This window comes from Meriones unguiculatus (genome assembly GCF_030254825.1).
Source record: "Meriones unguiculatus strain TT.TT164.6M chromosome 13 unlocalized genomic scaffold, Bangor_MerUng_6.1 Chr13_unordered_Scaffold_28, whole genome shotgun sequence".
In the NCBI taxonomy this organism is placed as follows: Eukaryota; Metazoa; Chordata; class Mammalia; order Rodentia; family Muridae; genus Meriones; species Meriones unguiculatus.
Genome location: NW_026843644.1, coordinates 9,775,374 through 9,847,462, shown reverse-complemented (window position 1 = coordinate 9,847,462; position 72,089 = coordinate 9,775,374). Strand labels below are relative to the sequence as shown.

General features: G+C 38.7%; 1 protein-coding gene across 1 annotated transcript; it reads left to right on the top strand.

Annotated features, from left to right (window-relative positions):
* Nucleotides 1-44,999: 44,999 nt before the first annotated feature.
* LOC132650678 (vomeronasal type-2 receptor 116-like) lies at nt 45,000-58,831 on the top strand (the record flags this gene model as incomplete). The annotated part of the gene is made up of 2 exons (XM_060376021.1): nt 45,000-45,114; nt 57,933-58,831. Coding segments are annotated over 2 exons (1,014 nt in total), but the record flags the coding sequence as incomplete, so codon positions are not given.
* Nucleotides 58,832-72,089: the final 13,258 nt, after the last annotated feature.

Here is a 72,089-nt window from a genome sequence, read left to right as displayed (position 1 = left end):
GGGTAAGAATGGACTGAGAGCAGAGGAAGGAGGAATTGGCCTGTGGATGTAAAGTAAAAAACCAAACTAATCTCTTTAAAAATTTTAATACACTAAGAGAGATAGACAGTATGCTTGAGAAGGGATATAGGAGGGGGCTATAGGTGGGATACAAAATAAATGTAATAAGTAAAAGTGAAAAAAAAGATTAATATTAACACATTCTTTGAAATATTCAGAGGGAAAACTGGCAACATCACCTTGACCATCAAATTAGAATGGTCAAAAGAAACCCCCAAAACTGTCATTAATTCTTCATATATCTGTCGTAGCCTAAGAACACAGTCATGTTACACATATAACATGCTTTCTTTGAAACAAATCTCATTGTTGTGGCATTATATAGAACCTCTAGAAAATTCTAGTACAATGCAGAACTTCAGCATAATGTGCCATAGAGTAACTAATGAGAACATAAAGAAGCCTGTAACTTCAAACAATACATATATACATTCTATTAAGCATTTTAGTATAAACATTGGTAAAATATGTTGACAAAACAGAACACATTGGGGGTACAGTACATCTTCCATCCCAGCTGGTGTTCTAGGTTATATCCAGGAATGGTCCTTGGTTGGAGATACAGTCTCATAACAGACCCCTGTTCCCATATATAATTGGTCCTTGTGGCACTCCTGTCCTCTCCATGTGATACTAACTCTCTCTTCTTTCATATGATTCCTTGTGCTCAGAGGACCAGACCCACAGTGCAAGTGATGCTCAGCACAGAACTCACTGCCTGGGGAGATATTTTTTCAAAAAAATAAAATAAAATTTCTTAAACATAAGATTAAAAGCTCTGATATAAAAAAGTTTGTGAGGATGGCAGCAATGTCTGATTTAATGTCTGTGCATGCACACACACACACAGATAATAATAATCAGAGGTCCCCTCATCCACCCTCTCAAAAATCTTATAAAAATTTAATTATATAAGAAACCCTCCCTTAAAAAAAACACCTTAAAGCCTAAGGTCTTGCCAGTCATGCTTGCACAAGGCTTTAATCCAGGCCCATGAAAGGCAGACTCAGGCTGTTCTCTGTGAGTTCAGGCCTACAGACAGGCCTACACAGTGAAACCCGGTCTTAAAAGAACAAAACAGAAAATCTGAAACGGATTTGGTGGCACAGGCTTTAAATCTCAGCCCTCTTGCAGGAAGAAGCAGGCCAGTCTCTTTTAGTTCAAGGTCAGCCTGGTCTACAGATCTAGTCCAAGACAGTGAGGGCTGAAAGGAGAAGCCCTGTCTCAAAATACCAAACCATAATATATATCTCTGTGTGTGTATGTGTGTGTGTATACATATATGTATTAGCTGTATACATACACACAGAAATTTATTCTGTCAGTTCTTTTCATGCATAGAGCCTTCACTAGTACAGCTTTCTGTTTTCTACATCTTCCCATTGAGAAGGAATTTTTACCTGATGATAGTACTCCAATGTGTCAAGTTTTTTTTTTTCCTGGGTTGTCTCTGATCTTCAAGGAGAAAAGTGGCTGCAGTTTACCTGACCCCAGCATGAATTCACAGAACAAAAATATCCTTGCATTTTCCAAAATCTCTCTCTAATTCTTAATACTCTTGGCACCCTTCCACCTGTGCAACAGACTGTTCACTGTGCTACAGTTGTGCAATGTCCACCTTGATTCCAGCAGGAAGAGAGATACTGCATTCTGATTGCTGGAAGACAGAGGGTAGGCTAGGGGAGGACAGGCACAAATGATGATGAAATGCAAATCTCTGCATATCTTAAGAAGATTTGTTACTGAAACCGAAGCCTGAACCATAGATCACTAAGCCTGTCCCTTCATTACAGTCTAAACCTAAGGGAGGTGCTCATGTCACTCAAGACTCACTGGCCAATCAGGATCTTCCATGCCTCCATTTGAGGAAGAGGCTGGTTCTTCTTGGTGCCATGGTGCATGTTCGCTCTATAGCTGAGCTGGATTGAATGGTTGGTGTGCTCTGGTATAAGCGCAGCTGCTGTGTGCCATGAGGGGATTTCAGACAACTTTGGTGAGTTTGTGGTCAATGCCCCCAACCTGGTGGAGCAGGAGGCTGAACGACAGGAGCTGCTATGTAGGGTCTTTCACAGGGCTGTGTGGGAAGCAGCAGCCAGAATCAGCCATGGGAGATGTCCCTTTTCCTAGCAATTAACAGAGCAGAGCATCTTAATATCTTCATTATATTGACTTTTGGTTGGGAGCAGAGAAAACTCATTTCTGGAACAGAAGGTTAAAATGAAAGCTTTATTTTCTGAGCTCAGGGAGGCAGCCAGTTCAGGATTTGAAAGGTGACCCAGAGTAAGCTTTATTGTATATTTACAGAGTTAAATCCACAACGGGAGGGCCCCTTGGTGAGTCCTGGAGTCATCCAATCAAATTTTAACATTGTGGGTTAGGCAAGAGAGTTTCTGTTAGAGGCTCTGTTGATTTCTGGCATAAACTCAATGACTGGCTCTTTGAACTACCACCCCCAAGGGAGGAGCAGCCTTGCTAGGCCACAAAGGTGGAAATTGCAGCCAGTCCTGAAGATACCTGAAAAGCTAAGGTCAAACGGAAGGGGAGGAGGATCTCCCCTATCAGTGGACTTGGAAAGGGGCAGGGAGGAGATGAGGAAGTAAGGGTGGCATTGGGAGAGAATGAGGGAGCGAGCTACAGCTGGGATGCAAACTTAATAGACTATAACTAACATTAAAAATAATAAATAAAATATAAAAGAACAGACCTCAACAGAGAATTCTCAACAGGAGAATCTCAAATGGCTGAGAAACACTCTTCAGCATCCTTTGTCTTTAAGGAAATGCAAATGAAAACTACTTTGAGCTTTAATTTTACACATGTCAGCTGGTGAAGTTTAACAGGACAAGCGACAGCTCACTCATACTGACAAAGGTGTTGGGGAAGGAAAACACTCCTCCATTGCTGGATCGAGGTCAAACAAATACAGCAAACATTGTATTTTCTCAGACAACTGGGTTGTTGTTCCAGGAGGTCATGTGGAAATGTCCCAAAGCCCAGGATAATGTTAGGACAGAGCGTTGCTCTCTGAAAAATTTTCAGCAGGGCCACACTGTGGAGAAAAACTTACACACAGTGCACTGAAGGTGGAGAGGTGGACCAGGTGCAGGCTGAAAGACTTCACCCCTATGTTCTAGTCTCTTTGGGTGAGACAGTACTATACAGGCTACCGAAGAGAAACCTAGACATGAACCCAGAATAAAAACCACTCCACCTAAAATCTGTACTTCTTGCAAGATGTAAAGGGGGCATGATGGCACCAACCTTGCTTGAGTGGTGAGCTAATGTTTGGTTTAACTCCCAGCCCAATTCCATTCATGGCCAGGAATGTCACAGAGACATAAATAGCAAGCATTGCATGTGCATATGTCAGCAGCAGGTCCTCTACTGAGGTGTCATGGCTGTTAGCTCTGTATTTTTGTGGGAATCCTAACATTAGGAACAGGCATAGCTCTGACTCTCTCACCTGCTTTTGAGACTATTTTTTCCCCTGTATGGTTCCTTGCCCATCCTCGATGTGAGATCTCTTTGCCTTGTATTTTTTTTTTATCTTGTTTGGTCTTGTTTGTCAGTCCTATCTTAGAGGCCTGCTCTTTTCTGAAAAGGATACAGAGGGGAGGGAGTGGATCTGGGAAGAAGGGAGGTATGCTCGATGTGGGAGAAGTGGAGGGAGGGAAAACAGTGGTCAGAATGTATTGTATGAGGGAAGAATCTTTTTCAATTAAAAAGCATTAATTCAATTTTCCTACCTAAAAAAATGTAAAGAAGGGAAGCAATCAAAGAGAAGTGAAATAGTGAAGACAAGGAAGACACAATCATGACGTAGAGTTATTGTTCTGTGTGCATAGAGGGAAAGCATTACTCAGGAGTTTAACAAGCTTATTCTTTAGTCTTATCTAGATCTATGAAATCAGATGTTTTGCTCTCACCAATCTGAAATATATATCACGCAGGTAAAATAAGGTAATTTTCTGCTGTTATGTGGAATTTCAGGGGTCCCTGCTCACTGAATTCCAAAAGAGTACTCTTTCTTCTCTACAATAAAAACTAAATTTTGGAGCTAGAGAGGTGGCTCAGCAGATAAGAACACTCTCTGTTCCTTCAGAGGTCCTGAGTTCAATTCCCAGGAACCACATGGTGGCTCACAATCATCTATACTGAGATATGTTGGCCTCTTCTGGCATGCAGGTACAAATGCTGATAGAACATTAATTAAATATATAGTCTTTAAAAAAACAAAAAAGTAAATTTGAATAATATTCACAATAGAAATATTTACGTAATGTTATACACTATTTATACATTAAGTATATACAAACTGATATTTTACAATGCTAAGTGTTTAAACATGTTTTCCCAATACAAATAAAAGTGTCATCATCTAAGGTGGGTTAGCTGATCAAAACAAAACTAAGAAAAGTGTTACTTGTCTAAGACTATTACATTTTTATTCAACTGTAATTTATTGTCATTATTTCAATTCAAACAAAAGTCATTCTGTTTCTTAACTCATTTTCACTTCATGCAGCATGACTCATTGACAGAAAGCTCTTATACCATCAAAATAAACCAACTTTCTGCATTATTATAGCATATTGTAAAAGCACATTTGCTTTTTATTTCTATAACAACTTTTGTTCTAAAAAGCCTGATATTTGATTTTCCTTCTCCACATACCAACTAAAAATATGTTACAAAAATTCTTTGAAAGTGATTGCTTCAGCTAGGTTGTGTTGTTTCTGCCCTTCATTTTCTATTGTGAACTATAAAGTAGAAAAGATCACTGAAGCTCTCCTACCCAATTGAAAAATGGGAAAGCAGCAAGACTGAAATCAGAGAGAGGTTTGTTGATTTGACACTGCTTATGCTGTGTTATATGCTGTTTCATGACCAATACAGCAATGACTGTGAGAGCCTTTTATAAGTGTCTAATCCTTTAACCATTGCTATTGTCTTCATTCATTTACCATACTGTCCTTCTGAGGCACCCTGCGTGACCTCAACAAATGAGAAATTAGGTTATTTTAAAAGTTATGCCACTACGAATATAAATGCACTAAGCATGAGAATTTAGATACTTCTTTAAAACTAACCTAAAGTACATGAAAATTTACTGAGAAGACGGTTGGGATCCATAGCAACTCTGTCATTTTATGAGAGCTCTGTGCAATGTAGGCACACATAAACATGGATACAATGAGAATGTGTGAAAAACATGGTTTATTGGGCTGTTTTTGGTAATGAGGGGGTGTAGGTGTAGGTAATATCTACAAATGTATCAGATTACATACACTAAATACTTGCAGTTTTACATAGACTATAACAACACAACTTGATGTTACCTAATTTTAGTTCATATCCGTGGGAAATCACAAATTCTGCTATCAAGAGTTTATTTTGTATGCTAATACACGATCCCATATCACATTCAAATTTATTGTTCAATTCTGGACCATGTTTTATTTTCACTTTTTGTCTTCTAAAATTATCCTGGGTAAAATAGCTTTTCTGACCATAACAATATATTTTGTGTCAGTAAAATCTATACTGAAGTCTTCTTTCTATGGCTGTGTAAATTATTTCATATCACTTGCAATTTTATATACTAACTGTAGTTTGCTAAACAAATGTATATGTAGGATAATATCATTTACCCTTTTATACTAGAATAAACAACACCAATAAAATGATGTATTTAAAAAACAAAGATGTTGGCTATTTTCTCTTTCAACATGAATTCAACAGAATCCAAAGAAAATTTTTATGAATTTCTAAGAGGAAAGCTGATTCCAAAGCTATGTCCCATGAAAAATTATACAGAATTCTGAATAGGATTATGAAGTAAAAGTAAACACATGGGCAGCTGTGACCTCTGAATGTATCTCAGAGCTACTATTATCAAGAATGTGTACAACAGATGTGACAAAATTAGGAGACGAAAAGAAATGCCAAAATCACAAGTCTAAAAATATATTCAAGTTTGCCTCAAAAGACCTAAGGAAACTCTGCCAGGAAAACTGTGTACTTTATCAAGGTTACCTTTGGTTATATGTGTATAGAAATTAAATAAACACAGACTTCAAAACTCTTACAAAAGCAACACAAACTGACCCCTAAAGTATTATATTTCTGACCCTCCAGTTACTGTAGATCACTCTTCCAAAAGGAGAGATTACATGCTCTATGCACTGGAGCTGTCTGTAGAAAAAGTGATTCTACAGGCCCTCATGCCTTCTTGTGGTTTCAGGCAAACCCAGCCCCACTGAAAGCCACACACAAACCAATGCTGTCAATGTATTCATGTTTGCTTACTCCAACATGGATTGTGCCACAAGATATGGAATCTACATAATCCACCAATCCAAGACCATGCACACCCTAAAAAATTCTGCATCTCAGAAATTCCTTTTGTGTCCTGAAATTAAATTTGCCTGAATCACACCACTGTGATTGAAAGTAGCAAAAAGATGAAAAGATTCTAAACAAAAATTGCTGAAGAATGCACATTGCCTCCTGTCTACCAGCTTCAAAGCTATTTATGAAATTTGCCAAACAAAACTGAATATGGAAGTTTCAGAACTTCTAGAGAGCAGATCATCAGTTTTCCAATCTGTCTTCCCACTACACACCAAAAGCAATGTGTGTGTGTGCACACTGGACAGCGATATTTTAAGCATCACAGCTTTAAACTGCCAGGGCTGCTGACAAATTCTCCTAGCCCACCACCCACCGCCCCCAAGGAATCCACACTCAAGGGAGAGTGAGAGACCAAGGACCACTCCCCAAGTCCCCACATAAATCAACAGAATGACAATTGACCGTCAGTCTCAGCACCACCATATTAGACTCTGAGAGCTTAGGAGACCTGTTCCTCCTAGTTTTGGGACAGTGGTCCACACACTCACCATCGAATGGTTTGTGGTCTCCCTCACAGTTCTCTTCAGCTGCATCAGAAAAGAATCCTGGAAACAATCTACAAGCTACCTCCCACTGGTGCTGCTGAATGATAGGTCTGCCCAGAGTCCCTTGTTTCCTTTGACCACCTGGCTGGGCTTCAGGACAGTAGCAACTCCTCTACTAGGGGATAAGATCAAATGACTCAGATATCTGAGGCCTTCCCATGTGGGCCCTTCCACCTTAGGGGCACACAGAGCCTTACTCTAAGAAATCTATGTTTTAGGACAACTTTCCAGTCTCCAAGGAGACAGTTCCTCTTCCAAGTCACAGGATCCTTTGTGTGCACATTCCAAACACGTAAACAGTGTTCAGTACAGCTATCTCTACCTCATATCTGAGAAATCCCGAAGCCAAACAAATCAAAGTCAAACAGTAACAACAAGTAAAGCAAAGAGTGACCATGAATTTGAAAGAAAGGAGTGGGAAAAGGAACAGAATTAAAAAAAGAAGAAAGGACATGGATGATTCTAGGTATGGTAGAATAGAAAGTTTATTATAGATTAAAGGGACAGCATAGCCAGATGCAGGGACATCTGGGAGAGTCCAGAGGCGACATGACTTATGAGGAATGGGAGGAGGAGAGAGGGGAAAGCCAGACTAAGAGGCCAGTATAGTAAATGATACATGAAAAAGACAAGGTAATCAAAATGGTTGGATTACATAAGGAAAACCATCCAGGGAAAGGGGAGCTCAGCCCTTTGGCTAGGTATGCCAACCATTACCCTATGACGGTAGAAACTGAGGGATGCTGGGAGAACAAGCATCTGGGCCTGCTTTGATTTGTTAAATAGCTACCTCAACTATTTGTCCCAGCATTTGAGAATTAACAGTAGGAAAGAATGAGGAGGTTGAAATGAATAAACTATGATCTCAAAAATTGTTGTAAAAAGTTGAAACAGGCTTCATGCTCCAATAGTTTTCTAGGACTAGACATGCGTAGCAGAGCACACCAAGAATTATGCATTCCTTTTCCCTTGGGGTGCGCCATTGTTAGAAAAATACCATTCCTGTTAGGCTCAGCCACATTAGTTTGTCCAGGACTTCGGTGTGTGCTGAGCCAGTGTAACTACAGTAATTTGGCTTCTAGAAATAAGTTTAGTTCCTCTTCTAGAATCTTTATTGCCTTAGTCTGTGAATTCCAAGTATTGCCAGTTTGGACTTTTCCTAACCATCAAAAATTGAGTAACTAACATTTCTGTCCAAGCAGGAAAGTTCTATCCTTCTTTGGCATCCCTTTCTGTGCTACGATGACACCAGCTTCAAAGTTGGTCAGTGAACTCAATTCATCCACAGGTCCCTCTTTATTTGTAATTGCCCACCCTGTTTGAATAACCTCATTCACTGGTCTCTTTTCCATTTTACTGACCAGGTTAAGGTACAGCCTGAAATGAGTTGCAAGACACTGGGTCACAGAGGCAGGATTAGGTGTTCAAGCAAGTCTTAACCACACAGCATGAAGAATGCTGATTTTGGGGAGACATTGCTCTAAACAGAAACTAATGATAAATCCCTTTTTAAATAGGAATGAAATTCCTTTTTAAAAAAATTACTGTTCAAGGTTCCTGAATAAACTGCATTGAGAAAAAAATAAAATAAATAAATTACTTAATTTTATTTTCTGTGCATTGGTGTGAAGGTGTCAGATCCCTTTGAATTGGCATTACAGACAGTTGTAAAGCTGCCATGTGGGTGCTAGGAATTGAATCCAGGTCCTTTAGAACAGGAGACAGTTCTTAACCCCTGGGCCATCTCTCCATTCCCAGGAATGAAATTCTTAATGACTGGGAAATCATGGAGAAGAGAAACAAATAAGAGATTAGAGCAGTGATGCATCAAGAAAATAAAACTAAGTAAGTAATACCAACAATTGACTTTTTTAGAAAGATAAATATAATTGAAAACATAGTGACTTGGAACGTCCTTTTCTGGTAGAGCTAATGGCATTAATCAGATACTGTTTGACCCTGATTCTATCTGCAGTGTTAGCTGCTGAGATTGGTAACCTGACATACAAAGCTGCCGCCAATAGCTGAGTCTCAAATTTCTGAGCAGATATAGCCCTGTTTAGAAAGATAAATGCATAGGATAAACATTACTTGGAAATTCAATATTCACTGGCTCCATATAACCTACCCAAATTGAAACCCACCAATTTGGTCTGTTTTCACTCACACACAAAAGTTAATAAGTGCTAGAAGTTGAAAAATCACTAACCCTGTGGGGATCACGTCCTTATTCATAGGGTGACCCGTGCAGCTGACTTCCTTAAACTTGAGTTTTGATCTAGCTATTCCCTATCCTGTTTCACCAAACAATTGTACATAATAAATTGTTCTTCCTGTTCTGAACAGATGGCAGAAACCATGCTCCACATGCAAATCCTTTCACTGTAACTACAATGGACAGTTTATTACTAACTCAAATTATAAAGCTCTTTTTTGGTACAGCCCTTTAACTAAAGAATTTAGAAAGTTTAATCAAGAGAAAAGCAAGGTCATTGCCCTAGGGAGAAACAGACTGGAATGAAGGTGACCTCAGTCTGAGTAGCTTGTCTTGGAAACATTTATCTACCAGGCTGAAGATGCAGCTGATCTAGAATTAATATCCCCTCCCAAGGAGATATCACTGAAAACATAATTAAAAAAATTAATTAAGACAGCATACATTTAATAACAGCATATATTCAGCTCTGGCCAATGCTCAAAAGAAGCCAGCTGAGGTCAGAATTTTGCATTACATGTATCTTGTAACCCTTAAGTCACTTTTAAGTTCAGGCCCCAGGTTATGTTTTCAGCAATTTAAATGGAGACTGGAGACTGGTAAGTCTAGCCACTTAGAAAGATTTACATAGCAAAAATATTGCCAGAAGTACACCAGTGCCCTCAAACAGTAGGCCACTCTTCAGTGACAGGGTCCTGAAGTGAGTGTGCCAGAAGAGGAAAAGACAGGAAAGGGCAACATTGGAAAAATGAAAGCTAGGGCAGGAAGGTCTTGTACAAGCTATTTGTTAAGCCAAGTAAGCATTTTTGTTCTTCAGTTCATTTATTTAATTACTTAACAGCCAGATCGAAACCTCCACCTTCCTTTCCTCCCTGTCTCACCCCCACATCCCACTCCTCCCTACCATTATTCTCAGAGAAGCAGAGCCCCTTCCCCACTTAAGTACCAACCTACCCTGATGCATTAAGTCTAATTGGGACCAATTGTACCACTTCCCACTGAAGCTAGGCAAAGCAGCCCAGCTGGAGGAAAGTGATCCAAATGCAGGCACAGAGTCAGCAACAGCCGGGACTCTAATTGTTAGGGGACCTACATGATGACGAAGCTTCACATCTGCTACATATGTGGAGAGGTTCTATGTCCACCCCATGAATACTATTTAGTTGGTGGTTCAGCCTCTGAGAGCTCCATGGCCAAGTTAGCTTCTCAAGAATAGCATCTGGTATACTACTTTCAGGGGAAATAGAAGGAAATGGTTAACTTCTATGATGTCAGCAGAAAATATCATAAGATGGAACAAACTCATGAGGAGTCTAATGAAACAAAGCTTCGTTAAGAGGAATATAGGTTCTCTCTAGAATATTACTAACCAAGCCTCCAGTGTCAAGCCTTGTGATTGACAGCTGCAGAGCCATGTGTTGGGAAGAACTGGGATCTCAAGATCTGAAGCAATGCCTCCCCAAAGGCCTTGGACCCAGACCATTTCAGGCTTCCCAAACATGTTCCTGGCTTTTGAGAAGGAACTCCATTTTATTCTCAAAACATGGAAAAAATGGTGAAAGCTCCCACGTCCTAGGCCCCTGTCTGTTACTGGCTATGCTAAGAATGTTAATGGGTTTGAGAAAGAACTATGCCATTCCCGTTATATGAAGGCCTCATGGAATGCCTACATTTATCAGGTCAGCCATGAACACAAAGGAGTTTTTTGTTTGTTTATTTGGTTGGTTGGTTAGTTTGATTTTTTTTCAAACAGTTGTCAACCAGTATAGACTGGCCCCTGTGGAAAAAATATTCTTTCCTCAAGAAGAAAACTGGACTTTTAGGTAAATGAATTTTAATTCAGGACATGGCTGCTCTGATAAGAGATCACATCCAAAGACTTTTTAGGTCTATATGACTGGTTGGAATACAGACACACCTTTAATCCCAGGAGAAAAAGATAAGCAAATCTTTGTGGTCAAGGACAGCAGGTATAGAGCAAGCTTCAGGTAAAGAAAAGCTTAGGTCTGGGTGTGGTGGTACAAACCTTTAATCCTAGCCCTCAGGAAACAGGGGTATGCAGATGTTTGAGTTCTAGCCATTTCTGCTCAGGCTGTTCAGCTGAGTGAGATGAGAAGCAATGCAGTCAAGTTGAGTTGGCAAAATTCAAAAGTTTTACTGGGAGACTTTTACAGACACAAGTTGAACAGAGAAACTAGGCACAGGTGAACACAGACAGAGCCAGAGAATGAGGACCATCCAGAAGATTATAACATATTGCCAAAGCTAGTATGAGGCCAAGTGGAGCAATTTAGTCATAAACTAGGAAAAGGCAGATTGATTCAGTCACCTTGGAGGGGAGTCTGAGCCAGAACAGCTGAGTTGAACAGGCCACCAAGAGTTCAGAAAGAACTAGAAAGGGTGAGCTTTTTCAGCATTAAGTCTCAGAGGATGAAAACATTCTAGGCCTAGACTGGATTGTATGGAGGCTAGAAGCTTGAAGGACTAAGCCTAGGTTAGCAGATGAAGGCACTAAGCTTCTGGAGGACAATTACATCAGGGGAATAAAATTTACTTTAACACCTTTATGTTATCACAGGCTATAATGTTGGTTGTGACCCTATAAAACCGCCTTGAGCAGCTTGGTAGAGGCCTGTTCTTTGATATGAGGATCGGCCTGGAAGTTGGTTGTAAATCAGAGTTGTCTCTCTCCTTTGCTAGGGTTGGAGCCAAATTTCTGGAGAAGCCCGATGAACACGGGTATGTTAGCATGCTAATCTCTAATAGGCCTGGTTAGCATACTGTTTACCTGTGGGGTGATTTAGAGGCAGTCCTCCCCCTGGCTAAATTCTATTTAGTGTCACCTATTATTTCCCAAGTATTGGCTATCCTTTACATCATCAATTCTTCTCTTCCTCATCACAGCTTAATATTGGAGTGCTACCCAACACACAAGATGCTGTTTACAACCCCCACAAAACTACCTCCGAATGGATCTCACACCTAAAGGTTAAATACTAAGAGCAGAACTTGTACAAGACGCGGGAGAAACTGGAACACAGAAGACAAACTAAAGTACTCCGAGTTTGGCATCCCGCCACATGGATGATTCTGTACACAAACCCCTGCTGCAAACACTCTGCGTGGATGCGGCCCCCGCAGTGAAGTGACTCAGATGCCCCTGCTGGGTCCAGCAAGTGCCCAGGACCACATGGTCCCTCCCCAGTGGCCGCCACTGACCAGCCAGTCCCGGGAGAGACCCTGCACACCAGCTCCCGCCGCACAGCCACCTTCTCCCCGCATGCACCATGTCGCGAATTTGGAGGTTGCCTCAGTTTCCCTCACAACACCGAAGCAGCAGTGGCTGCGCTCAGAGCACTTCACCCTGAACCACGTGAGCCTGCTCAGTAGCGGGAGCTGAACCCGTAAAAAGAAATCCGGAAGGACACGCCCCCTCTCTTGATTGGCAGGTCTGGTCTGAAGCACTGATTGGCCAGAGAGTCTTGAGTGACAGGAGCCCCTCCCTTAGGGTTAGGGTGTCTCCCTTAGGGTTAGAGTGTGCAGAAGTGACACAGTCCTTTAGTCCCTAACCCTGGATTCCAGGCCAGGACCGCGCCTTCTCCAGATCTGCGGAGATTCACATTTCAGCAGCGCTAGTGCCTGTCCTCCGATAGTCTACATGTCTGCCTGCACACCCAGCCTTGGGACCACCCAGCCTTCTCACCCTGGCCACTCAGCCACTTGCTGCTCCTCTCTGTGGGAGGGGACCCTAGGCTCCCTAACTCAAGATCTCAGGGCTTGCCTGAGCTCCCCCATAGCACTCAGTAGGCAGTTCTGCTTCTTCCTCCTGGTGGATCAGGCTTCCATAGCCCAATACTCAACTGCAGTGGAGTTCCCATCTGTCCCACAAATGGAAGTGGTCCTTGAATATTAACAAGTAAAGAGAATTTTTAAATTATTTATACATTTTATAATAAAAGAACAAAATACAAATTAAGGTGACTTCTCTATTAAACTACCTTGGTGCTTAAATGCTTTAGCAGTAATATATATAAAACGTAGAAATCACATACTCCAAGAAGCCCATTCCTGTGAGATGATTAATATGTCTAGAGAACATATTCAGTACAATCAAACAATGCTGACGAAATGATTGCAGGATTCTTAAGTTATGCTAAGTCATATTTATCTTTGGTGGATTGTCAAGTTTATAGTGATTTACAAGTACTACAGAGGAGTTTATTAGATTTTATAAATGACTCTCACATGAGTTATATAGTCTTCTCGGAGAACAATATGCATTGTGCTTTGTAATAAATGCAAAATGCACTCTTGGTAAAAAGTATAAAAGCTGCAAACAGAAATTTTATTGGGACTGTGTGTTCCTTTTACATTTCATTTCTGAATATTGTGAATATTTAAATTTTATTTTTTATTAATTAAAGTTTATTCACTTTGTATCCCAGCTGTAGCCTCCTCCCTCAATCCCTCCCAATCTCACCCTCACTCCCTCATTTCCATCCATGCCCCTCTCTGTCTTTTTTTAGACTGATACTCCAACAAATGACCATGCATGGAGATAACCTAGAACTCCTGCTCCGATGTAGCCCATGGCAGCCCAGTATCCACATGGGAACTCTAGTAAGGGGAACAGGGAATGTCTCTGACATGAATTCAGTGGCTGGGTCTTTGATCACCTCCTCCTGAGCGGGGAGCAGCCTGACCAGGCCACAGAGGAAAACAATGCAGCCAGTCCTGATGAGACCTGATAGGCTAGGGTCAGATGAAAGGGGAGGAGGACCTCCCCTATCAGAGAAATTTCAAGAAACAAGATTTTTGTTTTGTGGCTTCATGCTGGGCTCAGATAACTGCACCTATGTTTCACCTGGTACCTGTGAAAACCCTGGAAGAAAAGCAGTTAATATATGACAAACTTTGTGGAGCAGTGTTTTTAGCAGCAAAATAAAACATCTGTATTAGTAAAGATCCTCTAGATGAACAGAACCAATAGAATGAATGAACATATGTAGAAAGTGGGTTTATTAGAATGGCTCACAGACTGTGTTCCAACTATTCCAACAATGACTGTCTACCAATGGAAAGTCGAAGAATCTGTGTTGCAGGATTATTTGATCATACTGTGAACACTGAGATGGTATCCTTGAAAACTCTGTCTCTAGTTGTGGTATGGCTCAGTACAAACACACACCTTTAATCCATGAGCTATCATCTAACACAGGCTTAAATAAACCCAACCATAGATCAAGAGGCCAAGCAAGCAACCAGTTGACACAAAAAGATCATAGGAAAAAAAACTACAGTGAGAGGAAAGTTGGAGGACAGGTGGAGAGATGCATGTGAGGTAGAATGGAGGGACAATCCATTTGAAAGAATTTTAAGAATGCATGGAAGGAATAGAAGCTTTTTTTGTTTTCTGGGACTTTGGCTGAGTAGGAAGGTCAGCTGGGTGCTTTCTCTACTTCTCTGAGCTAGTAGGTTTTCACCAGGCATCTGACTCCAGCATCTTTATTGGTAACATCAAATGTTTTGGATTTTGCTTAAAAACAAAAAATCCAATAATGGTTCAGCCAATGTGGCTGGATGTCTCAGCTGGTCTTCAGTATATACCAGAATTCTTAAGAAATAGGCTTTAATTCCAGTTTAAAAAAAATGAGCTTGCTAGCCAGAGGTAGAGCCTGCAGACAAAAAAAAGAGCTACCATCTCTAATATAATATGTATGTATTGTGTGTGTGTGTGTATGCACACACAGTGTTTTCTTGGTAAGTGGGTGGTTGCTACCTGTGAATGCCAAGGCTGGATGGGCCAGATGAATCAGTGGAAAGGCACCTGCTGCCAACCCAGGTGACCTGAGTTCAACCCGAACCTGCAGGTGAAATCAACTCCCCCAAGTTGAAGTCCCACCTCCACGAATTCTCAAACACACATACACAAATGAAGAAAAGGTAGTGAAATTAAAAAAAACAAACAAAAAAAAACTAGGCTTGGATACAGAAATAAACGAAACCATATATAAACAGGAATAACAGTTTTGTGACCCCAAGTCACCACTGCTTAGAGAAAAATATGTATGTTTCATGTGATGACTGAAGGATAACTTTAAAAAGGTTGACAGTTCTTTGTTCTGATGGAAACTAGATATTGAGTGGATTTTTATTTCATTTTATTTCATTTTTGGCTTTATAAGACAGGGTTTCGCTGTGTAGCCCTGGCTGTCCCGGACTCACTCTGTATACCAGGCTGGCCTCGAACTCACAGAGATTCCCCTGCCTCCACCTCCCCGAGCACTGGGATCATAGGCGAATACACAATAGCACAGCTCTCTAACCAACCATCACACTGTTTGGGTCAACAGACGCGGTCATACACACACACACACACACACACACACACACACACACAGGGCTTAAACACAGAGCAATGGTGATTTTTTTTTCTTTTCTACCTTCTCCCGCAGAGTCACCCAGGGGCAAGAAGGCATGCCTTTATTGTCACACCTCCTCTGGGGAGCAATAAGTGAAAGGAAATGAAAACAAACAGAACCTCCCCTGAAGAGCACCCAGCGTGCCTCACCACTGGGTCATCCCACCCAGCATCCAGTGAAACAGGTGCCTGTAGGTCGCCAGGTTCCACATCACTGAGTCACCAAAAAGAAGATTGCCCTTCTCAACCCAGAGAGCTTTATTCACTCAGCGCCAGGCTTAAAATTCAAGAGGCCTTCTCTCTGTGTGTTTGTTTTTGATTTTGCTGTTTCCTTATTCTGTTTTGTTGGCATCAAAAACTTTACCTCCAAAGAGGAAAAAAATACAAACAAAAAGGACGAGGAGAAATTCTAATTACTCCCATAGGGTCCCTCGGACATGTTCAAACTTACTGGTAGTTTCTCCCCCAGCTCATCCAGCCAGAAGGCCCACACTGTTTCTGTTGTCTGGTGTGGCAATTTTCATCTTGTTTTTTTTTTTTTAATTTTTATTTGTGATATCACTCTAGGTGTTCGAAATAATCTTGTTCGGATGACATTGTGCTTATCTCTGTCTTTGTTTTGTTTTTGTTTTAAGACAGGGTCTCTCTGTGTGGCCCTGGCTGTCCTGGAATCGCTGTGTACACCAGGCTGGCCTTGAACTCACAGAGATGCCCCTGCCTCTGCCTCCCCAAACCCTGGGATCCCAGGCATGTGCCACAGCATCCTGGGTTGGTGATTCTTGGCTGTGGTGCTGGGTCTTTTCTAAGTCGCCCCATGCAGAGAGTCTCCATGTACATCCGGTGTCAACGGAGGATAAAAAAAATAAAAATAAAGTTTGCTTTCTTCTTCTATTTGATTAACTCCTTCGCGATAAAGGGACCCAGTGACCCTTGGTTTGTTTGTTTGTTTGTTTGTTTGTTTAAGGTTTAAGTTTTATTATTTAACACCAGTAACAAAGTTACCTTTTTTTCTGTTTACAGTTTATTTAACATCAGTAACAAAGTTACCTTTTTTTTTTTTTTTTACAAACCCCAGTGTCCACTGACTCTAAGGAAAGGCAAAACAAAACAAAAAACAAACAAACAAAAAAACTCGCTTCCTCCCAACTTTCCTAACCTGGAAAGGCTCCACTCCATCTCCCCCTTCCCCCTTTCACCCTGTCCTCTCTCGGTCCCAGGAGTGGGGTGCCTCCTCCCAGGCATCCCATCCTCCATTAGCACTTCTGCTAGCCAGGATTCCTTCCCTCCCTCCTGGCACCCCTGGCTCTCCCTGTCCTGGGCCGGCAGGGTCACACCCAGGACACCCCGCCCTCCTCTTCATGAGCTCCGATTGGTTCCCAAGGTGATATGAGGACCCCGGGAGGGTTGGAATTGTGACTTGTGGCTTTTGGCACTCCTTGAAAAAAAAGAAATAAAGAGAAAAATCTGCTGCGTCCTGCTGTGTCCTGGTGCTGAAGCATGTCTGGGGACATCTGCGGGGATCCCCAGGCAGCGTAGGAGTTGGCAGCTCTGGGGACAGGGGTTTCCCCCACCAGGCCATAGGACATGTTACCCCCAGGGGCCCAGCCCCCTGGCCTCGGGCTGCTGCTACCTCTGTGCGATGAGCCCCGAGAGCCAGGATGCGTTCCTGCACCTGGATCAGAGCGCGAGGCACTCTCCCTCCCTATAGGACCAGCTGGATATTTGCTCGCCATGACCTGGTGACCAGAATCCAGCAAGGGGAGTCTTAGTGGAAAGGGGGGAAGGAGGTGCGCACCCTGGATAAAGTCGTGATGTCAGGGTGCTCTGGCACTCCGGCTCCTGACAGCCCAGGGTACTCAGAGTAAACTCAGCAATGCAAAAACATTTCCCAGCAGGACCCCAATCTTGCGTCCCCAGCCCTTCCAATGCGCCCTCAAGAAAGAACCAGAGAGGTTCATGTGTGTGTGAGTCTTGGCGAGGTTTTCCCTGCAGGTTAAAAATTACGCAAGGGAAATAGTTGGACACTTGTTTATATGGCGAGGGTGTTTGATGGGGAGTTGTGAGAACCCAGAGCTTAAGGGCCAAGGACCCTTTAAAAACTCATGGGGGCAGAGCTGGAGAGACGGCTTGGTGGTTAAGAGCGCTGTCTGCCCTTCCAGATGGTCCTGAGTTCAATTTCCAGCACCCACATGGTGGCCCATGACCATCTAGAGTGGGATATGGTGCTCCCTTGTGTCATACCGGGATATAGTCAGACAGGGTGCTCATATGTATAAATAAATAAATATTAGTAAAACAACAACTCATGGGTTTCTCTTTAAGGCTTAAAAAGATTAAAACATATGCTCTGTTTGGAGCTGATCCAAAGAACTTGAATGGAGCCAGTGTGCCTATCCACAGCAAGGCCAGAGTCACCTTGGCTCCCGAACTACAAGCCCTTCCCCGGGGCTGTTCTGAAAAAAAAAAAAAAAAAACAGTCTCCACTTAGACAGAATGAGATTAGATTGTACTTTGGATGGGAAGTCGAGTTGTGTAATCTGAAAAAAAAAAAAAAAAAGATCTCACTGGGATGTCCCCCAAAGGGAACAATGTGTACTCTGGCGGTGGCAGAGACCCTTAATAGAGACCTTTTCCCCTGGAAATGAGCATTTGTTTGGGAAAGGTGCAGGAAATGACTATGTGGGAAGGATATGGGCCTTGCATACCAGTCTGAATTTTGCAGGAAGGATAGTAAATCACTCAGTGAACTCTTGGGTGTGCAAGGACTCGCTTGAATGGAAACAAAAGTTTTTCCCAGTGGCCCGATTTAACAATGCATTCAGCCAGTAAAAGTACCCAAGAGCCAGCTCTGCAGCACATAGACCTAGCTGAGATGTCTCCCCAGTACGTAAAGGACACACTGATTTAAGTTCTTTTGGGATAACGGTGGTTTTGGGTGAGTTGCCACTGGAAATTGTTCCTTCTTCTATATGTGCCCAATGTTTCTGTCTATTTTGGCTATTGCATAACTAGAACCTAGGAGAGGGCCTCCTCCTTTTATTCAAGGTAACAGGACTGATTGGAATCAAATGGGTTCCCAACAGCTGGAGGCCACAGACAGGAGACAGAAGGGAAGTCCTGGAGATGTTGTGTAAATATGTTTCCGTCTTAATCCTGAGTGTGGGATTGCCGTTTGCACATAGTTCGTCCACACCTGTTTATGGTCTTGAGGGGTGTGGCTTCTTGCCTCCTGATAACAGGCCTGCCTTATGCACCAAGAGGGGTGTGTGGCTTAGGCCTCTGAGCGCATCCTAGGATAGAGAATAGGTGGCTACTTCTGCAGTTGATGGGACCCCTCGACCCCCAACAGCCCAGAGAAGTAAAGCAGTCTGCTCCTCCTTTTCCTCCAATTGGGAGTCTAAGGCCTAAACACCCCCAAATAAAGCAGAGTTGGAAAAAAAAAAAAACAAGCGCTACAGGGAAACAGGAAAGAATTGCCAACCTCCAATGATTCAGAAGTCATGATTGGTTAATATCATAAGAGCGTTTGGTGAGCAGAAACAAAATGATTTTTAAAAAATCAGTTTTACTAAATTTATTTTAATATATTTATATAAGCATAATATGTAAATATATATTTTATATATTTATGTCAATATATAATAAATATATAAATATTTAAATTATCTATTTTATGTATTTATGGATTGGTTTGTTCTCACAGTACTCCAGTAATGCAGGACATCAGTTATGTTAATAAAAACTTTAATTGTCTGATGAGAGTGCATATCAAATTAACACAATACTTGTGTAGTAACATCTTGAAAAGGCAGTGAAATCACGGTGCTCTCCTTTATATGTTCCAAAGAAACACTGGATAACATAATTCCCAGCACCGTGGTTATGGTTTCTCATTGCTGGGGGGAAGGATACAGAGAGGAGTAGGTCATTGGCCCATGACCTCATTCTAGTGATCTCATCATAAAAAGGCAGGAACATGATTCAATGGGGAGAGGGAAAAAAATGGAAAGAGAAACAATGGAACCCTTTGATGGCATGTCAGATCAGAATTGAAACCAAAGCCAGGGATGAATCCAAGGATGCTTGTCTCGTGGCTGTATTGTTTCTCCAGTCTCTGACACAACCGTCCTGTAGTGAATCCTATATAAGAAGAGAAAGGTTCAATCCCTGCCCTTTCCAGCCTGTCCTTATGTGAATCAGCTGGGAAATTGTTGTAGGAGAAATAGAAGGGAAATATACTCACTAGGACCTCAGCAGTTATTCCCCTCAGTAGGAGGCACTGGGGAACAGGGAGAAAAGTGGGTATGGGTGTGAAGATTGAGTTAAGGCCACAACAAGATAGAAGCTGAGTTTATTTCCTAAATTTTTATAGTAAAATACATACAATTACAACTTCCCATAGCAGTCATTTCTGTTTGTCTGTTTCGATTTGTTTTGTATGGTTGGATTTTGTTTGTTTGCTTGTTTTTCTTTTTCTAAGCTGTCCTGGACTCTGTAGACCCAGCTGGCCTTGAATTCACAGAGGTCCAGGCTTCAGTCAGATCTTCCTGAAGAAAGGAAAAAGAGGCTCTGTATCAACAGTCTTTCACTGTGGTGGCAGTTTCCCAAACTTGGCTTATGGGAAAGAAATATGATTTCCATTGTCATATTCTAGTGTTCTCTGTGTTCGTTTGTGTCAGTCGTTCTTCAAATACAAGAACTGGAAACCGAGAGACTTAAACACAACTCGAGAAAGACCCATGAAGTAGCATCTTGGCCCATGTGGAGGTCAGGCAGTGGCTTCAAATTTTTCTCAAGCAATTGGCGCAGCAAATTCAGGTGGCACTAACCACTCTGGTGACTGCAGGGAATTTGAAAGTCCTCCAGAACTCCTCTCATCTAGGAAGGGTTTGGATGAATTCCTCTGCAAAGGTCCCTAGATGTGTCTGATCTTGAAAAGCATCCCTGGAGAGAAGGAGGGGTCTTCCTCCCCTCACCTTTAGTGTCTCTCATCATCTACCTGTGCAAGCTTGATCTGGGCGCATTTGCCATTTATAAAATCATGAGGGTGTGCATTTTCTGCCTGTGGTCTCCTCAAATGTCATAATCACTATGACACTATTCTATCCTATTCTATTCTGATTACTATAATTCTAGAGAAACTTCTTTTTCTCAGGGGCTCCCAACCAGAATGTGAAGTTGTTGTCATATGCAGCAGATATGGGGGAGGGCCTGGGGTGAAGTGAGTAGGGTGTGTCTGTGTGTGCTTAGAGCAAGATTTCTTTGCCTGATAAGAAACAGAGAATTCATAAAATCTCATTACTGGCTGGGGAAAGCAGCCAAAGTAGATTGCTTTGTTTTTAATGGCTGAGTATATTCTTTTGTGTAAATGTGCCATGGTTTCTTTATCCATTCTTCAGTTGTGGGACATCTAGGTGGTTTCAAGACTCTGGCTACTACAAATAAAACTGCTATGAATGTAGTTGATTAGGTGTCCTTCTTGTAGAGACTCTTTTGGGTATATATCCAGTAGTGGTATAGCTAGGTCTTCCCAATTTTCTGAAAAAGTGCCAGATTGTTTTCCAAAGTGCTTGTAAAAGTTTACACTCATACCAGTAAGGAAAGCATGTTCCCTTTTGTCCTCATCCTCATCAGGATGTGCTACAATTTGAGATTTTTGATCTTAGTCATTCAGACTGTTATGAGATGGAATCTCAGAGTTATTTTGATTTGCATTTCTCTGATGATGAGGGAAGGTGAGCATTTCTTTAAGTGCTTCTAAGCCATTCAAGATTTTGCTGTTGAAAATTCTTTGTTTAGTTCTGTGCAAATTATTTAATTGGGTCATTTTTAATTGGAGTTTGATTTCTTGAGTCCATTGTATAGTTTGGATATTAGCACTTTGTTGAAAATAGGATTGATGTGTTCTTTTCCTAATGTGTAGACTGACATTTACTTCCATTGATATTTTTTATTCCTTATAGGTCTGTTGGTGTTCTGTTCAGGAAGTTGTCTCCTGAACCAATGAGTTCAAGGCTCTTTCCAGCTTTCTCTTCTAACAGATTTAGTGTGTCCGCAGTTATATTGAGGTCTCTCACCTACTTGGATTTGAGATTTTTTTTCAGGGAGAAAAATATGTATCTATTTGCATTTTTCTACATGTAGAGATACAGTTAGACCAGCATGATTTGTTGAAGATGCTGTCTTTTTTCCATTGTACGGTTTTGGCGTCCTTGTAAAAAATCAATTGACCAAAGGTATGTGTGTATATTTCTGGGTGTTTGAATCAATTCCATTGATCAACCAATCAGTCTATCTCTATGACAGTACCATGCAGTTTTTATTACTATTGCTGTGTGTTATAGCTTGAAGTCAGGGATGGAGATAACTCCAGAAGTTCTTTTATTGTATAGGACTGTTTTTTTTTTTTTTTTTTTTTTTTTTTTTTTTTTTTTTTATTCTGCCATATGAAGTTTAAAATTGTTCTTTCAAGGTCTGAAAAGAACTGTGTTGGTATTTTGATGTGATTGCATTGAATCTGTAGATTGTCTTTGGTTACATGGCCATTTTTACTATGTTAATCTTATGGATCCAGAAGATTAGGAGATCTTTCCATTTTCTGACATCTTCATTTTCTTTCTTCAGACCATTAAAGTTATTTTCATGCAGGTCTTTCACTTATTTGTTAGAGTCACACCAAGATACATTATAGCATTTGTGGATATTATGAATGGCGTAGTTTCCTTAATTTCTTTCTCAGCACATATGTCCTTTATGTACAGGAGAGCTACAGATATTTAAAAAAAATTAATCTTGTATCTAGCTACTTTGCTGAAGCTGTTTATCAGCTGTAGGAGTTCTCTGGTGTTATGTTTGGGGTTGCTTACATACGCTACCACCTCATCTGCAAATAGCAATATTTTGGCTTCTTCCTTGCTGATTTGTATACCCTTGATCTCCCTTAGTTGTCTTATTGCTCTATCTAGAACTAAAAGTACTATATTGAAGAACAGAGAGAGTGGGCATTTTTCTCCTGTACCTGATTTTAGTGGAATTGCTTTGAATTTTTCTACATTTATTTATTTTCTACATTTATTTTCTACAATATTTCTACATTTATTTATTTTGATGCTTGCAATCAGCTTGCTGTATATGGCCTTTATTATATTTAAATATAGACCTTGTATCTTTTATCTCTCTAAGACTTTTATCATGATGGGATGTTGAATTTGGTCAAACATATTTTCTCCATCTAATGAGATGACCATGTGATTTTTTTTCTTTAATTTTTTTTTTTTTGATTTTGCTAAAATGGGAATTTCTTTTTTTTTTTTTTCAATGCAGTTTATTCAGGAACATTGAACAATCCTCGGACCCCGGGGAAAGCCAGCCCACAGCTTAAATAGCCTCTGGGTAGCCAACCCAGGCGTGCCACGGGGGCAATGCAGATAGGTCCACATACATGGAAGCAAGCCAGATCCTTGGCCATTGTCACAGTAAATTCTACCGGAGTGGACGCAGGACTAGCCACAGGATTATCAACATGGATTGCTGCAGCCATGAATCATCTGAAGGAATGGGCGGGCATGGTAGTGTTAGCAGGCCTTCTGGTGTTGGTCTTCTTTAATTTTTTTAATATGGTGGATTACATTACGTTTTGTATGTTGAGCCATCCGTGCATCCCAAGCATGATGTAGATGATGTTCTTGGATTCAGTTTGCTTATTATTGAGTTTTTTTTTTTTTTTTTTTTTTTTTGCATGGAAGTTCATGCATGAAATTGGTCTGGAATTATATTTCTTTGTTTGGTCTTTATGTAGTTTAGGTGTCAGTGTGACTGTGGCCTTATAGAATAAATTTGGTAATGTTCCTTTTGTTTCTATTTTGTGGAAGAATTTGAAGCATTTGTATTAGTTCTTTTTGAATGTCTGACAGAATTCTGCACTAAAACCATCTGGACGTGGGCTTTTTTTTGTTGTTGTTGTTGGGAGATTTTTGATGATTCCTTCTAATTTCTTAGTGGTTATTAGACTTTTTAAACTTTTTCCTGATCTTGATTTATCTTTGGTAGGTGAAATATATCCAGAAAATCATTTGTTTAATTTGGATTTTTGAATTTTGTGGAATACAGGCTTTTGAAGTAAGTCCTAATGATTTTTTTTTATTTCCTCATTGTCTGTAGTTATGTCCCCCTTTTTGTTTCTGATGTTGTTTAGCTGTATACTCTCCCTCTGCCTTTCAGTTAGTTTAGCTAAGGTTTTTTTATCTTGTTGATATTTTCAAAGAACCAGCTTTTGGTTTTACTGATTCTTTGTATCAGTCTCTTTGTTTCCAATGTATTGATTCCAGCCCCAAGTTTGAATACTTCCTATCAACTTCTCAATGTTGGTGTGTTTGCTTCCTTCTGTTAGAGAGCTTTCAAGTGTGCTGCTAAATTACTAGTATGGGATCTCTCCTATTTCTTTATGAAGGTACTTCATTCATCAAAATGCTGTGAGCTTTTCTCCTAGCACTGCTTTCATTGTGTCTCATAAGTTTGGGTATGTTTTGCCCTCATTTTCATTGAAAATTAAATGTCTTTTATTTCTTCTTTTGTTTACTCCAAGATCAAGTGGTATTTCTCTTATTGAAATCTAGCTTTAATCCATGGATGTCTGATAAGATTCACGAAGTTATTTCAATCCTCTATATCTTCTGAGGCTTGCTTTGTGATGAATTATATGGTCAGATTTGGAGAAGGTTTCATGAGCCACTGAGAAACGTTCTGTAGATATCTGTTAGGCCCATTTGATTCAAGATCTCTGTTAGTTTCTTTATTTCCCCTTTTCCTTTCTATCTTGATCTGTCTTTTGGAGAAAGTCAGTGCTGAAGTCTCTGGCTATTAATGTGTGAGATTCAATGTATGACTTAAGCTTTAGTAATACTTCTTTTATGAATGAGGCTGGCCTTGCATTTGCATCAGAGATGTTCATTATTGAATGGTTGTAGTGGTGAGTTCTTCCTTCAGTAAGTATAAAGTGTTCTTCCCCATATCTTTTGATTAATTTTGAATGAAAACTTATGTTTTGAGACATGAAAATGGCTACTTCATCTTGTTTTTTGGGTCAATTTGATTTGAAAACTTTTCCCAGTCCTATACTCTGAGAAAGGGATAACTTTATTCATTATTATTTTTTAGTGTAATCACCCACATCTAAGAACAATCTCTCTCTAATATCCCTAATGATCTATCAAGGCACGCACTCAGAAGAATCCTCTACAACACAATACACAGCCAACACCCTTTCCTAAAATCCACAGAGAGAAACAGAAGTGAAGAAATTAAACATCATAAACCTAAAATAGACAAGTCCAGATAGCAACAGCTAGAATCACAATCATCCCAAATCCAGATAACTAGACACCAGAGTGAAATCAAAATCATTAACACCCAAGACACCAAATCATCACAACCCTACTAGATGAGACCCTGAGAAATTCAATATAGCCACAGAACAAGACAATGATTTCAAAACATAGATAAATGAAGTATATAACAAAGGATATGGATAAAACCTCAATGATATCTGTGAAAATAAACAAAAAGTGAAATAAAAGACCGAAGATAGTTGAAGACATTTTTACAAAAGGAATTGCTAAAATTAAAATTGAGATGTATCTAGAAATAAAAAAACAGAAGAAGTCTAACAAAAACACAAGTGATAAGCCTCACCAATACAGTCCAAACATGAAAAAGATATTCTCATGACTAGAGAAAATACTATTCCTCAATTTCTCATCCATCAGATTCTCTGTTTCTTGATTTTTGCTGACCTTTTTAATCTATTTTGGTGAGTTTTGTGCAGAGTGATACATAGGGATCTTTTGAATTATTTTATGTGCATACTTCTAGTTTGACCACAACAATTTGTTGAAGATACTGTCTTTTTTCCAGTGCTTATTTCAATATTTCTTATTTTAAAAATATCAAATGTCCATAGGTATTTGGATTTCTGCCTGGGTCCTCGATCTCATCATCGACCAAAGTGTTTGTTATTCTGCCAATACCATCCTGTTACTTACTACTATAGTTTTTGGTTCAATTTAATCTTGGATGGGTGATCCCTCTAGCAGTTCTTATTTAGGATTGTTTTAGCTGTCATGGTATATTTGTGCTTCTATTTGAAGCTGGAAACTGTCCTTTCAACATCTGGCTAGAATTGTCTAGAATTTTGATGAAGATTGCACTGAGTGTTGATGTTGATGTTTTTTTACGATGGACAGTTTTACTCTATTAATCTTACTTATCAATGAGGAGGGGAGATCTTCCTAGCCCTTGCCCAGGTATCAAGATAAACAATCTTTAAAAGTACAGCAGAAAACTGAAAAATCTTCTGCATAACAAAGGACCGCCATCATTCTGAAATTGTAGGAGTGTAAACAAAACTAAAATACTTTCAACAACTGCATACCCGAATAAAGGCTAATATTCAAATGCATAAGTCAAAAGAAAAAATTAGATATCAATAAAATATACAATACAAATAAAACACACATACAATTCTAAAGAATTTTTAAATTTTTATTAATTACAGTTTATTCACTTTGTATCCCAGCAGTAGCCCCCTCCCCTGTTCCCTCACATGCTGCCTCACTCTTCTTCTTCTATGCCCATCCACCAGTTCAATGATAGGGTAGGACCTCCTTTCCTTCTATCTGACACTCATCTATCAGGTCTCATGAGGACTTGCTTCTTGGTCTTCCTCTGTGGACTGGTAAAGCTGCTATCCCCTCAGATGGAGGTGATCAAAGAACCAGCCCATGAGTACATGCCATGTCACTATTTGCAGATGATATGATAGTATACATGAGTGACCCCAAAAATTCTACCAGGGAACTCCTATAGCTGATAAATCAAGTCAGCCAAGTGGCTGGATACAAAATCAACTCAAAAAATTAGTAGCACTCCTGTATACAGAAGACAAAAGGGCTGAGAGAGAAATTGGGAAAACATCACCCTTCACAATAGTCACAAAGGACATAAAGTACCTTGGTGTAACTCTAACCAAGCAAGTGAAAGACTTGTAAGAAAAAAAACTTCAGTCTCTGAAGAAAGAAATAGAAAAAGATATCAGAAGAGAATTCTTAAAGAAATAATTCAAATGGCTGAGAAACATTTAAAGATATGTGCAAGATCAATAGTCACCAGGGAAATGGGAACCAAAAGTGGTTTGAGATATGGTCTAAAGAGAGTCACAATGTCTAAGAATATTTAGACATTTCTAGTAGGAGTACAAACATATTCCACCATTAAGGACATCTTTGTGGCTTTTCTGCAGCAAGATGGGGATTGTTCTGTCTCAAGAACCAGCTATACAACTCTTGGGCATATATCCAAAGAATGTTTCATCCTTCCATGGAGACATTTGTGCAAACATGTTTATGACTTCTATAATCAACACTTCCAAAAATTAGATATAATGCAGATGTCCATCAACAGAAGAATAGATAAAGAAAATGTTGATGTTTACACAACAAAATATTACTCAGTCATTTTACAATGTAAATCATGAAATTTCAAAGTAAATGCATATCTACAGGTAAACTAGGAAAAAATCAGTCTGAGTATAGTAACACAAGTTCAAAAATACAAATGTGGCATGTATTTTCTTACATGTTACTATTACTTGTAAAGTGAATGATAAGCATGTGAGATATACATAAAATAAGAGACTAGTGTTTGAGAACAAGTGAATAGATCTGCCTAGGATAGGATAACAAAATAGTTATCTATAGATGGAAGATGGGCTCATAAAGGAGAATTGATTGGAAGTGGGGAGGGAAGAGGACATTAAGGAATGTAATATAAAGAGAGGCAGCTAAAATTAAATGTTATTTTAATGTTACTGTAGTAACCTAATAGAGTAGAAGCTTCCTAAAATATAGACATCTCTGAAGGTGATCCAAATGAAATAATATGAGAGTCCCAACAGGATGTCACTTGACATCAAATGAAGATGGGTTATATCTACTTGAGGTGGTGGCTAAAGGAGTCTAATTGAAGTGCCCAAACAATGCACACTTATGTCAAGATTATAATTTGCTCTCCATAAATTCACTGCAAGTCTCTATCGCTGAATACAGCACTTACACAACTCACTGAACATAGAAAAATTAAGCTGGTACCTATATAGAAATTTCACTATATAGGTATATTTATCTATATCTAGATTGATAGTTAGATAGATAGATACATAGACAGATAGATATTGTTTGAGTGTGTAATCTGTATACATATATTTTAAATTCCAGAAACCAAAATTTTGTAAGATTATTCATAGGAGGCATCAATTAATTATTTTGTTTGTTTATATATAAGAATTAACATTACATCATTTTTTCACCTTTCTACTTTCAAAGCCTCTTGAAATTTCATAGCTGCATTTTCATGAATGGATTTTACATAAGTTAGATATCAAATTTTGATTTACATTATATTGTATATATCTTATTATAACAGTATATATAATAATACCATGAAATTATATCAGTAGTAATTATGATAAAGAGTATTACAGTAAACTAGAAAAAGTATAGAGAAGAAGTATTTTTCTTTTTGGTTGTTGTTATGAGACAGTTGACTGAATCCAGCCATCTCAAGTCTTCTGCTGCCAGTTTCAAAACTGAGTTCATATTCACAGGCTCCAAAACTACTCCTATCATGATTCTTAAGGTGATTCATGTTTGACTCTTAATCAGGAAAGAATGTAAAGAGGAAAGTGGCTGATAATCTAAACTAAGCGCACAAGTCATAAATGTGTTGCCTGTCATGACTTAAATTGACTATAAGCAGCTTGCCCCCTCTTTTGGTCCTGTATAATTCTGAATTTGGTGCCAAATGTCCAGGAGGAGAGCCGAATACAAAAGCTGAGTTGAGAAGCCTGAGCTCAGGTGTCCTGCATAAAGCTGAGTCACCAATATTTACTTTCTTCTTCAAAAGTATGATTGGAATCTCTTCCTCTCCAGCCACCCCATATCCCTCCTCTAGGCCACTGATAAGGGACATCCTCCTCTACTATCTCAATGTAGCCTATCAGGTCTCATCCAAATTGTCCAAACCACTTTTCTTGTTGCCTAGTTAATCCACCTTTACTGGTGGAAGTGATCAAAGAGCTAGCAAAGTGATCAAAAAGTTACTGCCCCTGAGTCCCTTACTAGGAGAAATCCAATGTTCACACTACCTTTCACAACAGCAATCCAAAACAAACAAGCTGTTCTTTTGTTTTGTTTTGTTTTGTTTTGTTTTTGATGACCTACAATTTTGCCTCAGACTGTGGTGCTCTCCAAAGTCACTGTGGACCATGATGAAATCATACAGGTTGTTGAAGGAAGAATGAAAGAACCAAACATGTTTTTAACCCACATAGAGGAACCAGGTGCAGAGCTCCAGGGCATTGAGATTCCAAGAGTACATGGATGAAAGGAAAATAGAACAATAAAAAGACAGCAAATTCAGAGCGAGTCTGACTACAGCAATAGACAAATCTCAGTATTGTGGTCCTCAGTTGTCTGGACTTTGCTACAGTGTTTGGATTGACCTGTCATGAGAACTATTGGGTGTGCACAGACTGTGATCCTGAAGCAACAGTAGGAAGGAGATATAGCATACAAAGTCTTCTCTGACACTGTTGAGGTCTAAGCCTGTTCCAGGACCTAAGCCAATAATTTCCTTGGATCAACCTAGATGCAGGGGACTGTCTCTGTGTCGTGAATAGCATAAATGTCCCTTCTTTTGCTTTGTCTCATCCTACAATCTGCATATACATCAATGGAGATGTCTCGCCTCAGTTGTTTTCATTACTGGGAGCCCAGCAACTACATGGAGGCAGACATTATTCTTGGTACATTTATCCCCATTCACATCCCACATGTTCTACCCCAAAATATCCAGAACTCTTTTGACAGAGAACCAAGTCATCTATGGAACAACTTTCTGTGAGTACTTGTTTGAATGTGCTATGTTTCTTCTACCTACAAGATAGTACATGATGTGCTAAACATAGGTAATTCCATTGGAAATTATGAACTAGTTTCAGAACAATGTGAAAAACAGTTTCATATTTTTCAGTTTCATTGTGCATCTACAGACATTTCCACTTCTCTTTGTTATGTTTCCAGTCATAAAGTGATCAGGGAAAGAAACCACCAACTTTTATGTCTGCTCCATTGTGTGATTCCATGGTTAGACTTATGAATTTTTAAAATATTGATACTAATATGTCAAGATAAGTTTCCATTCTTCTCAGGTCTATTTGGCCATCTAAATGTCTTATGTTTGAATATCTGTTTCTTTCCAGAGATTTGGAGATTTTCTGCTAAAGTGAACTGGAATATTCCTATGTCCTCAGTACAAATCTTAGAATCTCTGGTTTCATGTGTTCTGTCTTTAGCATCATTAAAGTATCTCAGAGTTTAGACACTATGTTCATACATATGACTTATTTATTTATCACTGATATTGTAATGTAGTGTTCTGAAATTCATGTCATTCATGCCATATTCTGTCCTCTGCTTTGTTAGCTCTGCTGGAATCCCAGTGTTCTGGAATTTGATTGGAGGCTGTATGATTTTCATTTACAGCCTTTCTATATGTCTTTCTCCTCCCTCACAGTCTCACTTATGTCCTATTATTTGTCTTTTATGGTACTCAGACTTTCCTGTGTACAGTGTTTATGCTATCCCTCATCCAAGTTCTGGTGGAGACTGCTGATTCTTGCCTCAATGCCCAGTTCAATTCAATGCTTGGTTCTGTCTTCTTTGCTGTTGTTCATCACTTTACTTTCTGAAGTATTCATCTGCCACTTTATCTCTTTGAGAAACTGTGTGTTAGGTTGTTGGTTATTTATGATAATGTGGAGGAATCATGAGGCTTTTTCATATTCCTGTTTCTCTGTTGATGTTATAATTGGTACATGTGTTCATTTGAACATAAATTTTGGGATTAGGATGATCCTTTGCTGAAAAGAACAGTCTTGAAACATCAGTACATATTACCTCTCTGTGCAGGAAACACACATGCTATCCTACAGTCTTGGTAGTTGTATTGTTATGGAGTACTTAAATAGAAAAAAAAACCTCAGGATGTCTAATTTATTCTGGAAGTAAAGAACTCTTAGGAATGCTTTCACTAGGTAGAGAAACCATAGTTCAGTAGCCCACTGCAGCCAGAGAGAGAAGGAATCCCAACATAAGAGGAAGAAAAACACCCATTCACAGAGATAGAGAAAAGACAGAAAAGACTGAATTTTTAATTGACAGAAATCTTAATTTAGATTCTTTTTGTCATGTGATAGGTGGATCAAGTCTCAATTCCTTGAAGTATAAATTATAGTTATTAAAGTTTACACAAAGATATACAAGTTTTAAATATATTAATATGACCACAATCTATAATCTACACTGAAATTCTCACTGTAGAAAAAGCAGGTAACAAGTATCTGTAAACAGTTGGAGTAGACTGATGCTTTACAGATCAGATTGAGCACCAAAAAAGGATGGTTTTGGGCTAAAAAACTGAATAGCCTTTCTTCTCTCTGAATATGTAATGACAGATAAGATTTCAGCACAATGAGTAGCCTTGAAGCATATCTTCAGCAGGAATAAAAGGACATTAAAAAGTTTGATCCTGTAACTATGAGAAGATTAGCCAGTGCTTTCACCTGGTGGTTTTCATAGCATATCAGAACTCCACTGATTACTATTTTAAAATTCTAAAATTTTAAACTCTTTAAGTCTCATTTTCACATACTTTAAACCATTTTCTCAGACATTTATAACTTGCATGTACATACCTTAAATCCCCTTCTTAGATGTTCAAAATTACATCAACTTTAATGTTTGTTTCCCATATCCACACATTTACCAGGACACAGATTTGTTTGACAACTGGTATAAATGGTTGACAAGCAAGTTCTTTTAAGTGAAAGAACCATAAAATGTAAGCTGTTAGGTATTAGTAACATTGATTTGAATTTCAGTTAAATATAATTTTGTGAGATTAGATTTTTCAGTGTGAAGCCAGCAAGGTACTGCCTTCTTTAGCAGGAAATCTAGATATCTGTAGAAAAGAACAATGTCTGGCTTTCATGCATGGTATGGACTGACCATGCAGCTGCAGCCTTGTTCAGAGGAGCTGCCTAAAATTTCATAACCTCTGCTAAACTTCTATAGTGAAAACATGCTGTGAAAAAAACAAGAGATCTGAGAGGGGCCAATTTGAGCAGGAAGTATAATCCAAATGGCCTCTATATCAGTCAAAATGACAGAGACTTACTATATACCTGGGCACCCAGTCTGGGATCCTTCATAGCATTCTCAAAGACTGTAGGGAACAGAGGTTGACAGTTTTTGGATGCCACACAAAACAACATTGTCTTCAGCTGCTATACAGGTATCATGATCCCTCAAACATCAGACTTGTGAGGCCTGAGATTTTTTTTTATGGAGCAGTAATTTGGAAAAGTAACCTACCTTGGCCAGGCAGAGTAGAGCATTTAACTTAACAATGTTCAAAGGCTAGGCAGGGATTTATTGGTGGGTGAAGCATGTGGCAATTCATGGTTCAGTTGTCAGCACTACCACAGTTGAAATATGATCAAAGGAAAGGCCATTTCTGCCTATCTTAGCTACCAACTAAAGATGTCTGGCAGAGAAATCATTTTCATTACATTCCTTAAATCCATACTCAGCAGAACTCTCTGAGGGTTTTGAGGGAGAGCATCTAACTTATTATCATATTTTTCACTTGAATATTTTTTATTAATTAATTCAATTTACATCTTGGTCATAGGCCCCACACTATTCTCCCAATCCTCCTCTCTCTCTCCCATATCATCCTCCACTATTCTGCCTTCTAGCTAAGCACCCCAGCCCCTGTAGTGTTATGATGACTGAGTTTGTGTTACTCCCATGTGGTATGTTAGGGCAATTCCATCAGGGGAAAGTGATCAACAAACAGAAAATATAGTCCATGTCCACTCCACTAACTAGTGGGTCCACATGAAGCCTACTCAGCACATCAGCTACTTACATGTAGAGGACGTAGGTTGAGACCATGCATTGTTCTTGGTGGGTGCATCAAAATCCTGAGGACCCCCTGGGCCCTGGTTGATTGGCCCTGATGATCTTCTTGTGGCATTCCTGTCACACAAATATAAATGAATAAGTATACATATATAACCAACTGAATCGATTCTTTAGTCTTTAGTATTGCTTTTATGTGACTGGAAAAACATAAGCCCCCAACTCAAATGGAAAAAAAGAATTTCTTCAATAAATTTGAATAAATTTGAGAATCTGTGAACATGATTTAGGCTATCCCAAATTCTATGATACAGTGTGGATGCAGCTTCATGAATTTTCATAGTAACAGAATAAATAAAGAAAACTATAAATCCAATACAGCACTGGAAACCTCAGAGAGGACATTAAAAAGCAAAACGGGGCAAGATATCATACAGGCCCAAGATGCCAAGATGGCTATGTGATGTCATTCTCATCTTTTAGATTGGCAAAAGCCAGTAGAGTTCTGGGTTACTATATTCTAAAACGATTTTACTCATCAGCTATAGGATAGATAGATAGATAGATAGATAGATAGATAGATAGATAGATGTAGAGATACAGATGTAGATATAGATATAACTATCATCTTAACCACAGAGGTGTCCAAGAAATGGCTACTCAGGTAGCCCATGCTATGGTAGTGAGCCTTTCAAACTACAACATTGCAATCTCACCCTCACCACATCAATGAACTTTTTATATCCAGTCTTTGCAGACACAGCTCTGTCCAGGAATTTTCATGTATACATGTATACATTCTTACAATTCAATATGTAGTATGGGATAATCCTTGAGGAAGACTAATTGTCTTTCTCTCGGTTTTTGCTAATTGCCTGCTTTTGCCCAGTAGATTCTCTCTTAACAGAACATCTAGCCACAGATCCCAGATTAATGTAGTAAAACCAAATGGAATTTCTTCCTGATGATGGCAGGTCAGAAGGCAGAATCCTTCCTTCAGTAGAACACAGTTGACTTTAGGCTAATGATTTCTGTTAAGCTCCCTCTATTAGGGTCACCCAGACTCTTATCTACCACAGTTTTGAAAAAAAGCTTCTGAGGACCCATCCCCAAGTGCTGAAGGCTCTGTGTGACACAGTTCAACTAACCCACCTGCAACAAAGTTCCACTTTGTCACATTGTGAGCACTTTTGTACTGTCTTAATGTACTTGGTGTTTTCTTTTTCATATGCTACTTTAACTTACTTTTTTCCCCCTGCCTTACCTAGGAAACTCTACTCATTCATTTAATCTGCAAGCTTAGAGAAACACATTTCCTATACTACTTTTTTACTACTTTTTTAGTTTTTATAAAGATTTATTAATTTTTACAATATGTTTATGAGTGTTTTGCCTACATGTTTGTTTGTGTGCCACTTATGTGCAGGGTCCCTTCAGAGGCCAGTGGAGGACATGGATCCCCTAGAACTGGTGATACACACTATTGGAACCTAAAACTGGCTACTGTGACTTGTATCAGGGTCCTCCATAAGAGCAGCAACTAGTCATAACATATCATTTTTCAAACCCAAGAACACTATTTTGCACATGCTCATTTATTCTTATTTCATTTACTCAAGAGCTCACCTTCTTATATATATGTGAATACCACAGGTGTCCCAAAAGATGCCAGAAAGGATCTTATGAACTAGAGCTAAACATGTTTCCAAGGCCACCCTGTGGGCACTGAGATGCTGGCATTTATTCAAAGTGATCTATCTATAGATAGATGCCCGGGCATCTGTCTATACCACAAAGAGACACTTTAGCACTAGTAATGCACATAAACTTGTTAGAATTTTCATAAGTGAGTATGAAATTGAATCATTACAAAAGAAAAGGGTGTGAAGCTCTTACTTATATTCCTAGTGAACACCTTAGTGACTCTTCTGTAACCCAGTGATTCCATGAGCTGAAACGTCATAAGCACCTATGTATTCAGTAGTCATAAGATACAAACAAATGATATTTAATGCACACATTGTACACCAAAAAATATTTGAAACAGTTAAACCTCTGAGAGTTTAGGAGCCGTTTGATGATGTTCCTGGGCTGTCATGAGCTTATTCATACAAGACTTACATGTCACAGGAAAAGTCAAAGGCTAGGATCTCTAGGTTTCTGTATTTGATAAAGACATTTTTAGAAAAATGTACTGACAATACCCAACCTTTTGTTCCTCTGGTTTAGAGTGACTGGGAGAAACTATCAATATTTGCTGACCTTATACTTTGCCATTGAAGAGATAAATAAGAACTCAAACTTGCTTCCCAATATGACCTTGGGTTCCCACATCTACAATGCTTTTATTTCTAACAAAATAACCTTGGAGGACCCTCTGATATGGCTGTCTGGAAGGAGTGAATATATCCCTAACTACAAGTGCAACACTCAATACAAACCTCTAGGAATCATTTCAGGAAACAAGCCGGAATTTTCTGCTGCAATTGCAACACTTTCAGAGCTCTACAATGTCCCACAAGTAAGTTAGAAACATATTTTAAGTGCAATCACATCTTAGACCTGATGAAAACAAACAAACCAACAAAAGAACAATAACAGAACAAACAAAAGAAAACAGAGAAGTGGATTATGTTTACTGTAGACAGACTTCAAATAACAGTGAATGAATTACTTTGATATGTTAATAGTTAACAGATGGCAGAGTGTGGCAAAATGCATGAACAGTTAATTCTGGGAGTTTCTGAGCAGATCACTTAGTAGTATCCATGATTATATCTCCAAACAATGGATGATGTACTGTGGATACTCAGTCTGCATTTGATCATAAGTCAAATTCTACAGCAAAGATACCTAACTACTCAATCTAGTATATATACATCTCAAAATTCCTATGGTTGTCAATACATGACATATGGAAAAAGAAAGTTCAGGACATGTGACTAAGTTTGGAACAATGTTTAATGCCATCACCGATGAAAATCTTTCAAGGAATTAATGATCTCATTCAGGAAAGTTGATCTCAGAATAGCACCCACAGAGATCAACCACTTAGCTGTATCATCACAATTGACTCTTGCCAGGCTACACTGAAGAAATGCATAGCATCTATCAGCACACATTACTACAAACAGAAAATGCTTGGTGAGCACAAGAGTCAGCAATAATCAAGATTAAAAACCCACATGGTAATTCTCATTGTTATCACTTAGTTAAACAAATCATAAATGTACTTTAAGCTAATGTAATAAAAAATAAAGACAATAATTTATATCTCTCTGAGTTTTGCCTCTATTGAGAGGGATGATAAAATAACCCCTGACAATGAGGCCCCAGGTAATCACAACTTGAATCATTTTAACTTAAGAAACTGAATCTCTGAAAACTGTTAGTCTCTTTCCATGTTTGTTTTCCTAAAAGTGAAGGTTCTCAGAAATATGGTGTTATGAGACTAGAAAGTACCTGTTAATGCTTTCTGCAGTTTTCTCTACATCAGATATTCTTTTGCATTGTTATTGTAGCAAGAGAGATCTATCATTCCTTTCAAGCCAGTGAAAAGCTTATTGTTTACTTCTTGGCTGCTTCAGGCACCTCAGTTACTTTGGAGCCTATGGTATTTGTAAAATATTGTATAGCACCACATAATTTAGGGACAAGCTAATCTCACAGAAGACATCCTCCTTAACAATATTCAGTCCTTTAACCCTCATATTTGAATTATGAAGTCACTTCCTCCTAAGGGTGATGATTCCAAATACCTGAAACTCAGAATGACTTTTTTTTTCTTTGCTTCTCAGGTCACATATGGACCATTTGATTCCATGCTTAATGACAAAGATACATTCGCATTCCTTTATCAGATGTCTACTGAAGACAGAGGTCTAGCACAAGGGCTGATCTCTTTATTGCTCCACTTTGGCTGGAAGTGGGTGGGGCTCATTGTGTCTGATGATCAGAGAGGAAGGGAGTTTCTCTCTGACCTGAAAGTAAAGATGGTAATAGAAGATATCTGTGTGGCTTTTATAGAAAAACTCCCAGATAATTTGAATGAAAATGTAAACTATGATTATTATTTGCAAAACTTGGAACAACATACTCAAGTAAATGTGAATTTATTCTATGGTGATATAGATGACTTGCTGTTCTTCTGTGTAGACATTAGTATCTTTGTAACCAGAAAGAAGGTGTGGATCTTGGCAAAGCCACACTCGACATACTTAGAATCTAGAATAAATGAAAAGCATGTTATAATAAACCTATTCAGTGGAAGCTTATCATTTTTAAAGAAGAGAACTATCCCTGGCTTCAAGCACTTTCTTGAGGCCCTTACACCCTCCCATTACCCAGGAGATGTTTACTTCTCTAAATTCTGGATTGACAAATTTAATTGTTCACCTCCTGCTTCGAGATGTGGAAATTTTAAACCCTGTTCTTTGAATATTTCCCTAAAGACTAAAGATGAAATAAATGATATGATGACTATTTCTGAGCCAAGCTATTCCATATGGAGTGCAGTGTATGCAGTGGCCCATGCCCTACATAAAATGGTATTGAGCAAAACTGAAATGGGATGTAAAGAAGACAGAAACACAGACTGGCTTCTACCATGGCAGGTAAGCTTCACTCATAAGCAGGCGAAGCTTAGAATCTTACATTATTAGTAAGAAATTTACTGTGGTCAAGCCAATAAAACATTTTCATCTTATAATTAAAAGTACAAGTTATAATGGAAAAGGGTTTAAGTTTCTCTCCATTGAGTTTGATGTTGGCTAGAGGTTTGCTGTATTTTGTCTTTACTATGTTTAGGGATGTGCCTTGTATCCCTTATCTCTCCAAGACTTAGTTAAACATGAATGGGTATTGGATTTTGTCGAATGCTTTTTGGCATCTAAGAAAATGATCATGCGGTTTTTCTCTCTCAGTTTGTTTATGATTGATTACAGTGATGGATTTTTGTCTATTGAACCTGCGTGCCTGGGATGAAGCCTACTTGGTCATGGTGGATGATATCTCTAATGTGTTCTGGGTTTTAGTTTGCAAGTATTTTATTGACTATTTTTGCATCAATGTTCTTAAGAGAGATAGGTTTGAAGTTCTCTTTTTTTGGGTCTTTGTGAGGTTTCGGTATCAAGGTGACTCTGTCTTCATAGAATGAGTTTGGTAATGTTCATTCTGCTTCTATTTCGTGGAATAGTTTGAAGAGAATTGGAACTAGCTTTTTTTTTTACTATTTTTTTATTAATTACACTTTATTTACTTTGTATCCCCCTGTGGTTTCCTCCCTCCTCCCCTCCAAATTCCTCCATTTCTTCTCCTTTACCATGCATGCCACCCCCCCCCCCCCCCAGTCCACTGATAGGGGAAGACTTCTTTTCCTTCCTTCTGATCCTAGTCTGCTAGGTCTCATCAGGAGTCGCTGCATTGTCTTATTCTGTGGCCTGGTAAAGCTGCTCCCCCCTCAGGGGGAAGTGATCAAAGAGCAGACTAATCAGTTTGTGTCAGGGACAGTCCCTGTACCCAATACCATGGAACCCACAAGGAGACTGAACTGTCATGGGCTACATCTGTGTAGGGGTTCTGGGTTATCTCTCTGCATGCTACTTGTTTTGACTATCAGTCTCAGGGAAGACCCATGTGCCCAGATTGTTTGGATTTGTTGCCCTCCTGTGGAGCTCCAGTTCCTTCCAGGTCTTACTAATTGCACCTTCTTTCACAAGATTCCCTGCAATCTCCTCAAAGGTTGGCCATTAGACTCAGAATCTGCTTTGATAGTTTGTAGAGCAGAGCCTTTCAGAGGCCCTCTGTGGCAGGCTCCTAACTTGTTCCCTGTTTTCTCCTTCTACTGATGTCCATCCTCTTTGCTGTTCTGGATGGGGATTGAGCCTTTAGCCAGATTACTTGATTACTTTCTTTAGTGTACAGATTTTAGTAGGTTTATCCTATATTTTATGTCTATATGCGTGAGTATATACCATGTGTGTCTTTCTGCTTCTGAGATAGTCCACTCAGGATGATCTTTTCCAGTTCCCCCCATTTACCTGCAAATTTCATGATTTCCTTGTTTTGTACTACTGAGTAGTATTCCATTGTGTAGATATACCACAATTTCTGTGTCCTTTCTTCAGTTGAGGGGCATCTGGGTTGTTTCCAGCTTCTGGATATTACAAATAAAGCTGTTACCAACATGGTTGAGCAAATATCCTTATTGTGTACCTGAGACACTTTTGGATATATGCCTAGAAGTGGTAAAGCTGGATCTTGAGGAAGAGCTATTCCAAATTTTTGAGAAAGCTCCAGATTGATTTCCAGAGTGGGTATGCAAATTTACATTCCCAGCATCAGTGGAGGAGGGTTCCCTTTCTCTCTCCAGCATGTGCTGTCACTTGAGCTTTTGGTTTTAGCCATTTTGAAGGATGTAAGGTGAAATCTCAGGGTTGTTTTGATTTGCATTTCCCTGAGGGCTAATGACGTTGAGCATTTCTTTAAGTATTTCTCTGCCATTCAGTATTCTTTTATCGAGAACTCTCTGTTTAGTTCTGTTTCCCATTTTTTAATTGGATTACTTAATTTGTTTCATTTTAACTTCTTTATTTCTTTATATACAGTGGATATTAGCCCTATGTTGGATATAGGGTTGGTGAAGATCCTTTCCCAATCTGTAGGTAGTCGTTTTGTCCTGAGGACTGTGTCCATTACTTTACAGAAGCTTTTCAGTTTCATGAGTTCCCACTTATTGATTGTTGCTCTTAGAGCCTGTGTTGGTGTTCTGTTCAGGAAGTTGTCTCCTGTGCCAATGAGTTCAAGACTCTTCCCCACTTCTAATTCTAACAGGTTTAGTGTGTCTGGTTTTATATTGAGGTCTTTGATCCACTTGGACTTTAGTTTTGTGAAAGAAAAATTCTCAACTTCACATGGAATAACAAGAAACCCAGAATTGCTAAAACAATCTTCTACAATAAAAGATCTTCTGGAGGTATCTCCATCTCTGATCTCAAGCTGTAATATAGAGCAACAGTAAAACAACAACAGCAACAACAACAACAACAAAAAACTAATCATCTACTCCTCTTGGGTGTGTCTGCTTGTTGCTTGTTTTTCTTTCCCCTAGGGATTTTAGGTGTGTCATTAAGTTGTTTGTATGAGATGTCTCAACCTTCTTTCCAGCAGCACTTTGTGCTATGAACTTCCTCTTAGCACTGCTTTCATTTTGTCCCATAAGATTTTATTACTATTGCTCCGTAGTACAACTTGAAGTTAGGGATGGAGATACCTCCAAAAGTTCTTTTATTATACAAAAAAGTTTTAGCTATTCTGTTTTTCTTGTTGTTGTTTCTTTGTTTCTGTTTTGGTGTTTGATATGAAATTGAGAATTGTTCTTTTAAGATCTGTGAAGCATTGGGTTGGTATTTTGATAGTAATTGCATTGAATCTGTAGATTGCTTTTAGTAGGATGGCCATTTTTACTATGTTAATGCGACCGGTCCATGAGCATCGGCAATCTTTCCATATTCTGATATATTTTTCAGTTTCTTTTTTCAGAGATGTGAAGTTCTTAACATAGAGGTCTTTCTGTTGCTTGGGCAGTTCTACCAAGATATATTATATTATTTCTGGCTATTGGAAAGATGCTGTTTCCTAATTTTGTTATCAGCCAATTTATCATTTATAATCAAGAGGAATACTGATTTTATGAGTTAATTTTATAGCAGACAGTTTACTGAAGGAGCTTATCACCTTAGAAGATCTCTAGTAAAATTTTGTGGGTCACTTATATATATATATGTATCGTCTGTGAATAGGCATATTTTGACTTCTTCCTTTTCAATTTGGACACCTTGATCGTTTTTTAGTTGTCTTATGGCTCTAGCAAGAACATAAAGTACTACCCTGAAAAGATTTGAAGAGAGTGGACAGCCTTGTATTGTCCCTGACTTTAGTGTAATTGCTTTGAGTTTCTCCCTATTGAATTTGATTTTGGCTATCAGCTTGTTGTATATTACCTTTATTATGTTTATGTATGGGCCTTGTATTCCTGATCTTTACAGGACTTTTATCGTGCACTTGGTGCACAATTTTATCAAAAGCTTTTTTTTTTGCATCTAATGAGATGAACATGTTTATTTTTTTTCTTTCAGTGAATTACAGTGATGGATCCCTGCATCCTGCATCCCTGGGATGATACCTATTTGATCATAGTGGATGATGTATTTGATGTGTACTTGGACTGGTTTTACCTGTATCTTACTAAGTAATTTTGCATCAAAGTCCATAAGGGAAATGGGTTTGAACTTTTCTTTCTTTGTTGGATTCTTGTGTGGTTTAGGTACCAGTGTGACTGTGGATTCATAGCATGAGTTTGGCAATGTTTCTTCTGTTTGAGTTTTTCAATAGTTTCTGAGGTATTGGTATGGGCTCCTCTTTGAAAGTGGTAGAATTCCATGCTAAAGACATCTGGTTCTTGGATTATTATTATTATTATTATTATTATTATTATTATTTTGGTTGGAGACTTTTGATGACTGCTTCTATTTTCTTAGGGGTTATAGGACACTTTAACCTGCTTACCTGATCTTGATTTAACTTTAGTAAGTGAAACCTATCAGGAAAATTTTTGATTTCCTTTAGATTTTTGAAACTTGTGGAATTCAGTCTTTTGAAATACTATCTAATGATTCTTTGGAGTTATTCCCCCTTTTCATTTCTGATTTTGTTTATTTGGATACAGTCTCTCTGATTTTTTGTTAGTTTGTGTAGAGGTATGTCTATCTTGTTGATGTTCTCAAAAGAAACAGCTCTTGGTTTTTACTACGATACTGATTTCATCCATGAGTTTGATTATTTCCTGCTGTCAACTCATCTTGGGTGTGTTTACTTCTGTCTGCTCTAGAGCTTTTATAGGTGTTTTTAAGTTGCTACAATGAGAATTCCTTAATTCTTTTTAGGAAGACACTTAATGTTATGAAAGTTCTTCTTAGCACTGCTTTCATTGTGTCCCAGAATGTTGCCCCTTCATTTTCATTGAATTCTTGATAATCTTTAATTTATTTCTTCCCTTACTCAGTGGTCACTGAGTTGTTCAGTTTCCATGAGATTTTTTTAGGTTTTCTCTTGTTTCCATTGTTATTGATATCTAGCTTTAATCCATGGTGGTCTGATAAGACATAAAAGGTTATTTCAACTTTATTGTACTTTTTGAGGCTCACTCTCTGTCAAAGTCAATGGGCAATTTTGGAGAAGCTTCTGTAAGGTGCTGAAAGAAGGTATATTCTTTTTGTCTGGGTGAAAATTCTGTAGATGTCTGTTAAATCTATTTGATCCATGCATATGTTAGTTTAATTGTTTCTGTATTTTCTGTCTTCATGACCTGTACTTTGGTGAGTGTGGGGTTTTGAAGTCTCCCTCTATTACTCTGGCTGTATTAGTGTATAATTTAAGCTTCAGTAATGTTACTTTTACAAATGTAGGTGCCCTTGTATTTGGAGCAAAATATTCAAAATTGAGACATCATCTTGGTGGATTTTTTTTTCTATCATATGCATCCTTTTGCTATATGTGTCCTCCCATATCTGTTTTGAATAAATTCAGTTAAAAGATTATTTTATTAGATATTAGGATGGCTTCTTTCAACTTGAATCTTGGGTCAGTTTCCTTGAAAAACCTATTTCTATCCCTTCACTCTGAGGTAAGGTCCTCTTTTGTTTTTAAGATTTTTGTATGCAGCAGATTGATAAGTCCTGTTTATGCATCCACTTTGTTAGTCTGTGTTTTTTATTGAGGAACTGTGTCCATAGACATTGAGTGATACTAATGATTAATGATTGCTAGTGCCTGTTATTTTGATTTTTAAGATTGCAGCAAGTTTTTGTGTTTCTGTTCTTTTGGTTTTGCAGCAGCTGTGTTATTTATTTTCTGTGTTTCTCTGGGTGTTGTTTACTTTCTTTGGTTTGGCTTTTCCTTCTAGTATCTTCTGTACAGTTGTAAAGCATAGACACTGGCATTTTCGAGTCCACAGCATGACCTCTCACTTGCTGTGAAGTCACTACATTCAAATCCTTAGTAAAAATGTACACTGGGTGTCGCCATTTTGGATCCTCTTCAAATCTACATCTTCTAAATGGAAATATTATTTTCTAGTGCTGGAGAAAGACACAGGACCATTTTTCAACTAATGACATGCTACACACTATACTATCTTGCATCTCATAGACAATATTTCTACTTGTGTTCAGTAGCTTTTGCATTATTTCTATGGGGAATAATTTTAATCTCACTAAACAACTGGGAAGACAAATAAACAAACTAAGCACTTTCAAAAAGAAAGCCATGTTACAGAGAGGGAAAATGAAATTCTCTTTAAAGTCAGCCAGTAATCTGTGTGGGCCACTCATATCATATGATGTCTCTCTTCAGCTGCATCCATTTCTGAGGAAAATTAAATTTATAAATGCTGCTGGAGATGAAATAAGCTTTGATGAGAACAAGAATATTAGGGAAACGTATGACATACAAAACTTTATTGCATATAGTTTTCGAAATGCATTATTACTTAAAGTGGGAAAGTTTGTCTTCAAGAGTGCACAAGATCAAGGCTTTTTCATCAATGAAGTTCTGATTCAATGGCCAAGCAACTACAAACAGGTCTGGAAATTTTTCAGTATTTAATATGATGGGAATTATTTGTAAAGAATTATAAAAAAAATGATTGTGTAATGATTCTTTGAATTTTTAAAATAATTGTGAAATTTTAATTCTTAGCTCTATTGTGACTGTTAGCTTGTGTGTGGGTGTTCATGCACACGACCACATGTGCTTCTTAAGTCCACAGTAAACTGTGGTTATCTTCTTCAGTTACTGTCAACTTTATTTTTATCTGTGTGAAACCCTTACTTTCTGATTTTGTTGAACTCAGTGGCCAGCATTACCTAGGTTCTCTCTCTGTCTTCATGATCATAAAGTTTTGATTACAGGCCTATTTTTTTCTGCACCCAGCTTGTCTTCCATCCTTTCATCATGATCAAATTCACATTTTCCTGCTTATGTGGCAAGCATGTTAAATACTAAACATCTCTTTAGTTCTGTTTGATTACTTTAAATCAGAAATGAACCAATATTTTAGAATTACATATATTTATATATACATAAATACACATACAAATGAACACATAAGGTCAGTTAATTCCTTATCTAGAATTAGATGAATTGAATTTGAATGTTTGTGTTTGTTCATAATGCAGTGAATGGATAATTGAGAGCTCATGGTGATATAGTGGTATGTATGAGTGTTTCTATATGTAAACATACACATGCACACAAACTTATGAAATTTTCACATATGTTAATTATACAGGTTAGCTGATGCTCAAGCATTCTTCCATTCACACAACTTATGGTCAAGCATATCAATAATTCCACAATGTTGTGAGCTAGCATAAACAATAAATTATGGATTTGGACACAAGACATTTCTGTAAACAATGCATATGAGCTGTCCAAAATGTGTGTCAGTTACTGAATTCATATTTCATTGCAAGAGCTGTATGCACTCTTAACAGCTGATCCAGTTATCCAGAAACACATTACTGTTAATATGTACATATTAGACAGAAACTGAATCCAAACCAAGGCAGAAAAGAGGTCTAAGATAGAAATATTCTCTCTCCTACAAAATTTCTAATATATAACAAATTAAAATTGCATTAGAATTTTATTAATTATGTGATTATCTAAGAATGCAACTGCTGAAATCCCATTTAATGACTACAATAACCTTTGAAAAGAAAGGCAAAGAACAATCACTAGCTTTGGGAGTCAAGGGTAAAAGTCACAGTAACAGATTATAATTCACCAATGGCCAAACCATTTTCATGAGAAAATTAAACTTCTTTTTGCAGCTGAATCAGAGTGCATGGGTGTTACTACAAGACTGGAAATATAAAGGTAGAAACAAGTGTGCCTGGAGGCAAGTATGATTGGATTCTTGTCTTAAAAACAAACTGTTCCAATATTCATACAATAAAATGAGTTCTGGCTGGCTGCATCACAGAAGAGAATATGTTGATGCCCCATACATTTCACACAGGCTAGGTAGTAATGAGTCATGGTTTGGTCACATAAAGGGATGTTGAACATTTAGTATTGAAAAGCATGGTAAATTTAAATCTCCATTCTACATTCCCACATTAAAACCTCAGAGTTCCTCATAAACAAATACAATTTTCATAGGTTATGTGTATTTAGCCTAAACTATTTTAAACTGATGCTCAATATCATGACCAGTTTTTCTGTGTTGCTTTCAGACTCCTCAATCTGTATGTACACAGAGCTGTGGTCCAGGATTCTGGAAAGTTCTACAAAAAGACAGACCTTTCTGCTGTTTTTCTTGTGCATTTTGTCCAGAGCAGCACATTTCCAACCAGACAGGTAGAAAAATAATACTTTTACTCAAAATGTTTGGGAATGCAGAGGGGGAAAGTTAAGAAGTGACTTTGGTGTCATAATGTAGTGCTGTTCCCTATGTCTCTAACATTCATCCCTTAATCCATTATTAATCATTGCTGAAGCCACACAATGTGTGAAGTTTAGAGTAGCAAATCTCATGCTATTGTGTCATATGCTCCCTACTTTTAAAAACCTGCCTTTTGGTGCATGGAAGGGCCATCTTAGCTCTTGAAGTGTACCAGCTCTTGCAGTGTTCCCCATTAAATATGAGATCTCCAGCTGTCCAGGATCTATTTGTATTTCTGTGTTTAACAAGCCTAATGATTCTTGCCTCAAAGTAACTCCAGGAAAACTACATGTCTGATTGTTTCTGAATGTACAAGAAACTGAACTGCATTTACAACACAGTTGTCATTTTCAGTATCAACAATAGGAAAAAAGCAAGTCTTTGTAAATGAAAACATGGCTGCCTATTTAGGGTTGTGGTCAACTGTGTGATAACATATATAAGTAACATCATATGGAATGAGCAGGTTGCATTGTTATATACAAACACACACACAAAGAGAAACATATTTAATGAGAAAAGGGGCTATGTATTTGAGAGTGAATAAATATAAGGTGGGTCCAGGAGAACGTTTAGAGAAATGAAAAAGAAGAATCATAGTGAGGTAATTATATTATTTTTAAAATGAAAATTTTTACAAGAAAATAAAAAGTCAGAAGGAAAATACATTAATATAATGGTGAGAATCTACTATTTATTCTATTATAAAGGCCAATCCTTAGACAACCATAATACAAACAGAATTTTTATGTATTATTAGAAATGATCAAATGTTGAAAATTAAATATTCTTTATATTCTGAGATCTAATGCTATCATAGGTTAAATTCCTTGCAGAGTGACACATGACTTCAATTCCTATGTTAAAAAGATATGGAGAGAGCAGAGAGCCTTGCCTTATCCCTGGTTTCAGTGAAATAATGAAGCTTACAAAGGTCATGAATTAAATACCTAATAGAAGTCCTCAGTTGGGATTGAGTTTCTCTCTGTTTAGGTTAATGTTGGCTATAGGGTTGCTGTATATTGACTTTACTATGTTTAGGTTGTGCTTTGTGACCCTGATCTCTCCAAAATTTTATACATGAACAAGCATTGGATTTTTGGAATCTATGGAAATGATCATGGAATTCTTTTCCTTCTGTGTGTTTATGTGGTGGATTAAATTGATGGATTTCTATAGACTGAACCAATCCTGCATGCCTGGGATAAAGCTTATTTGACAGTAGTGGATGAGATCTTTTATGTGTTCTTGTATTTGTTTTGAGAGTATTTTACTGAGTTTTTTGTGTCATTGTTCATGACGGAAATTGGTCTGAAATTCATGTCTTTCTTGGGTCTTGACTGTGACATGACTGCATCTTCATCAAATTAATTTGTTAATGTTCCTTCTATTTCTATTTTGTGGGATTGTTTGAAGACTATTTGTATTTACTCTTCTTTGAAGTCTAGTCGAATTCTGAGCTGAAACCATCTGGCCCTGGGCTTTTTTGGATAGGGACTTTTGATGACTTCCTCTATTTCCTTGGGGAAGATAGGATGTTTTATTTACCTGATCTTGATTTAACTTTGCTAAGTGGAATCTACCATGGAAATTGTCCATTTTATATAGATATTAAGTTTTTGTGATGTATAGACTTTTGAAGTAAGACCTAATGATTCCTTCGATTTCCACGATTTCTGTCCTTCTATCACCCTTTTCCTTTTTTATTTTGTTCATTTGGATAGTGTCTTTCTGCCTTTTAGTTACTTTGGCTAAGAGTTTGTCTCTCTGGTTGATATTCTCAAAGAATCAGCTCTTGGTTTCAATGATTCTTTGAATCATTTCATTTCTAGTATATTGATTTCAGCACTGAATTTGATTATTTCCAGCCCTCTACTCCTCTTGGCCCTGTCTACATCTTGTTGTATTATTCATGGTCTTTCAGTCGTGTTATTAGATTGTTTGTATGAGATGTCTCAAATTCCTATATGAAGGCACTTAGTGCTATGAATTTTCCTCTTATCACTGCTTTCATTGTATCCCATATATTTGGGTGTGTTGTGCCTTAATTTTCATTGAATTCTAGGACATCTTTAATTACTTTTTTATTTTTCTATGACACCTGTTATTGAGTAGAATTGTTCAGGTTCCATGTGTATGTGTAGGCATTTTGCTCTTTCTGTCATTGTTGAGGTCCAGATTTAGAATGGTCCAGATTTACATGGTTCTGTAATTGGATCCAAGGGATTATTTCAGTCTTATTGTATGTGTTAAGACTTGTTTTTTGCCTGAATATATGTTCAATTTTGGAGAAAGTTCCTTGATTTGCAGAGAAGACATATTTGTGTCTGGGTGACCATTTTTGAGGACTTCTATTAGGTATTTGATTCATGACCTATATAAGCTTCATTATTTCACTGTTTAGCTTCTGTGACAATGATCTGTCACTTGGTGAGAGTGAGGTGATGAAGTTTACCATTATTACTGTGTTGGGACTAATATGTGGTTGAAGTTTTTTTTTTTTTTTTTCAATGCAGTTTATTCAGGAACCTTGAACAATCCTCGGACCCTGGGGAAAGCCAGTCCACAGCTTAAATAGCCTCTGGGTAGCCACCCCAGGCGTGCCACGTGTACAATGCAGATAGGTCCACACACATGGAAGCAAGCCAGATCCTTAGCCTTAGCCAAATGTGGAATTGTTCGTGACAGAGAGCACTCACCATCGGGAAGGTGGAAGGCAGAAACCAGCTCCATCTTTAAGGCATAGCATTCCGCAGCTCTCTACAGTTCCCCCTTTTTGTTTTAGACACATCAGGCAAGAGTAGAGGTCTGATCTCTGATATTAGAAATAAATAGGGACTTTGTACTGATGTTCATTTAGGTGTCATCCACCCAAAGAACATCAGACCCGTCCGATACCTTTTTCTCAGAGGCGGGACCTGGGGCATCAACCCGCATGCAATCAGACATGCTCTTCTCTGGGTCCAAAGCGGCTGACCCTGAGTGCAGTGCTTAGCCTCGCATCCTGAGTGTATCATTTTAGCTTTTTATGGTATCCAACCATGCTTGGGGAGAATGTCCTGCTTCAATGGCTGTAAAGGCCTGAATGATCATGGCTGCATCACACTGTTGTGAGACTCTAATCTTGCATATATACCACAGGCAAACCAAGGAGACCAACACCAGAAGGCCTGCTAATGCTCCCATGCCCGCCCATTCCTTCAGATGATTCATGGCTGCAGCAATCCATGTTGATAAGCCTGTGGCTAGTCCTGCATCCACTCTGGTAGAATTTACTGTGACAATGGCCACTCTCAGCTGCTCCATCGTAGTATCGAATTCTCCAGTCCAATGACCTAAAATATAGCTCAACAATTGTTTAGACAAATTTGCAGCACAGGAAAAATTCTCATCTTGTATGCTAGTGACACAAAGTCCAGCATACTTTCATTGACAGCCAGGTTGAGCGATTTGCCATAGGGTATCAATTTGCTCCTGCAAGAGGTCAATCCTCTGATTGACCACAATCAAGCTTCCTTTTAGTTGAGCATTAATTCCTTTATGTACAACTAAGGCATGAGCTACATTGGCTAAATGATTATTCAGGGTCTGAGCAGTCTGCCCAGTATGACTCATGGCTAATGCCCTGGTGGTAGCTCCAACAGCCGCCAATGAGATGGTAGTAACAATGGTGGCTGTAGTTCAAAGATCCCTTTTCTGTCTGAAGAGAGTCATAGCATGAGGGGCATCAATGGGCACAGGCACCCAGTGAGGCATGCGAGTAACCAGGGCATACCTAAATTTACTAGCATTCCAGCATTGGTCAAAAAAACAAGTATCATTACCACAATTACTTGGCTCTATCTGGCTAATAATGAATAAAAATGGGATATAAACAAACAGGTGTGGGCTTATAGGAAATATTATGAGAAGCCTTAACCCCTCATTGGAACATCCTGCGTCAGTTCTAGAACTAGCAGTGGTGGTGTCCGAGGTCTGAGTAGGTTCACGAGACCATTGCCCCCAGGGGTGACACGTGCTCCATGCCCATTGACTAACTCCATGTTTTCCTCCAATTTTGAAAGTCATTTAAGGTTCTGAAATTATTTTTTCCCTTTTTATAAAAATTTTTCATCAATTACACTTTATTCATTCTGCATCCCCCCATAAGTCCCTCCCTCCTCCCCTCCCAATCCCACCCTCCCTCCTCCCTCTGCTTGAATGCCACTCCCCAAGTCCACTAATAGGGGAGGTTCTCCTCTCCTTTCTGATCTTAGTCTGTCAGTTCACATCAAAAGTGGCTGCATTGTCCTCTACTATGGCCTGGTAAGGCTGCTCCCCCCCAGAGGGAGGTGATCAAAGAGCAGGCCAATCAGATTATGTCAGAGGCAGTCCCTCTTCCCATTACTATGTAACCCAATTGGACTCTGAAGTGCCCTGGGCTACATCTGTGCAGGGGTTCTGGGTTATCTCCATGAATAGTCCTTGGTTGGAGTATGAGTCTCTGGGAAGTTCCCTGTGTTCAAATTTTCTTGTTTTACTCTCCTTGTGGAGACCCTGTCCTCTCCAGCTCTTACTATTTCCCAGTTCTTACCTAAAATTCCGTTCACCTGCCCAACAGTTGCCCATCCGGCTCAGCATCTGCTTTGATAGTCTGAAGGGCAGAGGCTTTCAGAGGCCCTCTGTGGTAGGTTCCTAGGTTGTTTCCTGTTTTCTTCTTCTTCTGATGTCCATCCTCTTTGCCGTTCCAGATGGGGATTGGACATTTTAGTTAGGGTCCTCTCTCTTGCTTAGTTTCTTTAGATGCACACGTTTTAGTGGGTTTGTCCTATGTTGTATGTCTATATGAGTGAGTATATACCATGTGTGTCTTTTTGCTTCTGGGACAACTCACTCAGGATGATCCTTTCCAGATCCCACCATTTACCTGCAAATTTCATGATTTCCTTATTTTTCATTGCTGAGTAATATTCCATTGTGTAGATGTACCAGAATTTCTGCATCCATTCTTCAGTTGAGGGGCATCTGGGTTGTTTCCAGCTTCTGGCTATTACAAATAAAGCTGCTACAAACATGGTTGAGCAAATGTCCTTTTTGTGTACTTGAGCCTCTTTTGGATATATGCCCAGGAGTGGTATGGCTGGATCTTGAGGAAGCGCTATTCCTAGTTGTCTGAGAAAGCGCCAGATTGATTTCCAGAGTGGTTGTACAAGTTTACATTCCCACCAGCAGTGCAGAAGGGTTCCCCTTTCTCCACAACCTCTCCAGCATGTGTTGTCACTTGAGTTTTTGATCTTGGCCATTCTCATGGGTGTAAGGTGAAATCTCAGGGTTGTTTTGATTTGCATTTCCCTAATGGCTAGTGAGGTTGAGCATTTCTTTAAGTGCTTCTCTGCCATACGGTATTCCTCTACAGAGAATTCTGTTTAGCTCTGTTCCCCATTTTTTAAGTGGATTACTTGGTTTGCTGCTTTTCAGCTTCTTTAGCTCTTTATATATACTGGATATGAGTCCTCTGTCAGATAAAGGGTTGGTGAAGATTCTTTCCCAATCTGTAGGTGGTCGCTTTGTTTTGATGACGGTGTCCTTTGCTTTACAGAAGCTTTTCAGTTTCACGAAGTCCCATTTATTGGTTGTTGCTCTTAGAGCCTGTGCTGTTGGTGTTCTGTTCAGGAAGTTTTCCCCTGTACCAATGAGTTCTAGGGTATTTCCCACTTTTTTTTCAAGCCAATTTAATGTGTCTGGTTTTATGTTGAGGTCTTTGATCCACTTGGACTTCAGTTTTGTGCAGGGTGACAAGTATGGATCTATTTTCATTTTTCTACATGTAGACATCCAGTTAGACCAGCACCATTTATTGAAGATGCTATCTCTTTTCCATTGTATGGTTTTGGCGCCTTTGTCAAAGATCAGGTGTCCATAAGTGTGTGGGATTATTTCTGGGTCTTCTGTTCGGTTCCATTGATCCACCATTCTGTTTCTATGCCAGTACCATGCAGTTTTTAAAACTGTTGCTCTATCGTACAACTTAAGATCAGGGATGGAGATACCTCCGGAAGATCTTTTATTGTAGAGGATTGTTTTAGCAATTCTGGGTTTCTTGTTATTCCATATGAAGTTGAGAATTTTTCTTTCCAGGTCTGTAAAGAATTGTGTTGGTAGTTTGATGGGCATTGCATTGAATCTGTAGATTGCTTTTGGTAAGATGGCCATTTTTACTATGTTAATCCTACCAAGCCATGAGCATGGGAGATCTTTCCATCTTCTCATATCTTCTTCTAATTCTTTCTTCATATATTTGAAGTTTTTTCCATACAAGACTTTGACTTCCTTGGTTAGGGTTACTCCGAGGTACCTTATGTCATTTGTGGCTATTGTGAAGGGTGTTGTTTCCTTAATTTCTTTCTCAGCCCTTTTGTCTTTTGTATACAGGAGGGCTACTGATTTTTTTGAGTTAATTTTGTATCCTGCCACTTTGCTGAAGGTGTTTATCAGCTGTAGGAGTTCCCTGGTAGAGTTTTGGTTGAAGTTTTAATAATGTTTCTTTTACAAATTCAGGTGCCCTTCTATTTGGGGCATAGTTGTTCAAGATATTGTTGTCCTCATGGTGGATTTTTCTATGATGAGGACAAAGTATCCTTCACTTCTCTTTTGAATAATTTCATTTGGAAGACTATTTTATTACATGTTAAGATGGTAGTGCCACTTACTCCTGGGTTCCATTTGATTGGAAAATCTTTTTTTAGCACTTTACTCCAAGGTAGTGTGTATCTTTGGGGCTGAAGTGTGTTTATTGTATGCAGCAGAAAGTAGGATTTTGTTTTCATAACTATTCTGTTAGCATGTGTCTTTTTATTGGATTGCTTACTCCATTGATGTTGAGAGATACTAGTCATCAATCAATTTCAGTTCCTTTTATTGTGGTGTTATTGCAGATAGTGTATTTATGTGCTTGTTTTCTTTTGATTTTTCTTCTGATCTTATCTATATCGTGTGTTTTGTGGGTGTAGTTGATCTCATTGAGTTGGAGTTTTCGTTCTAGTACCTTCTCAAAGTCAGGGATAGTGCACAGACATTGTTTAAACTTAGTTTTGTTATGGGATGTCTTGTTTCCTCCATCTCTGTTGAATATAAGTTTTGCTGAGTACAGTAGTCTGCTCTGGCATCTGTGGTCTCTTTGCTTCTGCATGACATCCCCCCAGGGTCTTCTGGGTTTCATATGCTCTTGGAAAGTCTGGTGTGGTCCTAATAGGTCTGCCTTTATATGTCACTTGATCTTTTTCCTTTGTGCTTTTGATATATTTTTTCTTCATTGTGTAGATTTATTGTTTTGATTATTTTATGGCAAGAGAATTTTCTTTTCTGTTCTAGTCTATTTAGTGTACTGTAAGCCTCTTGTATGTTTAAGGTTATCTCTTTCTTAAGGTTGGAGAAATTTTCTTCTATGATTTTTATTAAGAATATATTCTGCACCTTGGAGCCTGGAATCATCTGTTTAGTCTATTCCTATTGTTCTTAGGTCTCACATTTTCATGGCGTCCTTGAACTTTTCTGATTGTATGTTTTCTTTGAGAGATAAATCAGTTTCTTCAATTGTATCTTCAATGCCTGAGATTCTCTCCTCCATTTCTTGTATTTTGTAGGTGCTGCTTATCTCTGTGGTACTTGATCTCTTCTCTACGTATTCCATCTCCAGGGTTTTCTGTGTGTTTTCTTATTGATTCAAATTCCATTTCCAAGAATTGAATAATTTTAATAATTACCTTCACCTGTTTGTGGTTTCTTATATTTGATGGTCTCTCTGTTTGCCCTCTATTTCCCTGTATTTCTTTGGGACATTTGTTCTTTTCTTCTTTATATGTCTATAATAATTGCATAAACATAGATTTAATGTCCCTTTTCTGTGTTTCAGCTGTATTAGAATAACCATTGCTCTCAGGGGTGGGTTCTGGTGGAGCTGGGATGTCCCAGTTTTTGTTGACTGTGTTTCTATGCTGGCCTTTGGCCATCTAGTTCTCTGTAGACTTACCCGTTTCTTCCTGAAAAGTATACCAAAGACTGGATCCTCCTGTCTTTGGAGTTTAGAGTAGTATTCAGGAAGATGCCAAATGTACAGTTGCTCAGGAATAGATACTGGCAGTTCAGATGCCAGCATCTTGAAGGGTAGGGCACATGGCAGTGAATGGACACAAACATGTAGGGACTGGTGAATTGAAGGACAAGGGTGTGCATGCACTGAACAATAAACTTTGGAGTTCAGGTACTGGTGGTCATCATTAGCAAGGTGCAGGTGCCTCAGGTTGTGTCTCTGGGATTCCTCAGAACAAAGCTGGGCTGCCGCTTACAGGCCTGCCCCAAACTGTGCTCCCTGTACTCAGATTCCTCTGAGCTCTGCCTTCTTGGACCTGCCATCCCTGTAATTTTATTGTTCACATGGTGTCCACAGGGTGACCAGTAGAACAGTGGCTTGGTGTCTTAGATGCTCTCCCAGTAAACCCGAACCTGCCCTACAGGGAGTAGGAGGGATCCAAAGTCTGGCTTCTAGAGCAAACAGTCCCTGGATATGGGGATTCAAACTCACTGGAGTATATGAAGGGGCAGGTGGCCCAAATTTTGCTACTCCTGATTCTGTGAGAAGGCCACAGAGGGCCTGGATCAGATGGACTCCATTTCCTGGATGACCTGTCCAGAACAAGAAGCAGCAAAGTTGATGCTCTGGATCTAGCAACCTGTCCATACACTGGTCTCAGAGTCTCTGCATCTCTGCCCCTCAGATAAGGTGCACACTTGTCTCCACCATCTTGGATTCTCCTTGTTTTGATCTTTCATCCTTTTCTTTTTTGGCGGGAGCCTTTTGTAATTTTTTTAATTTACACTTGGGTCTATTCAGGTCTATTTAGGTTGCTGAATTATTATTGAATTCATCTTTGACTAATGGTTGCTTGGACAAATCTAAAACTTATCTATCTCATGACCATTTTTAAGCTGACTAGAATATAGTATGTTTTAAAATATTTCCTTAGAATATTATGAATTTCGTTGAATTCTGCAGTGATGTTTTTCTGTAATTTCCGATTCTGTTAATTTGAGTACTCTATTTTTTCCTTAATTTACTTGAGATATAGATCTGTCAATTCTCTTTATCTTCAGAAAGAGACAGCTCTTCCTTTGGTTACTTCTATGTATTGTGTTCGTTGTTTCTGTTTCACTCATTTCTATTACAAAGTTATTATTTATTTTTATTATATTATTAATTAATTTGTGTACTATTACAGCATCTGTTCACACCTCTTCTTTCAGACCCTCCCTCTCACCTCACCTCCCAACCCAATGTACCCTCTTCCCTTTCTTTCCAAAAAAAGAAGTCCCCCATGGATATCAACCAACCTTGGCATATAAAGTTTCAATAAGAATAAGCACAACTTCTGTTATTGAGGCTACACAAGGCAGTCAAATTAGGTGACAAAAGAGTCAGAGAAAGCTTTGGTCTTGCTCTTAGGTGTTCCCATAAAGACAAAGCTGCACAACCATTATATATGTGCAGAAATCCCATATCTGTCCCATGCATGCTTTACAGTTGGCAGTTCATTCTCTGTGAGCTTGTGCCAGGAGCCTTTCTGTGGGGCAATCCTGAGCATGGAAAGGAGAGGTTTTTGCCTGCAGGGTGCTCCAGAGAGCAGATGAGGGGTCAACGATGAGAGGGAGTTAGTCAGCTGATGTGGTCAGTGGAATCTAGCAGCTGACTTATAACATTAAGACCTTTCTTTGGCTCTGACTTATTGTTGACAAGGCTCTTCTTGTTTATACAAGTTTCACAGTACAAACACAGATTAATGATTATACAAGTGGTACAGAATGGATGTTTGATTTTTTTCATTATCCAGGGATAAAAGTTCAGTTACAATTTAAAAAGTACACACAAAACATATTTGATTATCATTATTAGCCCTATAACTCTACTTTAAAGAATCTAAAGAATGTCTCCTTCACAGAAAACACATTTAATATGTGAAAGCCTGCTTTTAAGCTAGTATTGTTTGCAGTATGAGTGCAGTCCAGAGAAACAAAAAAAAAAAAAAAACATTTTAACTGGTCTTTTTATGCATAGCAAATACAAAGAAATATCTTCTTTTATTATATGTATCATTATTTATGCTACAAACTAGAAAAAGTTTATTTAAGTCAATCTATCTTATTTACTAAGTTTTATTCTGTCAGGAGTGTACCCTATGTGACCTTCTATCTTTAAACTACATTTTCAGGGAGCTCTAAGCTTATAATAAAAGATCTTAAACCTATACATGAATCTCCAGGCCTCTCAGGGTATGCATATTGCCTTTGTTTACCCTGCACCAATATACTGTTTAGGGGCACATACCGCAAGAAAACTCCTGAAATAATGGTCTCATCTCTCTATCTGCTTATCTCTGCTTAACAGTTTCCAGGGCATAAAGAAGATTTTCAAATAGTGGACAGATAAAGTTAAGTTTAGTATTTTCATAAGGCTCAGGTCTCATCAGGGCTGGCTGCATTGTCTTCCTCTATGACCTGGTAAGGCTGCTCCCTGTTATGGGGAGTTGATCAAAGAGCCAGCCACTGAGTTTAATTCAGAGGCAGTCCCTGTTCCCCTTACAATGCAGCCAGCTCTGATGAGACCTGATAGGCTAGGGTTAGAGGGAAGGGGAGGAAGACCTCCCTATCAGCAGACTTGGAGAGGGGTATGGTAGGATATGAGTGTGGGAAGATGTGGAGGGCATGAGCAAGGGTGCTACAGCTAAGGTACAAAGTGAATAAACTATAAATAATTAAAAATGCCTAATTAAAAAAGACTCAGACATAATTTTTATGTAGAAAAAAAAGAACAGAAATTGAATCAAAGTGCAGAAAGTCCCCAGTAATGCAACAAACAATTAAAAAAAATAGAAGTTAGAGATAGAACAATTGTAACAATCTCAGCTTTGCTGGAATAGCACCAAGCAACTATACTGGCTCATGACTCTCAACAATTTCAGTGAATATGGCTCTGTCATTCTCCCTTTGTGATTTAACATTTTTGTAGATTTATGGTATTTATAACATGCAGGTCATTTTTCAGTCTTCAGAATATTACTGGAAGAACAAGAGTGAAAATTAGAACAATTCCCAGGATTATTCTGGAATTAATAATGAAATACAAAGAGTCTTATCCTGAGTCAAAGGACGTCAGAGACTATAGAAATTTATTTGATCCCCCTCCAGCCTCACCCTCCCTCCCTCCTCCTTCCCTAGGTCCCTCCCCCAATCCACTGATAGGGGAGGTCCTCCTCCCATACCATCTCACCCCAGCTCATCAGGTCTCACCAGGACAGGCTGCAATGTCCTCCTCTGTGGCTTCCACCCAGGGGAAGATGATCAAAGAGCCAGCCACTGAGACAAACCACTGTTCCACTTATTAGGAAATGCACACTGACACCAAGCTGCCATGGGCCACATCCGAGCAGAGGGTCTAGGTCTTCCCCATGCATGGTCCTTGATTGAGGGGATGGGGCTATAGCCATGATACAGAGTAAATAAATTGTAATAAATGAATTAGAAACCTTATCTTCAATATACATTTTATGTAATATATAGGATGTGTCAGTATATTAAATATAATTATCATAATGTGTTCAATGTGTTTTGTGACTGATAGTGGGTTCTATATTGTATTAGGCATTAAGATAGTAATATATACAACAAGGTTTAGGTTAAATTCCAGAGGTGTTGTTTTGGTTAATAAAGAACCAATGCAAAAAAGATGAGGTGAAATTAAAAAACAAAATTCAAAAAACAATGAATGGTAATTACACCAGAATAGAACAATTAAATGTGGTTATGAGATTTAGTTTTAATACTTGTTTAAACCAAATAAAATTATGTTTCTTTTTCCCATTCCCTTTCTTTCATCTAGTTCCTTCTGAGTATCCTCTCATGCCTTTCCTCAAATTGATAACCTCTTTTTTCTGTGATTAGTATTGTTTATTGTATTAATTGATGTATGTATATGTATGCATAAATATATAAATATTAATGTGTTTGTTTTGTTGATTGTGCATTTGAAAAGTGAAAAGACATATTATTGAAGCAAGTACCACAGACCAAGAGGATAAAAATTAAAGTCAGAAAAAGTAAAAAAAAAAAAAAAGAAAAGAAATTTATTTGAAACTTCCACAGCTGAGATAGGTAATTATTAGTCTGAGATTATAGCTGGAGTTTATTGATGCAAGGGTTATATATTTACCACCAAATCAGAACTGTTCCATAGGTCATGGAGGGGAGACCTAACTTATTCCCATATTACCTTAGAAAAATTATAGGAATGGGATAACAAATATACACTAAAACAGTGAGTAACAAGAAAAATGAGAAGAACCCATGATGATGGAAACAAGGAAGTGTTTTTATACATTGATGTCACCAAAATACAATGTACACATACTTAGAAACTCAAAGTGTAAAAAAAGATTTGAAGGCTCACTTGACAGTATTACTTTATCTGAATACGAGTAAAATAGATTTCACTGTCCTTGAGAAACAGTGATAAGCTGCTTGGAAGAAAGCTTATTTTTAATTAAACAAGATAAACAGTACAAATGTGAATTATAATGTTTTCATGTACTTGGCAGTAACAGGAAGCAGAATATACGAGAATACACACATCACTGGAAAGCACTTTAAATGTGCAACAAATAGATATTTATATAAGGTGAAATGTTGATCCAATTTCTCCATACAGACCAGCAGGAGTGCATCACTTGCCCAAGTCATGAGTACCCAAACCCTGAGAGAAACAACTGTCTGCCCAAGGCAGTGACCTTCCTTTCATTTGAGGATCCTCTGGGCATGGCACTGGCATGCACAGCTATGTGCGTCTCTGTCAGCACAATTGCAGTTTTGGGAGTCTTTCTGAAACACCGAGAATCAGCAATTGTTAAGGCCAATAACAGGACTCTCAGCTACACCCTGCTCATCTCCATCCTCCTCTGCTTCCTCTGTTCCTTTCTCTTCATTGGACGCCCAAACACAACCACCTGCACACTGCAACAAATAACATTTGCACTTGTGTTCACCTTGGCTATTTCCACCATTTTGGCAAAAACTATAACTGTAATTCTGGCCTTTAGGGTCATGAAACCAGGAAGAACAATGAGAAGGTTGTTTGTCTCAGGCATCTATAATGCTGTCATCCCTATCTGTGTCCTGATCCAACTTATTCTCTCTGCAGTCTGGCTGGGAACCTCACCTCCTTATATTGACACAGATGAACACTCTGAACATGCTCATGTCATCATTTTATGCAACAAGGGCTCAGTCACTGCCTTCTACTGTGTGCTGGCTTACTTAGGGACCCTGGCCTTAGGCAGCTTCACTGTGGCTTTCCTGGTAAGGAACCTGCCTGATACATTCAATGAGGCCAAGTTCCTGACATTCAGCATGCTGGTCTTCCTCAGTGTCTGGGTCATCTTCATCCCTGTGTACCAGAGCACCAAGGGCAAAGCCGTCATGGCTGTGGAGGTCTTCTCCATATTGGCCTCTAGTTCAGGGCTGCTGGGGTGCATCTTCTTCCCTAAGTGCTACATTATTCTCTTACGACCTGATAAAAACTCTTTGAGATGTATTAAAAACAAAAAATAGCAAATAAAAATTGATCATTATGATGTATTAGTTTTCTTTTTTCTAATAAAACCCATTAGTATACTAAAATTAAATTATTTACCCACTTTTAAATAACTTTTTCTTAAATGTATATTTAAACAAAAATAAGAGCCCCTCATTTTGTTGGACAATCACAATCTATTTTAGAATAGAAGCTCCTGCTGAAAACACATTTTAGTAAATTATGCATGTTATTTTTTAATTTTTGGACAATATATATATATTCAAATTGTAATTACATGAAAGTAATTGAGATAAATGGTACATGAACAAATACTTGTTTTCTTTTTTATTTTAGGGAGTGTTTAGCCCTGTTATATACAGGGCTTTGGGTGATATCTGAGATTCTTCTATAGACCAAGCATGAAAATCAATTTCTGAAAAGGGATTGGTGGTGTGTCTTTTAAACAGTTGAGCCATTCCAGAAATTAGAGTAGAGAATTTTCTAAACAGAAATTATAAATCTGCTGCCTGACTCAGCTCTCTTTTCCTTGACATACGTAAAAATGACTCAACATCCCACTCTACAAATACTTGCTCAGTCACCTTCATTGCTATTCTGTTCACAATAGGTAGGGAATGGAAACTCATAAATATGTTTAACATGATAAATATCATACATATAAATAGATGTAAGTAAAAAAAACATAATTTAGGTAATCCATATCCAGAAGACAAATATCTTTCATTCTCTACTCTGGGGCATCTAGCTCCAAATGTTGGTTTGTGAGTATTCACCATGGAATAACTGTAGAAACAAGAAAGCATGGTAGGGAAGCAATACAACGTCAGGTACAATTGATGCCATTGGGATAAACCAGGGGAGGTACTCTAATTATGAAGGAGGATAAATATAAAAGAAGGAAATGGTTGAAATAACAGTAAATATTTGAAAGAGTTTTCAGCAATCATATTGTGAATTATCTACATAAAATCCCTGTAATACATATAAGTCCATTCATGAATATAAACATGTTGCAATAATCTAGATGTTTTTGATAATGCATACAAATAAGTATAGTTCACCACTGACCAAATTTTATGCTACTGCTATATCTAACCTGAAAACTACAGCCCATTTCCAGCCTGAAAAGATGCTTTTTGTTTGGTCTGAAATACCTGAAAATGACAGGATACAGAATGAGGAACTAGGAAAATGAAGAGGTGCCATGCTAACTCCTGAAAGTTTAATTTCCACCAAGTGTCAGGTTCTTGGAACATAACTTTATAGTTGTTCTCAAGTGCCTGCTTTTCAACAATACATAAGACATTGAAGACATGGCATGCACACTTGTGGGTGCTCGCGTTCCCCTTAACATTCACCACAGTCCACCTAAAGAGGTAAGTACACACCAACCCAGCCATACACCCTTCACTCTCCAATGGTAACCTGTCTACAAGAGTTGCTGGTGTGCTTGTGGCACAAATTTCATGGAAGTGACCAATTAATATCTGATTGAGTTTCAGGAGGCCCACTCCATGAAAAGGAACCTTGAGCCAACACAGCTTGGGTGGCCAGGAGCATGAGTCTACATAGGCCAAGGACATCAGAGAAATGTAAATGCTATAGTTGCGCTAAAGGCGCACAGCCATGCTCACAGATTGGTGCCTTGCTCAGCCATCATAGAAAACTTCTTCCTGCAGCAGATGGGAACAAATACAGAGACCCACATCCAGTTGATTCGCAGACAGTGAGAGGCCTTGGACCATTCCACCCTAAATGAGATGTCTCCAGCAATTCCCCCCCAAGGGCTCAAGGAACTCTGTGCAGAGTGTAAGCACCAAAGGGAATGAAGGACAAGGGTAACAAGGCCTTGTAAACACAGCAGGACCAACACACATATGAATGAACCCTGACCCACAAGCTAGCTTTTCTATCACATTCCCCTGTCGGGGCTACCTTGCCACACCACAGGGGAAGAGGATGCACTGTGTCCTGATGTGACTTGATATGGTGGTGTGGGTGGGTGGACACAGGGGAGGGGATGATCCCCTTCTCTGAGGAGGCAGGTGAGGGGTGATAGGGAAAACAGGAAGAGTAGAACCAGGGGGAAGTGAGGGAGGGGTCTACAACAGGGATGTAAAATGAATCAATAAAAAATAAAATGATAATAAATGATGGGGCTGGAGAGATGTCACAGAGCTTAAGAGCACAGGATTATCTTCCAAAGGTCCTGCTCTCTATTTCCAGCACCCACATGGTGGCTCACAACCATCTATAGTGAGATCTGGCTCCTTTTTCTGGTATGCAGACAGAATACTCTACAAATAATAAATTTTCAAAGAAAAAAAAACAAATACACCATGGATCATCAATAAAGTTCCCCTCCCTCCAAAAAGAACACTCACTACCTCTTTACATAATAATAATAATAAATTTTAAAATTAGTTTTCTCCAAGCGGCCACAAACCAGACTAACCGGTTAGCCCCATGAGCAGCAACACATGGCAACAGAAAAAACTCAAGGGCATATTTGTGAGTTGTCAAGGCTACAATATATATTCAGTTCTTTTGTATGCATATGGCTTCTGGTTTCATGCTTTCATGGTATTTCTGTATGAGTGAATATCTGTATCTCTGCACCCATGTTTCCCTTATGTTTTTTTCTTTCCATAATTTTATTTTTCTCATTAGTTACATTTTGTTAATTCTGTATCCCAGTTGTATCCCTCATTCCCTCCCCAGTCCCACCCTCCCTCCCTCATCTCCTCCCCTTATGTTTTTTTCTTTCCTCTTTTTATTAATAACATTAGACACCTCAACCGTTTTATTGATTTCTGGAAGATTGGAACCTTACAATTTCCTCTTTATGAAATCCAAAAGTGTGTGCTTGTGACATAAATCCACCTCCCCAAACTAATGATCTGGCCTACCATTTAGGGTTTTCTGGTCATGGGTTTGGTGCAACTCTGTGCTTCTTTGCTATCACTGCTGTGGTTTTGGGTCAATTCGTGAAGTACTAAGCCTTTCCTGGCCATTGTCAAGAGCAATCCCAGAATTCTAAGCCATCTCTTGATTATCTGCTGCTACTGCTTCCTCTATTTATTCTTCATTGGCCACCACAGCACAGTCATCTGCATCACCCAGCAAGCCACTCTGAGGCTCTGTTCATGAGTCATTTGGGGTGTATATGTTTGAGAGAGAGAAAAAGAAAGAGAGGCAGAGAGATAGTGACAGACAGAGAGACAAAGACAGAGAGAATATTGCTGTGTGTGTGTGTGTGTGTGTGTATTGCTATAATTCAGGAATGCTGGGGCGGTTGCTGGTATCAGTCGCCTGTCTGTCTTCTTCATTTGCTCTTGGATTCGACTCTTGTCTGTGGTGTTTAGTGGGAATATCTCCCCTGTGTTGACAGAGTTGCACATCCTGAACCTGACCACCCACCTCATCATAGGAATGAGAATTCCCATAGAAGAAACATGTGGACAGATCTGACTGACCAATCAGAACTGGAGTGAGGTGGAGATGGTGTGTTCAGAGCCTAATAACAATTTGTCTTGGCCATCTTTAGCCCCTATTAGCCATTCCTCGTCAGCTTGTTGGACCTAGTATCCTAGGACTGATGAATACCTGTAGGGTGGTGCTAACTAGAACACAAGCGTCTGGCAGGCCCAATGTTAAGAATTTCACCTGATGGCATTGGAGTCCATAGCTGAGTTTTCTATGCTTTGCCATAACCCGCTTTTTCTAAGGTCTAACTGAAGAGCATGTATGCCTGTTCTGATAGTATAAATACTTCATGGGACTGCCTCCACATTGGAACCTGGAATTTGGGATGACCCGAATCTATGTTGCTGGGCCATGACAATTGTGATATTTAACAAAGACACAACTTCTGCTTTCTACTATGTCCTGGGATACCCAGCCGTTCCGTCACTGAGGAGTGTCCACTGTGACTTTTTTGGCTAGAGCTTTCCTGACTGATCTACAGAAGCCAGGCTCCCAACACCCAGTATGCTGGTGTTCTGCAGTGTCTTGGCCAATTTCCTGACTGACCCCCAAAGCACTGGGGGCAAGGTCACAGTAGCTGCAGAGTTATTATGGGAGCCCAAATATGCCAGTGACCACCTTCTAGACTTACAGTCAGTATCGTGAGAGGATTTCTACCAATTGCCACAACACTGAGGACGAGATCATGGATGCCTTTCAGAGTTCTGGGGCTAAAAAAATGGCTCAGGTGTTAAAAGCACTTGTCCTTGCAAAGTACCAGATGTGTTTCCCACCTGGTAGTTCACCCCATCTGTAACTCCAGTTCCAGGGGATTTTCCCACCTGGTAGTTCACCCCATCTGTAACTCCAGTTCCAGGGGATTCAGCTCCATCTTTTGGCCTCTTCAGGCACCAGGTATCCACCTGGTACAAACAGGTACACCTGTTCACCTTGGCAAAACACTCATATGTGTAAAAAACAAACAGATGGGATTTACAGTTCTTAGGAGAGGACAAAAAAGCAGAAGCGTCCATTAGTAAGTACAGCTAGTTTATTGGCCCCATAGCCACAATTTACATGATCCCAGTTTAAATGTGTCTAGTTTAAATTCTCTTGCTCCCTAAAAAAGAAATCCTGGGATCCCTGCCACACTTTCTTTTAGTGAGTGCCAACTCTCTTAGTAAAAAACTGGGCTGCTCTCAGGAAGGCAGACAGGGACTATAAATCATTTTTTAAGATAATAAAAAAAATCAAGTATGGTGTCAGACACTTGTGACAATCAGTGGGGCAAGCAGAGGTAGGCGGGGTCTGTGTGAGTTCCAAGTCATCTGGGTTTGTAAACCATTCCAGAACACGCAAGGCCACACAGAGAAACCCTGTCTTTCAAAAACAGGGGCTTGTACCTACTGTCAGCTCTTCACACTCACATTTCTGGACATGTTCTAAGTCACATAGTATGACTTCAAAAAAACCAGGCTATAAGAAAGTCCTTCTAAGCATTGTTGTGCAGACATTTAATCCCAGCACTCGAGAGGCAGAGGCAGGAAGATGTCTGTGAGTTTGAGGCCAACCTGGCCAACGGAGCAAGTCCAAGACAGCCAGAGCTACACAGAGAAACCCTGTCTCAAAAAATCCAAAATGATGATGATAATAATAATACTAAACCAAACAACAGAGCCACACCTGCTGGCACTTTGCCAGGTTCCTTTCACAAGGAAGACACACAGAAAAAATGGCGGATGGAAGAAAGATTTAAATCTTCATTTATTTCAATTTTAAAATCTCCATTACAGGAAATTCTTAATGTGTTGAAAATGAAAGAAGTCAAAGAAGGCAGGAGAAACTACAGAAGTCCAATGGGGTTGTAGGGAGACATAGCGTTCTATTTTTGTTTTGTATAGGGAACATATGAACACCTTCTACTGAAGAAGAATGGTGTGAAACACTTGAGGAAATATTCTTCGAGTCAAGGCCACATTATCACGGTGCTTCTCAGCTGCATCTCTTCAAAATATGCTTTTCTGGTTGTGATGCCAATTGCACACTTACTTTTTAAAAGACACATATTTTCATGTGTGTATGAATATGTGTGTGTTTCCATGGAGGACAGAAGAGGACAGTATATCCCCTGAAGTTGGAATTACAGTTGGTTAGGGGTTGCATGACATGGCAGAAGGATACATTTTAATAATTATTAAATGTGTGAGATACATTAACCATATCAAGTTTGGAAATCTTAAAAGGTGATAATCATCACAAACATATGAATGTACCATCTGCTTCAGTATTCTCACTTTAGCAGCCCAGGCTTTGAACCCCAGCATTCAGAAGGCTGACACAGGAGGATCACAAGTTCAAGGCTGGCACCCCCACCTCCCCATGAAAAGGTGCAATTTACTCATCCATCCAGTTAGCTCAGCTAAGACAGCATACAGCCTCCCGGTGGTCACGAGTAAGAAACATCATCCTGAAAACACAATGATAAATTTAATTCACCATATGGTGACATTTGAGATGAACTTGACAGTATTCATTCAAACTTATGTGTGACCATAGTAAAGAATCATTAAGACATTTATTAATCATCTTTTCATTTTCTTCCTTGGAAAACAATTCCTCCTTCTACAGATGTTCATAACACATTCATTTATGTTTTAGAAAATTTAAGCAACATGAAGAAAAGTGGGACCAAGGCTGGAGAGGTAGCTCAGATGTTAAAAGTATTGGCTGTTCTTCTAAAAGTCCAATTTCCAGCAACCACATGGTGGCTCACAACCATCTATACTGAGATCTAATGTGCAGGCAGAATGTTGTATAAATAATAAATAATTCTTTAAAAAGTTTTGGAAACATGATCCTCCTGCCTCTGCCTCCTGAGTGCTTATCCTGCAGGTGTGTTCCCCACGCCTAGCCTTATCAGATCACAGAGAAAGACAATGCAGCCAATCCTGATGAGTCCATATAGACTAGGATCAAAGGGAAGGGGAGGAGGACCTCCTTTATCAGTGGATTGGGGGAGGGGTACTGGTTGGGGAACACAAACGGTGGGATTGGGAGGGGAGGTGGGAGGGAACTACAAGGGCGATACAAAGTGAATAAACTGTAATTAATAATAAAATTAAAAAATTAAAAAAAAAAACGTAGCCTTGTAAGATGAATGCTAATTAACAGACATAAAGAGGGAGAGACAAGTAAACAGATAAACTGCTTAGCCCACTTCATAGAAATTGTATGAACAGTTCCTAAGCATAAAAACAATGAGCAAGGTGGATGTATTTTATCATGCCTTTAATTCCAACAACCCTCAGGAGGCAGAGGCAGGTATATCTCATAGAGCTGGATGGTAGCCTGGTCTATGCAATAAATTCCAGAATAGTCAGGGGCACAGAATACTCTGCAAAAATTAATCAAACAATTGATAGAAAGAACTGACAGCTCTTTGCTCAACTTTCTACATGAGCTATACATTCCCTCTAGTTATGTACATATCTTCTAGAAACTTGAAGTGCCTCACTTTAAATTGTAACATGGATAATGATCTTCCTAAAATGAAATCTATAAACACTTACAAATAACAGATGAAAGCATCAGCAATGTAAATGTTGATCAAAAATAGGCAACATAGGGCATGAGAGTTGGCTCAGCATGAAGAGGTTTTGCTGGTCTTGCAAATAACTAGTCCTGATTGCCAGTATTTACATAAATGTGGGAATCAGGAACCCATCCGGAATTGGAGTGAGTAGCAACAGAGCCCGCACAGAATCCGCCTGGGAATCAAACACCAGAGACAAGAATAAAAGGGGCAGATCTAACTTTATTATCCATTGTAACAGCCTGTAAATGACTGAAAGCCCAATCAGAACCTCCCATGCTATCCTCAAGTACCAGGAACAATCAATGCAGTTGGTTCAACTATAAGGAAAAGTGGGAGTTGAGTGGAGAGGCAAGTCATGTTAGGAGACAGATTGGGAAAGAATCTTCGCCAAACCCTTTATCTGACAGAGGGCTAATATCCAGTATAAATAAAGAACTAAAGAAGCTGAAAAGTAGCAAACCAAGTAATCCAATTAAAAAATGAGGAACAGAGCTAAACAGAGAACGCTCTATAGAGGAATATCGAATGGCAGAGAAACACAGAAATGCTCAACGTCATTAGTCTTTAGGGAAATGCAAATCAAAACAACCCTGAGATATCACCTTACACCATCAGAATGGCGAGGATGAAAAACTCAAGTGACAACACATGCTGGAGAGGTTGTGGAGAAATGGGAACCCTCCTCCACTGCTGGTAGGAATGTAAACTTGTACAACTCTGGAAATCAATCTGGCACTTTCTCAGACAACTAGGAATAGCGCTTCCTCAAGATCCAGCCATACCACTCCTAGGCACATATCCAAAAGAGGCTCAAGTATACAAATAAGGACATTTGCTCAACTATGTTTGTAGCAGCTTTATTTGTAATAGCCAGAAGCTGGAAACAGCCCAGATACCCCTCAACTGAAGAATGGATGCAGAAATTGTGGTACTTCTACACAATGGAGTATTATTGTGCAATGAAAAATAAGGAAATCATGAAATTTGAAGGTAAATGGTGGGACATGGAAAGGATCATCCTGAGTGAGCTTTCCCAGAAGTAGAAAGACACACATCGTATATACTCACTCATATAGATATATAGCATAGAATAAACCTACTAAAATCTGTACATCTAAAGAAACTAACTAAGAGAGAGGACCCTGAGTAAAATGCTCAATCCCCATCCTGAAAGGCAAAGAGGATGGATATCAGAAGAAGAAGAAAACAGGAAACAACCTAGGAACCTGCCACAGAGGGCCTCTGAAAGGCTCTGCCCTGCAGACTATCAAAGCAGATGCTGAGACTTATGGCCAACTGTTGGGCAGAGTGCATGGAATCTTGTGTAAGAGGTGGGACACAGTAAGACCTGGAGAGGACAGGGTCTCCACAAGGAGAGCAATAGAACCAGAAAATTTGAACACAGGGGTCTCCCCAGAGACTCATACTCCAACCAAGTACCAGGTATGGGGATAAACTATAACCCCTATACAGATGTAGCCCATGGCAGTGTGGTGTCCAAGTGGGTTACATAGTAATGGAAAGAGGGAATGCCTCTGACATAATCTGATTGGCCTGCTCTTTGAACACCTCCCCCTGAGGGGGGAGCAGCCTTACCAGGCCACAGAAGATGACAATGCTGCCACTCCTGATGTGATCTGATAGACTAAGATCAGAAGGAAGGAGTGGAGAACCTCCCTTATCAGTAGACTTGGGGAGGAGCATGGGTGAAGGAGGGAGGGTGGGACTGGGAGGGGAGTAGGGAGGGACTTATGGGGGATACAAACTGAATAAAGTATTATTAATAAAATTAAATTAAATTTAAAAATCAGAGTTGACATGAACACTCACTTTCTTTGTTTTTACCCATTCTGATGGAATAAAATTCCTATGGGATCTTTAGGAAGATGCGCTGCTATTCAGATAAATTAATTCCTGATTATATAATTCCTGATCTGATTCAAACAATTTTAGAAATTAACTTGCTTAGAACTTCTAAAACAATTTTACAGTTTTATGGCTGCAATAAATACTTTTGTGGTTCTCCATAAGCCTCACTAAGAGAAGGGCTTGAGATAGATTGTGGCTTCAGATAATCTCGGTCTAGGGATAGCTCCATTCACTCTTGTATACAGCTAAAATATAGGCAAGTTTACTCTTCCAAAACTGCAAATTATAATGGGGCAACCAAGAAATGACTAAATTAAATACAAAACTTGACATCAATATATACAAATTGTTTCACTGCAATTCCTTATGCCTTGTCATCTTATGGCATAAAATACTGTCAGTCTAAATTCACTTTGTATCTTGGAATGAAAGACAGATAAAATTTTGGTCCTGAACTCACCACAAACTAAGAGATAGCTGGAGAATGTGTAGCCAGGTCAGTCCTAATTGAGCAGACATATATCTTCTTGTAATCTCTTGGACCCTGTTAACCTTTAACACCTGTCAACCTTTGTCATTCTGAACTCGCATGAACTATAATGGATACACAAATACAAAATATTTAGTTTTAATGAAAATACATGTAACCTGTTACATTTTTTAATTATTTTTATCTGTAATCAATTACCTTTTTTACTACGAATTTACTTCTTTGTCTCAGAAATAAAAAAGCTAAGACCAGACCATAAGCAGGACTGAAGCCCGCTGGAAGTTGCTTCATCCATGAGTTGTAAATATGTAAATATGTGTATTGATGTGTTTGCATGAAATATGTCTGTTTTTGTACACGTTACGTGAGTGTATGTCAGTTGCTGCCTGTAAGGTGCTCCTTTTGCATCATCCATGGAATATGTATATAAATATGTACAGGTTTATATATCTGATCATTTGTCTATGTGATTGTATGTGGGAACCAGCCATAACCGGTGGACAGGGAAGATGTTCTCCCAAAGGCAGCCTGAATTTGCTGCAGTTTATGCAGAGGAAATGCTAGCTAAAACCATCATCATCATCATCATCATCATCATCATCATCATCATCATATGTAAGCTTATGGGAATTTGTTTGAAAAATTTGTTTCAGTGAGTGTGTATGCCTGAGACCTCTTTCTTTTCTCTCCATTTCTCATTCATTCACAGAAGGCAATGGGACCCTAAACCTCTACCAGCCCTGGGAGCCTGCCTCAGAGAGAGGACAGAGGATGGCCAGTGAGCCCATAGTGGCCTGAAGAAAGTGTCTGAGTAAACAAGCCTGGAGCACTTTGTCAGTCTAATTAAGACCACCTGTTGTTAAGCAATAACAACATTAGGAAAAGAGTAATTTTGGTGGGAGACTAAAAAGCCTTAAGTGGCTCAAATGGTAAAGCACCAGGCTCCAAGTAAGGAGACTGGGGGTTAATCCCTAAATAAAACTACTTTTGACTTCCTCATCAAGATGCTCAAACTAAGCTTAGGTATACAGAAAGATACAAATATCAGTCTCTGACCCTGAATTCATGTGCCACAGTCTTTTCACCCTCAGTATTCACCTCTGGATATTAAAATTTATCAATTATGTTGAGTCTATAGTTTCATCACAAAATTTCTTCCTTCCTTTTTTCTCCCTCCAGGCCTTCCCACATACCCCACACACATACTCACCTTCAAATCAAAAGCTTCTTTCTTCATCGTTACTTCATGTGTGATATATACATGGATTTTGAAATATAAACTGCTTATTTCTTACAATGCTAATTATATGTATGTTTTCAAGGATGAACAACATTTCTTTATATAAGAAAACTAAATGTTCTAAGTGATTGTATTTAATTTATAGTTAAATATAGAAATGAAAGTAACCAATGATAATCAATTTTTAAAAACTAAGGAAACACCAAAATGAACAAAATAATGGGAATTTATAAACATCTTTCAGTAAAACCTCAGTATTAAGAAACCCAATCCCACAACAAAGTGACAAAGATTGTTAGACAAAACATTTAGACAAAACAATTAGAATTTTTGCTGCATTCAAAAAAGTTTAATACATCAATGACAGTGATTTTATTTGTTGTTTTTATTATTTCTTTATTTTTTCAATTATAATGTTATTTCAAGCATAATGTAATTTCATCATTACCCCCCTCATTCCTCCTTTGAAATACTCTCATACACTCCTCATTGCTCTTTTGCAAAATTGTGGTGTCTTTTTTCATTGTCATTACACACACACACATACACACACACACATACACACACACACCGTTTTTGAACATAGCATTACAAACAATAACAAAGAACTAATATCAGGCTGAAAAAATGCTTGCTTAAAAACTACCCTATGCTCAAGAATAACTGCCAGCACTCACAATTCCTGAATGAAACCTCAGAGGCAGAACTAAGTCCAGAAATTTATACATTGAAATCCCACAATATGTCCTCCAGCATATCAAGCCACTTAAAATCTCCAGCCCCTAGTACTACAGCACAGAATCTCCACTTCCCCCCCTCAAAAGACTAGCACATCAGTGTTCTGACTGAGAGAAAAATACTGCTTCTGGAAATGCCTGTCTTCTCTCTATTAATTCCATGTCAACTGCATCATTTCTGATCTAATTCTAATTCCCCAGCATGCATTGAGGAAAGCAAAGAATAATGAGTTCATATTTTAACTCTTCATTCAACTAAACATTCAAATATAAAATATAAATTGGTAGACTTCTACATGTATAAGATCTAAAAAGATTAAATCAAGATGAAGTAAATTATTTAAGCAGACACATAACAACCAAGACAGAAAACGTAATTTAAATCTTTCAATTAAAAGAAAAAAATAAAAGAAAGCAAGCATAGGTTTAGATTCAGCATGAATTCTACAGAAGTCTCAAAGAACTCACTGCAATACTCCTTAAAGTATTCCACAGAAGGGAAAAGGAAGAAACACTTCTAGATTTTGTTAAGACAACAATATTATCTTGAAAACAAAAAAAAAAATCAACTCCTGAAAAGTAATAACTCAACCTAATACTGTGATAACTAATTAATAACTCATGTTTTTAAGAACTTCTGTATAGGTATACAGTTATCTGAACAAGAGACATACTAACTTACCTAACATATTATGACTAGAAGCCATGATTATAGACTATGTCAATATCTATGTCAAATATTACTTATTCCCATAACACTAACTTACATAGTACACTAAACATTCAGAGTTCATCTTGTATTTTCCTATCATTGACTGAATGAAGAGATCAATTGACTTGCTCAACGATATTCTTGATACCCTATTTGAAGGTGATCTCCAAGGCTTATAAGTGTAAATGAGTCCTAAGTTTATATCTTGTTTGTTTAAAACCCTCACATTGCATGTATCACCAATACATTGAGATATGTCCCAGGCTAAGTGCACTGTCTGTGTTCTAAAATTTCATAATGGAAGCAGTTTTGGTTTCACCTTCATCTTACTTTATTAATACTAAATAATACTAAATTAAAAATTGAAAGCAAATTACTTTTCAGTTACTGTTGACTCTAGGACAGGGTATTTATTGTCCATAAAGGGATCTTCTTATGGTCTTGTGTCATAAATATAGATTGTAATTTTGGTGAAATGGCTACATTGGATATGATCCCCTTGTCTATATCTTATGGTGTTGGATATATTCCATGAATTATAAAAATAAATTGTTACTGAACTTGCTATATTTTTGCACTGATTAAACTTACAACTTACAGAATTTTACCTCACATTAGGAAAACATTTGTTGAAATATATTAAAATTTAATGTCTTCAAATCGGTGCTTTCAGTCCCAAAATCATGTAAGACAATTATAGACGTATATGCATATGTTGTAATAGTTCCCTTTTCCATTTTAACTTATACTTTTAATTATAAGATGAAAATGTTTTATTGGCTTGACCACAGTAAATTACTTACCAATAATGTTAGATCCTGGTGCTTCTCTTGCTTATGAGTGAGGCTTACCGACCATGGTAGAAGTACACCCTTGTTTTTGTCTTGTTTAGATCCCATTTCAGTTTTCCTCAACAGCATTTTATGGACAGTACAGGCCACTGCATACACTGCATTCGAGATAGAATAGCTGGGCTCAGAATTATTCATTACAACAATTCCTTCTGGATTAATCTTCATAGAAGTATATGCTAGGTATGGCTTACAATTTCTACATAGCAAAGTAGGATGCGAGCAATCAAAATTGTCAACCCAGGATTTATGGAAGTAAGAATCTCCTGGGTACAGGGTGAATCTAGGTGCCTTGAGAAAATGCTTTAAGCAA